General features: G+C 42.9%; 1 protein-coding gene across 2 annotated transcripts; it reads right to left on the bottom strand.

Annotated features, from left to right (window-relative positions):
* Window positions 1-40938: 40938 nt before the first annotated feature.
* Window positions 40939-68497, bottom strand: IRS2 (insulin receptor substrate 2). Of its 2 annotated transcripts, XM_081046631.1 has the most exons (3): window positions 64252-68497; window positions 52684-52907; window positions 40939-42074 (listed from the first exon to the last, which is right to left on the bottom strand). In XM_081046631.1, exons 1-2 carry the CDS (start codon window positions 68249-68251, stop codon window positions 52699-52701), a joined length of 4209 nt encoding a protein of 1402 aa, XP_080902757.1. In that variant the 5' UTR covers window positions 68252-68497; the 3' UTR covers window positions 40939-42074; window positions 52684-52698. The 2 variants fall into 2 exon arrangements, with proteins under 2 accessions (XP_080902757.1, XP_080902756.1); XM_081046630.1 differs by lacking the exon at window positions 52684-52907 and having other exon boundaries at window positions 41016-42074; window positions 64252-68400.
* Window positions 68498-72089: the final 3592 nt, after the last annotated feature.

The following is a 72089-nucleotide window of genomic DNA, read 5'->3' as shown; positions in this document are numbered from 1 at the left end:
GAAGAGGAGGTTACAAAGGATTGGGGTGGTCTAGGAGGCTTCCTGTAGAGGAGAGGTCTTAGCAGGGCTTTGAAGGAAAAGCAGAGTCCACATAGGCAAATAATGAAGGACGGACTTTCAGAGCCCACCCAAATCTATACACCAATCTTTCCCATTTTCTCATTAGTATTTGTCAGCATCATTTACCCTTAAAATTCTGTGCATATTAAAAACATTAAAAGCAGCTTAGTAATTAAAGATAATTATTTAAGTGGAAGTGATTTTTGTTTTCATAATCTCCTTTTTGTCTGCATAAAGCCAGCACTTGGTTACATCTGTCACTGATAGCCTTTGTTCTGTTTATTTTAAAGAATAATCCACTGTTTGATTTGGTTTCCCGTTTTCAATATATAAACCCTGATCTCTTGATTCTCCATCGCAGGAAGGCAAAATAAAAGAACAAGGCTCTTTAAATATCAGAGCAGTGGTTACTTACAGATACACATAGCTTCAATATTTTATATAAAAGTCAGTTAGGAAAATGCAAAAGAATTTCCCAGCTGGAAGCCTTGATTTGGCAGGTGTAGCTCAACAGAACCAATCACTTTTATTTGGCTGTCAGTTCATTTGGTTTTTCTGGCTGCATTGCACCAGAATGAGTGTTCATTTCAAAGGTTGTTCACCTGTTCCATGGTTCAAAGGGACCATTTGTTCCCTTAAAGGGTCACTGTAATGATATATGAAGACATAGCTTAGGAAGATGAGTTAAAAGTGTAAGTAGTTGAAACTAATTGGAAAACCTAGGAATAGAAATCGCAAAATACAAACAAAAAAAAAGGTGTGGGGGGTGTGGGGGAAGGAAACCAAAACATCATTCTTTAATTAAAAAAAAAAAAAAAAAAAGTCAAAATAAAACAAACAAAAAAAACCTCAAAAAACACCTCTACAGCAGACTACACTCTAAGAGTTTTACTACATATGAAAATTAATAATCACAGCTGCTGGAAATACTTCATTTATTTATTTTATTTATGTTCTACATTGGCAGCATATTCTTGTTGTCTGCTTGATTTAACTAATCTGGAGGAAATGGAAAGTAGAAATTTATATAAATTTAATTTTGTAACGGAGTCACTGATTGAACTTCAGTGTCTACCTGACTAAATGAACAGAGAGTGTCTTACTATCCCCTTCGGTTAAGGGGAAGGGGCTTGATGAAACTATTGTAAATGTATTACTTCCCCCACTCCCACTGGTCTGCCCATTTCTGGTGAACAATAAACTAGATAGGAGCTCCACAGTCTATTTTTATCCAGAAAATAGCCATTCTTATAGCAAGGATGAGGGAAACTATTTCCAAAAAATAACAGGTTTACTAGATATGATTATTTTTGATGAAAACACTATTTGGCCAATATTGCAGCTGTATTCAGATAAAAGTGGTTGCTGTTACTTGGTTTTACCATATTAAAATATTTCATTTACATGAGATTTTTATGATTATGCTACTGTGGTTTTCACAGATGTTGGGCCTGCAAAAATGCTGAAGTTTACAATTTCTATGCTACCGTCTACCTGTGTTTATGGAGGCTACAAGATAGAAAGCAGACCGCTTGGGAGCCAAAAAGCTTTTGAATAAACTCCACCATTTATTGTCACATGGTTTTCAAACATGAGTCCTTTCTGAGTCTGATTATCTTCAAATGTGAAAGTGGGGGCAACATGGCGTACAGCGGAGCTCCTGTAACTGCTGAGTTCATGTATATGGAAGGACTGACAACATGGCCTGGCAGCTAACAGGCATTTGGTCCATGCTAAGCAGCCCCCTTCCCTTTAGAAACCTCTGCATTGTTCCCAGGACAAACACCAGCACTGACAGGTGTGTCTCAACCCTTCCCTAGATGCGCTAGGGCTGGGAGCAGAAGTCCAATATCTTGATCTCTGTATTTACCCACTAACTGGCATCCTTGCTATCTCTCATTAGGCTCACCCCTAAAAAATCTAGATTGGAGAAGCCCTGATCTTACCTGCAGGTACAAATGCAGAGTTTTGGATGTGAATGAAAATCTGTCTGTGTGTAGGGGCACAGGTATGGTGGCGTGCTGCCAACCTAGCTTTTCCTGTTATTTACATGCTCCGATGAAAATGGACCCTTTTCACAAACAGGGCACCCACTCCTGGGCCTCGTACCAGACAGAACCTCACACATAAACCAGAACAAACTGCACTAATTTGCTGAACCCCAAACGGAGCCAATTCAAAGCTTTTATTTTTGAAACTACAAACAGAACCACAGTTTTAAAAACACCAAGAAAATAGTATCAACAAGACGACTACAGGAAAGATGTCTGAAATCTTTTTCCGTGTAAAAATGCTATAGTTTTCTTATCCTACTTTCTAACACTGCTAAATTTATTATTAAAACAACAACCCAAATAATCTGACTGACCCTACATTGAGCCACCCTTTATTTACACTTAGATCTCTCAATCAAATGGAGGTATAATCAGTGTTATCAGTTTAGGTATTTCTATGGCATCTATTCCTGTGACATATTAAATCTACGTCTATGTGAGAAGTACATTGATTTTTCCACAGCAAGATTTTTTTTTAGCTCCAAGAACAGCTGAGGGCTGCAAAACTGAGCAGATGGCCACATGGAAGAATCTGCTTGGTTGATAAGATAGTTGAAAAGAAAAATCACCTAACTGCACATCCTGAATAACTGTCAAACTAGGTCATGAACACTGTTTGATTGGACCATACCAAAATATTTAATGTATCGAATTTTCCAGAATTCATGATAACTGCCCCACCAAACCTGAGCCCAAGCTTCAACCTCTCCTACATTCCTTCATTTATAAACCCTGGCTTGTGATGATGGCAAGCAGCCTGAGCAGCGTGTCTGTAGATCAGTTACTATATTGACCCCACAATGGACCTTATAATTATAACGTCTGACCTGAGTATAACCGAGTAAAACAATCATTATGAGATACAAGCAGTAGTCACCTTAAGATATGGTTCAAGCACTTAACCAACCCCTGAACTGAATATATCTACATAATTTTGTAAATCCTAGGAAAAAAATAAGTCAGGTCTTCATCGGAGAAAAAGATTTGTCTTACTAAAGAAACAACGTTTTCTTGACCTAAAATCAGAAATACAGAAGGGACTGTCTCTTCTGTACAGTGATGAGTAGCCTCAGCCTTGAATAGAAAACTTCCAGATTAATGAAGATAGTAAAATATATCACATCCTCCTGCCTCCAGGTATAATATTTTATTCATATAAGAGCCATGTGAGCCTTGATTTATATGGACTTTCGTTAATAGACAATATTCAATCATAAGGTTTCCTCTTGTCATTTCCAGTCTTCATTTGATTCAACACCCAATCAAATTGTGATTGGCGTTCCCCTCTCCTCGGGTCATACACCCCCTCCCAAAAAAAGAATGAAAAACAGGGGAAGGAAAAACAAGCACGTGAGCAAGGTAGCCAGACAAAATGGCTTACTATTAGTATAATTCATGCCTTATTCTCCCCCAGTTGGGTGTCGAATAAAACCCCAGCAGATGCGACCATCATTCAGCTGAACCTACTCAGGTCAAGGGAGAGTCCTGACAGAGATACAGCACTAGGTTTACAGTGAGCTGTTTTAAATCTCAGAGACGTAAGGGGTATTCTCCACACGGTGTCAGATATCCAGAAATTTGTGATTTATTTTATCCATAAATTGTGGTGCTTTCCAATTAGTCCCCAAATTTTAAGAGGCTCTAATTGGCCCCAAAGAGAAATTAGATTACACATTTATCATCATTTGTGTTCTCCAGTGTTTGATTTCATTATGTTCAGAGTACTCATTCATTTGCTTCAGAGCCATGTATAGGACAGTAGTGGGGTTGTCGGAAAGGAATAAAAACCATGGGGAGCCCCTGAATTGTGATTATATTTATCTTTTCTAAAGAATTAAAATGTAACTCAAGTACATGCATGTCCCTACCAAGAAAAGAACTGTTGTGCTAAGTTTCATGTTAGATTATGACAGGATGATAGGACTCCTTGGGATTTAAAGGCCAGTATTTTTATCTTCAAGCTGTTATAAGTCAAGTGCTTGGCAATGACACTGGAGTAGTACTCTCCACCCACCTGAATGCACCTCTGGCCTGATGAAAGCAGAAATGGAGTGAGAGCAGGGACAAAGGTAGAGCCTGCTCACCCCCAGAGCAGAGCTGTGGCTGCCACTCCCAGAGAAAACAGAAGGGTCGACCTTTCCTTATGCAACTTCTAAAATTAATTTAGTGCTTAAAATCAGAGGTGGATCAAAATGTGGATTACCTGAGGTTGCCTTTGCACTAACAAAGGCATCTCTTCAGTGTGGTGAATTGGTGTGATGGCCTGGGGCCCAGAGCGGTGATTTGAGAAAATCACCCATGGCAACAATTAAGCAATGAGTCTTCAGTGACTGCCAGAAATCTCACCGAATATTGGAGGGAGAGAGAATTTATATGTAATCCAATTTAGAACAACAACAACAACATCAACAACTTAATGTTCCAGGTCCTGCCTGGGAGAAATCCAGCCCAGGTCCGAAGAGAGCAAAAGAACAGTGCACCCAGCAGGAGGTCTGCAGTCATAGGCCAGTCAGAGGAGAGTTGGCTCCTCAGCTCTGCATGCTTTGTGGAGACATTTACCTTACAGAGCCTTAGTTTCCTCACCTGTAAAACTAAATACCTACCTCCTATGCTTTGTGAGGATTCAATGCCAGCCCACAAGTGCTCAACAAATACGCAATAGTTACTATTATATAGTTACTATTATCATCCTTCCTATGCTTTGTGAGGATTCAATGCCAGCCCACAAGTGCTCAACAAATACGCAATAGTTACTATTATCATCCCCCCCAGGTTCCTGTGGTAGAAGGGAGTCTATAAACGAGAAGCAAAGTACGTGGAGATCTTTGACCCATACCTTCTTTCAAACAACTGAGTACCCTAATATTATCCTAATATAAGCTCCATGAGGAGCTCTCTGTATCGGAGCTCAGAGGAGAGATGTGCAAGAAAGAGCTAAAAAGTTGTAATTATCAGCTAAAACAGGAGGGTAATTTTCACCTCACTGCATCTTTGCAGACCTGTGAAAACCCGAAGTCTTGTAGAAGGCTTCAGCAAGACAGAAACAGTGAGAGCCACACACAAAAAAACGAACCTTAGCAGCAAGAAGGAGCTCCATTTGAACCCTAGCATCTGTGACCCAAGGGATGCAGATACTTGATTGATGCTAAATGGATGAATGTTTCTTAAATATATGCCTCGTTTTTCAATGGAGAACCTCAGCCCTCACATGAATGCAGGGTGGTCACTAGTCAAGGAGCAAGAGATGGGTGAGGACAAATGATAGGGTGCATATCCTCAATCGGCGTCCACCCAGTCTGTTGCCAGGCATCTAATGAACTACCTTGAGTCCAGGACAAAGCAAGTTTCCTTAATATCTAAGGACCTTTTATTCCATATATTTTATGTGGCAGGCAATGTGCTGGCTGTTTTAAGCAGGTTATATTTCTAATCCCCACAATGATCATGAAATGTAGGTATTAGTGAATCAATTATCTGGAGACGTAAAGTGAGGTTCAGAGAAATTGAGTACCTTGCCCAGCTCAATATATATTAACATATATAACATTTGGTTTGCCCTACATTCCTTCCTTTAAATAGGACTCTGAATGTGGGTAAGCAGGAGAGCTTACCCCACAAGATACCAAGTGACTGGTCTGGGAGTGAGCGTGTGACTCGCATGGAGCCAGAGTCATTTTGGGGGAAATTTTTATGGATGTTGGGAAAATCTCTTCTTGAAATTACTAACACTGAAGGGGATATAGGCCTGGGACTGACAGGAGCTTAGTGTGTCAGGGCAACAACACAGAGGAATACGACCTAGAGAGGTGAGGAGAGAAATAGCTGCCTGGGAATATCACCAAACACAAGTTTCAACAGTGCCAGCATTTCTGGGCCAGTGGTTCTCAGAGTGGGGTCCCTGGAACAGCAACATCAACATCTCTGGGGACCTTGTTGGAAATGCAAATTTTCAGCCACCCCAGACTTGCTGAATTAGAAAGTCTTGGGCTGGGCCCCAGCCACGTCTTTTCACAAGCCCTCCCGAGCAAGTCTGAGGCACACACCATTTGAAAACCACTGCTCTAGATCAGTCCATGGCATTGTTCCTTTCATGAGCCAATAAATTCCTGTTTTTCGCATAGACTTTGATTATAATAAGAGGGAAAAAAACCAAGATGGTTCTGAGTAATTTTCATAAAAAATTAACTTACAAAATGTTTTGTAATTTACAAGCAAATTTAATTATTTTATAACGATGAAATTTTCAGTATATAAGTTCTCTTGAGGGTTTTAGTTTTGTTCTTTGTTTGTTTATATGTGACAAAAAACATCCCGGTGATCTTTGTAAAAAAGGGCAATTTGAAGCTACACAGATGGAAATACTATCTGACACCGTGAGTGCTACACACTGGAATGTACTGCTGGACACATGAAATCTGAGTTGCTTGTCGTACAGGAGAATTCAGCAGAAAGCAGTTAGCAAAAATGTCTGGGCCACAGAGAGATGAGTGGGGCTAGAAGTCTAGATCTGGCCATTGAATAACACCATAATTAAAATAACACAAAACTACACCAAAGAAGAGAAAATGAAAGAAAATGAAATCTTTGAAAAAAAGATTTGAATTGTTGGAAACGAAATGTATCTTTACTTTTGCTAAATGAGTTGAGAAAGACTAGCCCAGAAAAATGCTCTAGGAGATCAGAGGAAAGAGAACAGTGAATGAGGGGACAGTGCTTACTTGTGTAGGCAACTTCATAGAGTGCTCCCAAAGAAGCAGAATGCGGTCAGTGGCTTAAAACACCTCTTAGAGGTCAAAGGCTGTGGGCTTCGAAGGGTCCTTTGAATTTGACAATCAAGAAAGCTGGTGAGCTGTTTCAGCTGAGTGAGCAAGAGAGAGGAGCAAAACTAAGTTGGCAAATGATCTAGTCGATGCTACAAGCAGTTGTCTTGGGAGTACACCACGTGATACGGAGTAAGGAGGGTGTGTAGTTAGTGTAGAGCCTGGAGGAGGGCTTGTTCTAGGAGGTGGGAGAAGGCATTGCTGCATGCTTACAGAACGGGAGGAGTGAGTACAAAGCAATGGAAAAGTGAGGAGATATGGGATAACTTGTGAGCTAACATCCTTGACAAAGTAGGGACACTCATGGGTGCAGGTACAGGTGTGTGTGTGTGTGTGAGAGAGAGAGAGAGAGAGAGAGAGAGAGAGAGAGAGAGAGAGAGAGAGAGAGAGAGAGAGAGAGAGAGAGAGAATCACATGGCTCAGGGCAGAGTTGGGCTGGAATCCTTAACTTCCAACTCCCAGATTCTGCTCTTTCTACCCGTACGTCTACACTATGTCTCTCCAAAGGCATGCATCTATTCATCCAACAAATATGTAATGAGAAACTTACATGCCAAGCAATGTGCACAGAGATGGAACAACTCCCAAGGGGGTAGTTGCAAAATCAGATTATGGCTTTAGCTCCCACCCTGTATATCCCCAAACCCTTCAAGCTATGTCAAATATATAGAGAATATAAGTTAGAACATTGTACTTGCTAGGAGATTCAGCTTCAAAACAGGTGCCCTCCCTGGATCACCACCTCCCTTCCGGTCACCATCCTCCCTGTAGAAATCAGGGAATGCCACTGCCCTGGAATGTTTAGAGATGAGGACACAGAAGACAGAAACTATGACTGCAGAACTTCAAAGTCAAGTGAAGGAGGTAGACAATCAGCCAATAGTGACAACACCAGCTGTGTAGAATATGCTAAAGGACTTAGACCCAGGGTGCTCCAGTGTATATATGGGGATATAAGATTCGTTAAGAGGAGCAAGGATTGTTCCTAGAGGGAGTTAGCATGGCCAAATATGAGCTATCCAGTCGGAGAAGAGAGCCAACAGAATGTACTGGGAGAAGCGGGAAGGCAAAATGAGCAAGTGCAGGAAAAGCCAAGGCATTCGGTATACCCAGAGCAAGAGAGGGACTCCACAGGACCAAGCTAGTGTTGCCAAGCTAGTGATTGGACTTTCTTTTAAAGGCCACCAGAAGCCCTTGGACCTACAGAAAGACAACTGTGCTAGCATTCTGGATGGGAGGGAAACTAGTGCCAGAGGCTTGGGGTGGAGGGGGGGGGGGTGTTATAATAACAATCCAGGTAAGAAACAGGAGGTGAGCGGTGCTCCAAATGGAGGCAATGGCTGAGGAAATAGGACAGAGGAGCAGATTCTAAAGAAAACTCTTAACTGGGCTAGAAGGGGGTGAAAACCATGAAACTGTGTGTAAACTTTGCATAGATGTGTTTCTTCCTCGGAAGAAGTTTAATTCTTAAAGAAGTTTGACCCAAGAAAGTGTCCCTATATTTTGGAGACGCTAGGGTGTTTGGTGGCTAGAACTGGATATTTTATTGGATAATGAGGAGCAGGAGGGATACAGCATCATCTCCAAGCTTCTGACTTCTCCATGGGGTGTCTAAGAAGAGGGCAGTCTGTAGACTCCTTGCTCTTGAGTTATCTGTGAGCCCTTGGGAAGGCAGGAGCCGGGAGGTGCACATGCATTCACTTGCTGCCAAGTCTTTAGGCAGCTGCACGTGCTCGTTAATTGGGTTAATCGTTCAAGCACCAAATGAAGCCGGTCCAGTTCAATCTAGGGAAGACTTGTCAGCTCTGTTTCTTCACACTCCTCACCTGCTGAATCCATGTTTCAGCCAGAGACTGATCCTCCCCGAAGTGAGAATGTGACACCTTCTGCCCAGGTCAGGGTTTGAGACCTCAGCACAGGAAATGAGTTACAGTCTCACCCCAGGCAAGTACAGAAGAGTTTCCTGAGCAGCCATAGACAGCCTGCTTTGCACATTCCAAAGGTAGCCGGCAGCAGGAACAAAGGAAACAGCAAGAGAAAGGAAGCCAGCAGCTCTCCGCCCCCATCAACATGGCTTTTAGGCCATGGGGAGGCCCTTAGTGGTTTCACAAAGTAGAGGGTGCATTGCAAATTAAAAACAACAGCCTGCCAGTCAAAGGCAATCTTAGCACAGCAAAAGGGACACCACTGAGAGGGTGGTGATGGGATAAATGGGCTTTGAGCACCTTAGAAGCTGCTCACACACAAAAGTACCTCTGTGCCTTTAAATAGGAACTCTTGTAAGTGTCCGCGGGTTTCATAACCTGGATTCTGCCCGCAGTGATGTGGTTTGGAAATTAGCCTTGCTTTTCTTCCCACTGCTGTTTTACATATTAATTAAAGTGTTTTCCTCAGATCAGGAATGCCTGCAGGCTGGCTTGGTTCTGCCACGGCAGTTTATTCCCTGCCGCTCAGCCCCAGCCACGGCTATGCAGAGTTCAAGGATTGAACTTCCCCCAAGTCTGCTGTAGACCAGGTCCTCCCTTCACTGACATGGCTGGGGAGAGCACACACTTTAATATGTCTTTAAAAAAATCATTGCTTCCTTTTCCCAAAGACAGATTGTGCAGAGCGAATTCAGGGGAGTTGCGTTGAGGCAGAAATTGTTGAGAAAGAGGCCAAGCATTTTCTCCAACCCTGGTTACCTCACTCATGAGCCTCTTTCCTTCTCTTTTTCCAGCAGTGCTTGGAAAACGTGTGTAAACAACTCACACTTCATGAATAAGTTGACTTGTTTGAATTTGCATAGTTCAGGGGAATCCTGGTGGCTTAAAGTTTGAAGACTACAGAAGATCTGACCACTTGATGTGTGAAATTGTTCAACAGAGTTCATATTCTAACAACCGGTTCCATTATCAGACTTTGTGTCCCGATTTGCAACTTTATCATTTTTTTAAGTATTGAAGATTCATAGTGGTGCTTAAGGATACAATAATGCCAGGATTAATTTTCTAGTTAGCTACATATGGTTACTATATCTGCCACTAGATGATAAAATTAAGTCATAGTTTCTTCCTTAAGTTTTGGATACTTTAACCATATACAACTTTTTCAGTTTTGAATTATAATTTGGACTGCATCTATGGACTTCTTGGTTATGTTAAATAAACATTTTTCTTTGTGATTTTAGACAACTTTTTTTCCAGTAGTATTAAGTGTAAGGTGATTTAAACTATAAAATGCCAAATGCAGGGAAAATTTGTAATCTGTAATGAAGGCAATTAAATTTACATGCCTAAGAGCAGATTATTCCAAAATTTATGTAACGTGTTTTTTGACAGCTGGAAGTAGATCCCAGAATACATAAGCAAATCCTGTTGATTTATTGAAAAATAAAATAAAACAAAGCTACTCTCTGTATTTCCTACTTAACATTTATTTGTAAAACTCCAGACCGATTAATGAAGTTCAGGATTCATTATAATGAGAGTTCAGAGGTGCCATGAAAAGGTGACCTCTATGCCTTATATGTCAGCTATATCATCGGAATTTCCATCCCTGTTGACTTATTTGTTGTAAATATGTCTATGACATAACCCTTCCAGATACTGTGCATGAGCCAGTAAAATGGCAGAAATTTTGAACTAAACTAGCGTAATTCATAAGGAAATCTGGTGGCTCCTATGACTATAAAGTCAAGAGGCAGGACTGCTTCATGACTGAAGGAGCCACAAGTCCATTGTGTCATCAGTCTCTCGTTTTCTCAGTCTTTCTGCCCATTCATCTTGCATTGGTTTGTCTCCAGGCTGGCACCTCTGGGAGCTCTGGGCTGATTGCCTGAGAACTTACCTCCCCTGAGTGAGTTGCTCCTAAAAGACTTCTCAATAGGGCTGGGAAATCCCTTCCATGAGCCCTGCAAGCCTCCGTCACACGTCATCAAAGCAGTCCTGAACCATTCAACAGCTTGGTGGTGGCTGAGTCACTCCTCCTGGAGCTGCAGGTGGGGCCAGCCTCTGTCACGTCATATGCTCTACCTGGAGTCAGCATTCTCTTAGCAATGTTTGTTGAACGGAGCCAGTGGAGATCTCTAGCAGAGGAACAGACAGACTGTGCAAAGTTGCAAGTCCCGATCACAAGAGTAATCCAAGGAGAGAGAAATGATTGATTACCGGTCAGGAATGTCATCTGAAGTTTCTGCACTGAGAAGGAAATAAGGCTCAACTCCAAGATTCTGTAATGTCATACCCATTGGAAAGAAATGACTTGAACCCAAATCCTTGCCTCAGGGACTGTTTAGTGGGTTGAAGTCACTTATTTGGGAGGCAACTCCGTTCAGCCTAGTTGGGCAGTAGGAGGTGGACAAGGAAGGAACATGCAGTGGAGGGTGTGCTTGAGCATGAGTCAGCACCACGGCAGTTGGGACTCAACGTGGCTGAGGCCCCAATAAACATGGAGGACACAGCACAGGGGGCAGAAGGGCATCGTGCACAGGGAGCTGCCTTTCATGGTGAGCAGAGTGGGGGGACATGAGTGGGCCACAAGCCCTGCTATGGTGACTTGGAGCTATAACTGAAGGGTGACCTGGGGAAGCACAGCAGGCAGTGGGGACAGGAGTTTAAGGAGAAACTTTCAGAAAAGAAGCTGGGAACCAAACCAGAAAGGTTTTCAGGACACATTTAGACTTTTACTCCCAGTGAAGTTGGGATACATCTGACCTATTTTCTTAAAAGGATCACAGTGCTTCTTCATAAAGAATAAACTGGAAAAGGGCCAGGGCGAAAAACAAGGAGATCGGTTAGGAAGGAAGCCAAAATCCTAGCAAGAGGAGGCAGCTGGGTCAAGTGGTAGCAGTAGAAGCTGAGAAGCCTTCACCAGTGGACACATTTGAAGGGACAGTCCACAGGATTTGCTGCCACACTGGACAGCAGGAAGACTGTCATCTGCCTTGGCCTAAGTAACTGGAAGAACGCAGCTGGTATAAACTGGGTTGGGCGGCAACAGGAACAATAAGGTGGAGGGGAGCAGCCTCAGTTACGGACGTGTTAAACTTCCAATGCTTATGAGCCATCCACGTGAATAATTTGAGGAGGCCTGGGCTCTATGGATCTGGGGATGCAAAGTGGAGAGCCCTGGCCGTATGGATGATGTCTGCATATTTACAGCCATGGGATTGGATGGCATGATCATGAAAAGAATGGTCAATTGTGTCAGAGGCCACCATTAGGTCAAATCTACATGACTGAACCACCTGGAAAGAGAGAGGAGAGAAAGAAAATGGAGGGGAAAAGAAGAGAAGGAAGTGTGAATTAAAACAAGCCCCCTCTTGTGTGCTTGCTTGTGTGTTTGCCTTTCTGACACCAGGTCAGGGTTTTGAGCCTTAAATATAGTGAAGAATATGAAATCCAACTTATTAAAGTGAGGAAAGTTTCGCATTTGCCACTGATGGGGTAAGAAATGTGGGTTTGGGAATGATGTTCTTTTTCTGTTAAGATACCTTAGCCTAGTGGAGGGAAAGCTGTATTCTGTTGCTGTTAACTAAAACTGTTACTTGATTCCTTGTAATGTCTCCTTGTAATGTCACATTAAAAAAATTAACGTGCATATTATGGGGCTTAACGTAATTTTCAAGGAATGAGGGAATTCAGGTAGAGGATTTCTCAAAATGCCAGTATCAATTGGTTAGATGTTTCTTTTTGTAAAGAAACATCTAGGATTCCTTTTATGAATAGGTTTATTAAACCTAAGAGGTCAAAAAAAAAGAATACACACTTATGATATATTTGCCTGAGTTACACATAATCATATCTTTCAAGAACATACCTGACAAAATATGAGGCGTGATCAAACAATAGGGTGAATGTTTAAATAATATATATATATATATATATATATATATATATATATATTACAGTAAAAAAAGCATTGTCATTAATCCCCCTCACAATACTCCCCCTCACTTTGAACACATTTATGCCATCGTTCTTGTCACTTTCTGAAGCAGTTCTGGAAGTCCTCTTTCGTGAGCATCTTTTAGTTGTGCTGTCATGGCTGCCTCAATGTCCTGAATCAGTTTGACTTTGGGGAAGAGCCAGAAGTCACACGGTGCCAGATCCGATGAATAAGGTGGATGAGGACACACTGTAATGTTTTTCTTTGATAGAAATCGCCATATATCAGAAGCGATATGTGACGTGGAGCGTTGTCATGATGGAGGATGATTTATGGCACACTTTAAAACACACCTTCTCTCAACCGTAGCTCACACCCAACTAACTGCACTGAACAAGTTGAAACTTGTCACACACTGTTACTAAGGTTCAATGTGCTGCTTCCGGTATTAAACATCCCTGCCTTTCTGTTGGATGGCACTCTGCAGCAGCATTCACCATATTTCTTGATCACAGTGGAAAGGTTCCATGTCACACATTGCTTCTGATATGGCAATTTCTGTCAAATAAAAACATTATGGTGTGTCCTCATACACATTCACCAGATCTGGCACCGTGAGACATCTGGCTCTTCCCCAAAGTCAAAATGACCATTAAGGGTAAATGTTTTGAATCGATTCAGGACATCGAGGCAGCTATGACAGCACAACTAAAGACATCACAAAAGAGGACTTCCAGAACTGCTTCAGAAAGTGGCAAGAACAATGGGCTAAATGTGCTCAAAGTGAGGGGGAATTAATGGTAATATGTCTTTTACTGTAATAATTTTTTTTAAATTGAAACATTCACCGTAGTTTTTTATTACAATTAATATACAGAAGAGTATAGCTGAGATATCCAAACCTGCCACAAAAAGTCACTTATCAAAATACAAAGTTAGTTTCCTACAGAACTGCCTTTTCATACCAACCCACAATTCCACAAACAACTGATTTGGAAAACCCAAACATTCACATCCTTTAAGAGACCCAACTCTATTAGTACAAAAATTTAAGTCAGTGAGACACCAACACCCCTTAGATCTCAAGCTGTTTGTTCCTCAGTAACCACATGGCACACCTCTCAGTTCACTCTTTTGGAGCATTTTCACATTTCTAAAAAGATTAGCCCTGAGTTATAATACCATAGTTATATATCACCATACTCTTATAATCATAACTTATTATTTTGAGTCAATTTTCTAAATGTTTACATCCATGAGAGTCAAGTTTCCTGGCAGAAGGGACAATTATTCATTCCTACACTCAAGAAACATACACTTTAGAAGAGGGATCAAACAGCAACCCCAATTCAGGGGCAAATATGGCCCAAAACATGTGCTATGGGTCAGTCATGTGTTTGAGGGGATCATGGAAATCTTCATGGAGGAGGTAACACTGGAGAAAGACCTCCAATGATGGGCAAGCTTTTACCAGGCAGAGTTAGGGGACAAGTGAAAGTAGGATGTATGACCATAAAGAGATGTGGTCACCTGATCCCTTCCTGTCACTGAGCTGCTGTAGCACAGGGGATGTGCAGATGAGCTACAGGAGATAAGGCTGGAGTTGAAGCTTGAGCTGTGAGGTCCTGGAACACTAATGTAGACTTTGGACTTCATTTGGTAACAACAGGGAACTGTTAAGGTTTTGTGCATAGAGCGGTGACATAATCTTAGTCTAGCATCAGAATGATTAATCTGGCTATATGCAGATGTGGACTGAAGGTGAGATAAAGTGGGACAGGAAGTCTAGGTGTAATAAGTAACGTATCAGTGGGAATGACAAGGAAGGGATGGATTCCAGTGACATGTCAAAGATAGAAATTGATTGGATGTGCGAAGGAGGCTGTCAGAAATAAGCCACCCACTCTAAGCCTTAGCCTCACTGACTCAGAGAAAGTGGTCAGGAGGTAGAATTGGTTTTCAGAGAAGACAATGATCCAATTTTGGACATGTTGAGTTTAAGATACCATTAGGAAAGCCAAATTAAGGTATCCTGCAGGCAATTGTATGCATATGTGTACACGCAAGTTTGTGGCTTCTGGGATTTGAGATGCAGCTGCAGAGAAATGAGAGTGGAAGCCAAATAGCAAGGTCACAAAGGAAGGAAATGAAAGGTCGAGAAGGTCATTGACAGAAACTTGGGGTTGATGAGGTTTATAGAACAGAAGAAGCAAGAATGGGTGAAGGGGGAGGATAGCTCAGCAATCAGAGACCAAGGAAGGAGGGCATGGTGACTGTGTTTACAGGTTTGGATAAAGACAGACTGGGTTGTGAGCCCCCACTGCTCTCCTGTGGCCAAGAAACCTAGAGAAATTTGTCTCAACTCTGTCTGTCAGCATTCCATCATGTTTTCAATGAGAGTTGTTGTGAAGGTGAAATAAGATCTGAGGTGTTTTGTGGGAGCTCTAGCCCACAACTAGCACTCAAGAAATGGCGCTGTGACTTCACTAAGTAGAGATGAGTCAACAGAGGGAGCTTCTCAAGAGGAGCAATGAGTTATTGTTTGGGTAACTAGAAAGTTGTCAACACAACCATTTCGCTGGCTGGAGTGGCTGCAGCCAGATTGCAAAGCAGTAGGAAGGGAGTGAGTGACGAGGGAGGAAATAGACCGGCATTTCTGTCTTCCCTTCTTGATCGGACAAAAAGTCTTTCTACCTTCCTTCCAAATTGTAGCTGACAATTCATCTCTTGAAAGTTTTCCTTCAGTCTTCAAAACAGAATTAGTGGCTCCAGCCTCTGGTGTCTCCATGGGTCTTTGTTCTTTATATTAGGTCCCAGTGATACAATCCAGTCATTCATTTTCTTACATGTTTGTTTTCCACCAGCCCGCCCACACTGATTAGCCTGAGTGTGACTCAAAGAGGAATGATGTCTTTGTCATATAACAGGCTCAAATTAAGTGCCTGTTAAACAGCTGACTGGCTGTGGATGAGGCAGAAGGAAGGAAGAAAGAGTATGTGAAGAGGAGGGAGAATTTAAAGAAGAGGGAGAAGGGAGCTCTGCTTGGTGAACACACTCGTATGGAAATAAGGATCACTTGTGCAAAACCATGGCCACCGTGAGGTGGTTAGGACAGAAAAGGTGGAGGGAGAAATCCCATGCCGTGTTCTTGTCATATGACAGCTTCAAATTAAGCTCTGCGGTGTCAATAAAAGAGACTAAGAAACAGAAATAATAAAACATCAAAGAGACCCCAACTGAGATGAGAAATTATAGATTTGACTTTGAGTGTCACCTGCAACCCAAGGTCAGGAATGCCCCCTAACAACAGGATGACCTGGGGTCAGGAATCTGAAATCTGTCAGGCCTTTCTTGACTGATCTCTTGACTACCTATGCTTAAACACCTGCTTCAGGGTAAATATGAATAGAAAGGCATGTGAAACCATGGAGAGAGGAGGGTCTGGGACAATAGAGAGAAGTGAGGGACTAGCAGTAACTGTTGACTGGCCTACAAGTCCAAGAGGAATACCTATTGTCGCATGATGCCGTAAGCTAACCCACAGAACTTCCATGGGAGACATCAATAAACCTTTACCTTTGCTCTGGAGGTTTCGCTTTGAGTTTGTAAGTCAGTTGTGTGACTTCTAATCTAGACCGGGCTCTCTGATGTGTTTGGGACGACCAGACTGACTGGTGTCTGCTCCGTGTGGCCTCTCTTCAGCCAGCAGACTAGCCACGTCTTGTTCCATGGTGAGGGCAGGGTTTCAGGGAGCAAGCAAAAGCTGCCAGGCTTCCTGAGAACTAGGTTTGGGACTGGTACCTGTCACTTCCTCCACATCCTATGGGCCACAGCAAGTCACAGCCCAGCCAGACTCAGGAAAAATAAACCATTTCTTGATGAGAAGAGGATCCAAGTCACATCACAAAGGGCCAGAGAGGGGAGTATGTGGGACACTTTTTTTTTTTTTTTTTTTAATTTTGTTTTACTATGTGAAGTTTGAGGAAGAGAAAGGAAACAAAGAAGATTGGTGGAGTGGCCAGGTAGAGGACTTTGAAGTTTGAAATCTTGGAGGTGGATCACTTTCAACTCCTGGTGAGGCCTGATGAGTGGATCTGGAAGTTGCTAATTGATACTGCAATCTGTCTTGCAGCATGTCATTTAGTGAATTGGGTAAGAAATCTTCAGCATTTCTTACATGATACATTTTAATGCTTATGACCCATCATAAAATTAATAAACTTCATGAAAGGCTTGGGTCTGATACAAGGTAAGTGATATAAGTGGTATAAATATTTGCTGAATGAATCTAATTTAGTCAACTATGAGGTAATTCTCAAAAAAGTAAGATAATTTGCTCAATGTCACACAGGAGAAGAATCTTTTTTCTGAATGCTAGTTTTTCCCATCTCCTTTTTACTCTTTCTTAATAAGTTTTTTATAAGTGATAGAAAAGAGAAAGTGATTGAAGTCACAGTAACATTAAGTCATATAATAATTTTTATTTAACCCATCGTCTCCAAAGAAGTATTATGGTTAACATGATCTATTATGTGGTATGAAACAGATTATCCCATCATAAAAGGAACCAGATTCTACACCTATACTTAACATGATGCCTTGGGTAATCAAACCCAAGAATGTTGTTCAATCATTTTATCATACCCTATTTATTTCAACCTCAGAACTTCCTATGACAGCTAATTCCATATTTATTCAAGAAAGGCTTCTGTAAAAGAGGATCTTGTGTTTATACTCTTAATCTGTTTGTCAGTGTTTCCTTTTGTCAAGAAGCAAATGGGGATTCTGTTCCCAAACTGCAGGGCCCTTGGCTAACAACAGCCCCAGACCACAGAGGAATCATGCTGCAGAAGATAGTCAAGAAAAGAGGAAATAGCTCAAAGACAAGGTTCCAGGATGAGCATTTACTACGGGAAGTAACTGGTAGGCAAGTGATTTGACTAGAAACATCAGTAGCAGCAGCAGAAGTGATCAGCAAGTGATAGCTGAGGGTGCTAGAATTGGATTTGTTGGCATAAAATTGTAAAAACCAAAAAAAACAAAAAAAACATGGCTCCTATTTATTCTATAATGGATCCTATTCTTAATCATTGATTATGTAAATTCATATATTGGTTATGTTTAAAACTTCCATGTCTGTGTGAATATTCAGATACGTATCTATGTATGAACTTTTAATTCAAATTAATGGGTAAATTTTAATTATCTAATAATAATTAGATCATTCTTTGACCTTTCTTATTTTCAATTACTCCCTAATCTCTAAAACATTTAAAGGTAAATTAATGTATTGATTATATAGATCTGTACTAGCATGGATGGCTAGAACAAATGGCTAGCCATTTGTCAACCATGGAAAGGTGTGTGGATTCTGCTTCAGATCTACTGGAAAGCCACAGGGGAGTGATCTGATCTGATTTATGTGCATACATCTCACTCGGTTGTGTGGATTAGGGGCAGGACATACATTTAAGATGAAGACATCATGATGTGCTGAAGAGTTAAATGTGGGGTATGAGATGGAAAGAAGACACCAAGATGATTCTCAGCTTCTTGGTCTGCAAGTTTGGTGGTTTACTCTTTACTGAAGTGGGGAAGACTGGTGGGTGGGGTGGGCTGTGTTAAATAAAGAGGTCTTTTTTGATCATGATGATTTTGAGGTATGTGTTAGACACGCAGGTGGAGATGTTCAGTAGATTTGAGTCATTGGCATATAGATGATATTTGGGGCCATATGTTTTTGTGAGATCGACATCCAGATTTCATGTTTTCGAGGGAGGTGATAATGAGGAGGATGGAGAGAATATTTGGCAAGAATAGTTGAATGGGGGATTCAGGAGGAAAAGCAGGTCTAGGCAAAAATGTGATTTGCTTTTTTGATGTGTTGAGCATGAGGTGCCTGTGGTACACTCTTACAAGTTCTCCAACTGGGAGTTGAGAGTCAAGAAAGTCAGAGTTGAGGACTGGATATACGATAGGAAATAGAGTTGGATATAGGACAGGTTATAGATTTGAGACTTGAAGTAATGAGGGTGCATGAGAGCATCCAGGGAAGGATGTCGAGTGAGGTGAGCAGTGGGACAGATGAGAACACTGATTGATAGGAGCGGGAGAAGAAAACACACTAATGAAAGAAGCTGTGTCATACAAACGCTAATCAAGAGGAAATTGCTTTTGTACAACTGGGTTATCATCAGCATCCTTTCTTACCAAGCATGAAAATTCTGGCCACCAAGCAGTACAGAAGTCACAAAAGACGGCTTGATTTAGTAATCATACCTAAGGTACTTTCAAGTAAATACGCGGAAAGGGAGAAGGAAAGTCATACTCTGACCACAATGGAGTAGGACCCCAGGGATCAACAGGGAAAGGAAAGAAGTTCTTATCATGACTTTGCGTGACTTCTCATCATTTCACCCCAAATATCAGAAAACAACTCTTGTGTGGACCTCTGTGGGTGACATATGGAGAGGCTTAGGGATAAGACAGTTATCCATTGCAGAGGTCCTTTCCCATTTCGGGATGCTTTTGCAGAAATCCTTTCCACTTCACGGTGTCATTAGTGGGACAATTGAATGATTTATGCCAGGAGGGCCCAGGCCATCCTGCCTTAGAGGCTCCCCAATAAGGCCAAGGCCCTCAGCATTTAAGTCTCAGAGGAGAGACACTCAGATTACCAGTTAACACTTATCCTAATACCATGTCATGAGTTGACCTATCAATTCTGCTCTAGTTCATTAGCCCTATTATTGTGCCAATTGCGGAAGGCAGATTTTGAGGAAGAGTGGAACAAGGTGGCGGACGCGAACTTTTAGGAATTAGCTCCTTTTCCCAATGTGCATTTCCCATTCACGCCATGCTTTGTGTTACACAACACCTTTGCTACCCACAATGTGGTCCCCAGACCTGCAACATCAGCATCAGCTGGGAACCTTAGAAACGCAGAATTTCAGGATCCATCCTAGACCTACAGAATCAGAAATGCATTTGATGTCTATGGGCACATAAACATTTGAGAAGTACTAGTGTATATTATGAAATGACACTCCACTTATGCATTTTCAAAGAAAAACTTTCAAAGAAATCACACAAATCCTTCACCTTTCAGTAAAGGGCTCATTTGAGCTATTTCAGGTGTACACCAAAGAAGCACAGTGAAACAATGCAGATTGCTGATGTTCACCTTAGTGTCTGATATGGCCTTCATACCTACTTGTTACAGCACTCTCTCACTCTCTAAAGAGAGCCCTTATGTATGTTCACTATTTTGCGGACCCTGCAGAAGTCTAAGAAATCACCCCTCTAACAGCTGCTAAGGAGAGTGAAGCTAAGTTATGTTGGCCATTTGCCCTATGCTGTGCGGGACTTGGACCCAGGCTCTGTGTTTATACCCCGGGCCCTTTGATACTGTAGTTACCTGCAACCTTCCTGTGCCAAACACTGAGAGGAACAAACTCTATCACTTTTTTCCATCTACTAGTTTGACTTTTACTTATCAATTCAGCTACTTTCAAATACTAGTCACAAGTGGGTACTTTACAAACGTCTTAGTCCGTTTGGGCTTCTATAACAAAATTACCGTAAACCAAATGGCTTCAACATAGCAGAAATCTGTTGCTCACAGTTCTGAAGGCTGGAAGTCCAAGATCATGGTGCCAGACTGGTGAGAGTCCTCCACTGGGATACAGACTGCCAACTTGTCATTGTACACTCAGATGGTGGAAGGGGCGAGGGAGTTTCTCAGGACTCTTTTAAAAGGGTAGTAATCCCATTTATGACCTAATCACCACTCAATACCATCACCTCAGGGGTTCAAATAATGAATCTGGGGGAGACACAAACATTCAATCTATTGCAACAAAGATTAGAAATTATAGACAACAAAAAAACTATTTCAATACATTTTCTAAACTTACATACATGTACATCTTGGTGCAGTTCAAGAATTGAAAGTCTCACCTTTCTACCTGAACTTAAATGCAAAGGAAACATTATTAAAAGTGTTATTTTAATGCCTGCCTCGTCCTATGAACACATCAAAATTACAACCAAATTATAGAACAATCAACCTGGACCATCTGAAGACTAGCAGAACGAAGTTTTATAACTAAAGATATAAAGAAGAAGCACACTGAGACTGGTAGGAAAGGCAGAGATGCAAAATAGGCTGTCCCCAAACCTCCATGTGGCAGAGAAAATTTGGGAGGGCCACAGAGCTTCCCAACGGAGGAGCAAGAAATCCCAGCCACACCAGGCTCCCCAGCCAGGAGTACTGGTGCCAGGAAGAGGAGCCTACAAAACATCTGGCTGTGAAAAACAGTGGGGATTCTGACCATCCAGGTGGGATGAAAAGCTGTGGAAAACCCAACCGTCCTCTTAAAGGGCCCATGCACAGATTCACTAGCTTGTAGGTACGCCCCTTCGGCTTCAGTGGAGGGACAGTGACTCAGACTTTGAAGCATCGGAGATATATGGGGGCTGACTGAGGAGTGTGGCCTCCGGGGGAGGCCAGGAGGACAGTCAGCATTTTTCCTGTGAGGGAGCCTCCTCCCCAGCAGTTGGCAGGGAGGTGCCATCTTTCCTGCGTTGAGCCTGCTGCCTACACTTACAGAAAGTCTGAATCTGATTGGTTTACTGAGATTTGCAACTCTGCCCAGCTGACTCACTGGGACCCCACCCCACACAATTCCATACCACAGGAGGCTTCGTCTGCTGTTGAACTTTACTGGAAGTGGCAACAGGCAGCAGGCGGCAGCAGGCCTTGGTATGTCCTGGCTTTTTGTGGAGCTACCCCAGGCACAGTACTGCATGCAGCCATCCTCCGTTTGCATGTGGCCTCTCCCACATGCCTCCCGGTCCAGCACAGGCAGTGACCAACTGTGGATCACTCTGTAGCTCCCACCAGGTAGGCAGTCACAGGCAGTGGTTGACCTGGGCCTGCACTAGAGCCTCTCCCAAGAGGCCCCAGAACCAACATACTTAGAGGTTGGCTTCAGACCACAGCAGAGCACCACCCAATTATCCCCACAAGTGGCACACCCAGAGGGTGGTCTCAATGGGCACCAGAGCCCAATGGGGCAAATCCTGCTCCATGTAGTAAGCCCCCCAGCACAGCAGCCTGTAAGCTGTGGACATGGCCAAAACCCACAGCCAATCAGCCTGAGGGTAATTCCCACCCACTGACATGTCAATAACAATCAAGGCTCAAATATAACAGGAGAGAACACACGAGGCACACAAGAGACACTCCTGGAGGATCCGAAGCAGGTGACCAGGGAGACTGTGCCAGGACCCCACAGGTCACCTACTATGTAAGGCCACCTGGCCAAGACTGGGAGACATAATACCTAATACATAGAAACAAACAGAGAGGTAGCCAAAATGAGGAAACAAAGAAATATGCCCCAAGTGAAAAAATAGGAAAAAATTACAGAACAAGAACTAAACTAAATGGAGGCAAGCAACCTACCAGAGACAGAGTTCAAAACACTGGTTATAAGGGTGCTCAGTGATCTCAAGGAGAACTTCAACAAAGAGACAGCAAGTATAAAATAGACATAAAAAAAAAAACATAAAAAAGAGCCAGAAATGAAGAATACAATAACCGAAATGAAGAATGCACTAGAAGAAATCACCAGCAGACTAGGATTGAATCAGCAATTTGGAAGACAAGGTAGTAGAAAACACCCAATCAGAATAGCAAAAGAAAAAAAGAGTTTTTAAAAAATGAAGATTGTTTAAGAGGTCTCTGGTATAATATCAAGTATAACAACATTCACATCATAGATGTATCAGAAGTAGAGGAAAGAAAGCAAGGGATTGAGAACCTATTTGAAGAAATTATGATTGAAAACTTTCCTAACCTGGTGAAGGAAATAGACATACATGTCCAGGAAGTGCAGAGAGTCCCAAAAAAGATGAACCCAAGTAGGCCCACACCAAGACACACAATAATTAAGATGGCAAAGGTTAAAGACATAGAGAGTATCCTAAAAGCAGCAAGAGAAAGGTAGTTAGTTCCTACAAGGGAGCTCCCTTAAGACTGTCAGCTGATTTCTCAACAGAAACTTTGCAGGACAGAAGGGATTGGTACGGAATATTCAAAGTGATGGAAAGCAAGGACCTACAACCAAGACTACTCTGTCTAGCAGGGTTAACATTTAAAATGGAAGTACAGATGAAAATCTTCCCAGGCACGAAAAGCTAAAGGAGTATATTACCACCGAACCAGTATTACAGGGACTATTAGATGTAAATAAATATATATGATATATATACACATATATATATGATATATATGTATGTATTTACTTCTTAAAGAATTATATGTGTATAAAATGAATAAAATGACAATAGTTACATATCTATTAACAATTACTTTCAATGTAAATGGAGTAAATGGTTCGATCAAAAATGTAGAGTACCTGAATGGATAAGAAAACAAAACCCTTACATATGCTGCCTACAAGATATTCACTTCAGATTGAAAGAAACACATAGACTGACAGTAATGGGATAGAAAAAGATATTTCATGAAAATGGAAACGGAAAAAAAAAAAAAAGAAAAGCTAGGGTAGCAATACTTTTACACCAGACAAAATAGACTTTAAAACAAAGCTTATATCAGGAGAAAAGGAAGGACCCAGTAATCACAATTCTGGGTATTTATCTGAAGAAACCCAACATACTACTTCAAGGGGTTGTCTGTATCCATATGTCATTGCAGCATTATTTACAACGGCCCAGATGTAGGGGCAGTGTGGGTTTCTGTTGATGGATGAAGGAATAAAGAGGAGTTGGTGCATATATACAATGGAATACTGCTTAGCTACGGAAGGGAATGGGTTCTTTCCATCTGTGGAGGCGCTATGGACCTGGAGAGTATTGTGCTGAGTGGAGTATGTCAGACAGAGAAAGACAGACGCAATGTGATTTCCATGATATGTGGACTCTAAAGAACAAAACAAGCAAACAAACAAACAAAAACCACACTCATAGATACAAAAAATATTTTGTTGGTTGCCAGATGGGGTAGGGGTTGAGGGGGTGGGTGAAAAACGGATGGGATTAAGAACAAATTGTTACAAAATAGTCATGGGGATGTAAATAAAGCATAGAGAATATAGCCAATAATATGGTAACAACTGTGCATAGTGCCAGGTGGGTACTAGACTAGACAGGGAGATCATTTCTCAAATCATATAAATGTCTAACCACTGTGCTCTACACCTGAAATTTATATAAAATAATATTGAATGCCAATTGTAATTGAAAAATTAAAAAGGGGGGAGAGGTAAAGGGGAATAAGAGGTTCAAATTTCCAGGTATGGCTCAAGTGAGTCATAGGTACGTAACATGCAGCATGGGGAATATAATCAACAATATTGTGATAGCATGGTAGGGTATCAGATGGCAGCTGGATTTATGGTGGTCATTTCTTTAGGTATATTAATTTTGAGAATCTATGGTTACACCTGAAACTGATATAATATTGTACGTTAGTTATATTTTTTAATAAAAATCTTTAAAAAAAACACCCCAAAACCTCTGGGATTACAGAAAGAATGAGGCTGTTTGAAACCCCTTTCTCATATACTTACTCTTAAGCAATCAAAAAATACCCACCAGCCTTTTCAATATGCCAACCATCTGGCCTGTGTATCCTGCCTGAGTCTCCAGGTAAATAGCTACAGGTTGCTGTACGTACTAGGCACCCTGCACAGGCTGTCTTGCTCTGCTGATCACTGCCCTTAGGTATAGATATTTACTCCCAGGGTTGAGCATATTTGCAGCCACACCTGGATGCCTCCAGGAAATTAGGAGAAAACTTTTAGTGGAATGGAAACAACATACCTTTGAATAACTGGAATGTGGGAATGTCTGTGCAGGGGAAAGTTAAGCAAAGCTGCTACATTCTGAGGAGAGTAAAACACACAAAAGTGTAGCAGCTTTGCTTCCTATTAGAAACATGTGCAATTTAAAGAAGTAGTAGATATGCTACAAGCCTCTCATGATTGCTTCCTGCTTTATTCAATTAGGCTTCTAGATGCTAGCAGGAAGCTTTTTTACCAGAGGAGCTCTAGGAGTTAGGAGAACACTGGAAGAAAAACTCAGGGGGCTGCCATCTTGCAAACATGTTGTGAAACCAAGGTGGGATGATGGCATGACTAAACTAGATGCAGAGGTAAAGTAGACCTCCCTTATCCATGGTTTTGCTTTCCATAGTTTCAGTTCCCAGTGGTCAACCACAGGAAAATTAAATGGAAAATCCCAAAAATAATTAATTCATAAGTTTTAAATTGTGCACTTTTCTGAGGAGTGTGATGACATCTTGTGCCCTCCCACTCCATCCTGCCCAGGACGTGAATTGTTCCTTTGTCCAATGTCTCCACACTGTATACGCTACCTGTTTGTTCATCACTTCACCCTCTCGGTTAGCACATCAATTGTCATAGTACTGCAGTGCTTATTTACTTAGTAATGGCCACAAAGTGCAAGAAGAGTATGCTGGCAAGGCTGATGTGCCACAAAGAATCGTAAAGAACTTCCCTTGAGTGGATAGGTGACTATAGTACAAGATATTTTAAGAGAGAAAAAGACCACATTCACCTAACTTTTTATTACAGTATATTGTTATAACTGTTCTATTTTATTATTGTTGTCGTTAATCTCTTACTGTGTCTAATTTATAAATTAAACTTTATCATAGGTGCGTATGGATAGGAAAAACATGATATACGTAGGTTTAGCGCTCTCTGAAGCTTGAGGCATCCCCTCTTGGTCTTGGACTGTATTCCCTGAGGGTAAAGGGGACCTACTGTATTATTTTAGTTTTATATCACCATGGTCCAAGTTAGACACACTCCCCTTCATAGGCAGTCTTCAAAAATCAACTAACTTTTAATAACTGTAGGGGAAGGTGATAAGAAAGGGAACACATAGAGTTCTCTGAAGCACCGAGTGCTGTCCCTAGTATGCATGGTCCTTTGTGTGTTTGTGGGGGCAGCAGTGCGGCCTTGGAGGGCTGGCTCTGGCCACTAGCCTGACATTATCACTTCAGGCCAAGAAGACGAAAGCAGGAAGTGATGACCGTGAGCCAAGTGCTTAATGTTTTCAAAAAATGGACTGGACGGGAGGAAGGAGTGAGAGTTTGCTTTGAGAGCAGTAAACAAAATCTTGGCTGCCTGCCAGGAAGGAGAGGCTGACATGTCTAACAGATCCTCGAAAGCTCAGGCCAGTGATGGGTACTCTTTAGGGCTGTGAATGGGGCAGCTGGGCAAGGGCTGCTGGGCCTGGGGCAGTCGGCACTCCTTCTCTTCTTGTGCCTCCATGAGGTGGGGCCATGGTTGTTTGTATGGGTTTGGTGTTTGGGGAAAAGCCCAACCCAGGCTCAGTGGGATGGACAGCAGAGCATCATTCTGAACTCTTGCTAGCTGGTGCTTCTAGTTGGCCAGAGAGCTTGTTCACGTGAAGGCTCTGCTACTACTCAGGTAACGGTTATGGAGTTCTTTATGGAGGGCTTGGCTTTGTCTTAGCCAGAGGCTTCCCTTTCTCTGTTGCAGAGTCTGAGAGGTTCGAGAACACATCTACAAGGATAAAGGAGCTTCACAAAGACAGATCCTGTTTTTCATCGTCTATCGTTATCACAAAATCTGGGCCTCTGTTACTTTTTAGGGGAAACCTGTTCACTCACACCCAGCATGACACAGTTATAAACCAAATCTCTAATCTTACAAAGCCAATGTGGGCATGTTTGTCTCTGGGCATCTTCTGGCCTCCCTGGATGGTGCAGTGAGATGTCATGTAAAACCCAGCAGGAGAGATGGCACCTTTTTAAAAACCTTCTCTCTGGTTATTTCAACAGAACATGCCAATGTCTGCTCCTTAGCATGTCAGTAAATACTCATCACTGTGTGAGATCAGGGACCGTGACTTTTGTGTGTTTTGCTTTCTTTTGGACAGAATAGACATTTTTAGCAGTCGTCACGGGTGATGACAGACACCACGATAAGAGATAACAATAATTGTATCAGTGGATAAACAAAATACAGAGCCTGGTAATTTTTGATTACACTGACTCACAAAATTATCTTAAATGTGGGGGCGGTGGATTTATTGGCATCAAAATCTTGTTAGCATGGGGCCCAACTCATTCCAACCATGGCTCTCATAGAGAGGCGTCTATGTGATTAGCCAGCAATGAGATAGCACACGTGTTATCGTGCAGCAGAGACCAGCTTCATCAAGGCAGGGCACCTGGGCCGAAGACAACAGCTTATCAGCTCATGCCCACGTGCAATGACCATACTTGCTGGCCCTGAGAACCTCGGCTCCTACACACTGTCTATCCTTCAGCTGTTGGTATGAAGAGGATCACTGTCCTGTCACCTGTGGTTTCTGCGGCAGCTCTGGGTCACTAAGGAAATCAGGTACTTTGTTCCCCAGCAGAAACTTGGTTTTGAGTGCTTCACTGTTGCCTGATATTTCACTTACAGCCCTTCTGGTGTGTGTGGACTTCACGCATTCCCTCTATTAGAAGATACACTGTCTACACTAATACCCAAGCTACTGATGTCCTAACCTTTCTCATAGAATATATTTGCCCCCAAAATGAATAATCCTTCAAAGCCAAGGGAAGTTTCTCTTTGATTGCTTAATGCTGTCCTTCCTCCTATTTCACCCATTCTTTGTATTAGACAGTAAAGCAAAGCTGTTAATGGTCACATTTAAATGGCAAGACTCTGATAGATTATTTGCATAATTGGTTCTTATTTAAACATGAGAGCTAAATAGTGAACTGTAAAGAGTAGAGCAGGAACTAAGTCTTTGGTCTCTCTCTTGTTTTTCCAGTTGGTCCTGCCCCAGGGCATTTCCACATGCTGGTCCATAGACCTTTGCTCTTCCTCTGAATATCCACATGAATGGCCCCCTTGGGTCTCTGCTTAAGTATCACTTTCTCAGAGAGTCTTTCTCCACCACCCTAACAAAAAATAGTGCTCCTGCCATTCACCTTGACTCTAGCCCTCCCTACATTTATTTCCTGTCTTGTGGTGTCTTCATCTCATGTTTTGTGTTTGTTTATTTGTTTCTCACTAGAAGTGAGTGCAGTGACTCAAGTTTCTTCACTACACTATCTCTAGTGCCTAGAAGAGAACCTGATATGGAGGAGATATACAGTAAACATTTGTGGAAGAAATGAATAATGGAGAAGAAATGTTCTCAGTGAAGTGTTTCAAATATGCAGGCAGATATTGTGATTTGCCTTCTCGATTACCTGAAGGCAGCCATCTTCACAATTGGACAGGGATGGTTGTACTTTTCTATGTCTTCAGTGAGGGGGGAAGGCTGAGTAAATTTTCTGCAAGGCCTAGCAGTTCCTGTCATGAATTAGGGTTGAATGAATTTCCGTTTGCCTCTGGGCAGCTGGGTGAGGGACCAGAGCTAAGACTGTCCTATCACAATTGAGGTTCACATGTAATTTTAGTGATCTTAAATTTGTACACTTTTTCATGGAAAAGCTGAGGTGTTCCCATAAGATAATGCAATTTTCAGGGTATATTTCCAATCCAGCATTACCTAAGTGAAAGTTAAGTGCATGTTAGTTAAACCATTATTCTGTTATGCCCAATGCTTTTAGCACTTGTCCACAAACACTCTAACTTTAGACGAAGTCCTTCATTCAGTTCAGAGTGTGCTACTTTAAAAATCCTTGGAAAAGAAAGGAAACCTAATAAAAGATATATATTTTTAAAAAAATCAAAACACATGATCAAGTTAACACAAAAGTAGCAGCTACTGGCCGGCCGGGTGGCTCAGACAGTTAGAGCTCCGCGCTCCTAACTCCGAAGGCTGCCGGTTCGATTCCCACATGGGCCAGTGGGCTCTCAACCACAAGGTTGCTGGTTCAACTCCTCGAGTCCCGCAAGGGATGGTGGGCAGCGCCCCCTGCAACTAAGATTGAACACGGCACTTTGAGCTGAGCTGCCGCTGAGCTCCCAGATGGCTCAGTTGGTTGGAGCCTGTCCTCTCAACCACAAGGTTGCCGGTTCAACTCCCCACAAGGTTGCCGGTTCAACTCCCGCAAGGGATGGTGGGCTGTGCCCCCTGCAACTAGAAGACGACAACTGGACCTGGAGCTGAGCTGCGCCCTACACAACTAAGACTGAAAGGACAACAACTTGACTTGGAAAAAAGGCCTGGAAGTACACACTGTTCCCCAATAAAGTCCTGTTCCTCTTCCCCAATCAAATCTTTAAAAAAAAAAGTAGCAGCTACTTTTGAAGTCAGAGCTAGATATATAAAGTATCAGAGGTTGCTTATGTCTACCTAAATATCATTCTCCCTGTCTTCCTTAGACTGAGACCTGATTGCACTTTGCGGTGCAATGTTTCCAGTTCAAAGTCTGTTTCTCAGCTTCTCTTGCAGCTTTTACATGTGTCTAATGCTCATCCTGTAAGACTTGAACAGAGTCTCAGGAGGGTCACTTTTTTACACTTTCCCCATTCATCTTGTTTGTTGCTAAAGCAAATGGGATGGCTGGAGATGCAGGAGCCACCTTGGACCATGAAGCAAACTTGAAGACAAAAGATGTGCACTGAACTTGGCAATGACAGAGGGAGACTTGGTTTGGGGAAACTCGATGGAAATACCACACCAGCCTTAGAATACCCACATTTGGTCTAGTTTTACCTGAGAGAATAAACTTTTACATGTTTAAGCCATTATTGTTTTAGCTTCTCTGTTATACGAGGCTAAATGTAATTCTCATACAAGTTAGGTATTGGGGGAGCACTCGGATTCCATACTGGTCACTATAAATCAGAGCATATATTTTTAATTCTCTGAGTGATGTTATGCCTTCATAAAGCCAATAAACAAGGTAAACATTGAGATATAATGCAAGCATACATTATAATCATTAAAACCAACACATTCACCTAGACTGGTATTGTTCTAGTAAAACATAAGACAGATGCATTCATTCAAAATATTCAACAAGTATTTGTTGTGTACCTACTATGTATCATGTGTTGTGTTAGTTTTACCAAAACGTAGTAGGAAAGAACTGGGACTTGGAATATGCTTTGAATTCTGACTCATGGTTTATTAGCTGTGCGACCTTGAGCAAGTTGTTTAATCTTTCTGAGTTTCGGTGTACTGAATAACACTTAGCCCAAGAGGGTTTGTGAATGTGAAATGAGAATGTGGATAAATGTCACAGGGCAATTGCTTCACAGTATGGTAACAGAGTTTTGGTAACTCTCATATCTACAATGTGACCCTTTCCATCAGGGTGCTCTCTCATGGGAGAAACATGCATAATAATACGGTGAAACTTGGAAGATGCAATAACAGAGGGGTGAGCAATCCGTGTTTGAATCCAGAGAAGTGAGTAACTAGCTCTATTTAGGCAAGTTGAAAATAGGTTGTGTGTTTATTAAATTGTTCATCAAATATTTCTGGATTTCTTCCTTCTGACATATGGTGGTGTTACATCCCATGCCCTTTGAAGATGTAGCCATAGGATCTGCTTTGGCCAAGGACAACATGAGAAGAAGCAACATGTTTCAATTCTGAGTGTACATTTAAGAGGCAGTGAACAATTTACCATGTTTCCTACTAACTGTGCCGTGATTGTGGGAGCAAATGATGGTGCTTCCATCAGCCTAGGTCTCTGGCAGCTACCAAAAACCACACCCCATTCCTCCCTCCACCCACACACATTGGTGATGTTATAGTGAGTAAGAAATTAGCGTCTGAGAGTTGAGGGTTGCTTATCACTGCAGGATCACCTAGCTTATCCCAACAGATCCAGGTGATCCTTGAAGACTGAGTACCCATTTCCAAGTAAAGAAGTTTTCAACACCCGAGGGCGAAGGGAATTTGTTATGCAAAGACACAGATATACAAACGATTAACATTTGGAGACGAGTTCAATGCACCTACTACCAACACTGGGAGCTTGGGGCAGAGGCCGAAGTGGAGCCTGAAGTTAGGTAGAGAGGGGACAGTGTGTACATGGCAACGTTAACAAGGCCAATTCCCCACAAGTGATTCAAGCTCAGAAACCATTCAACAGAACCTCTGAATTCAACAAATTAAGAGCCCAAAACTGAAATAGTAAACAAAATGTAGAATAAGATGAAAATGGGGGATGTAGTCTTAAAATGACTTGAGAACAACAACAACATTGGGGTAGCACTAACTCCTACACTAAAAATGTAAGGAACGGGATAGACATGGCTGAAACCTGAATTACTGATGGAGAGAAAACTTCCACTAATCGCAATGAATATAGACAGGTGAAAAAGGAGAAAGACATGAAGACATTTAGAGAGAAGCTAAAGATAGGGATATGAAGATATGTCAAGATAAAGCCCATAGAAATAATTATGGTCCCTAAAGTAGAAAACTCGATAAATTAAAAATAAAAAGTATTCAAATGTATAAAACAAGGATATTTTCTTGACATAAAGAAAGATCTGTACCTGCAAAGGCAAAGTTCACAGTATTGCTGAAAGTATTTGATATAAAATACTCAACACTGAGACATACCCTGGTTGAGCTGCTGAACTTCAAAGGATAAAGGCAGAACTTTTCAGGCATCTAAACAGAAAAGAAAAATCACTATAAGAGTAAGAAATCAGGTTAGGTAAGATTTTTATATACCAACATTCAGTGCCAGAAGGCAATGGGGAAATGCATGTCAAATTCTTGAGAAAAGAACATGTGACCTCAGGATATCCTTACCCAACCAATTTGTTGCTCATCTGTAAAGACAACAGGCAAATATTCTCATATATGAGAGAACTCAGGAAACATCACATATATAAAGGTTCTTTGAAAAAAGTTTTGAGTTTTCTGTTTGCTTGGTTTTAGTAACAAAATCCAGACAATTGATAGATCAAAAAGTATGCATGAACAAAGGACGAGTGGCAGGACATGAATCACTTTAAGTTGAGGTTGAATATTTTTTAAATAATGTTAATTATATTATAGAAGATATGCATTATTTTACCTTGACAATGCAAAAATAATAATGTAAGTAATAAATATGAGGAGGGGAAAAAGAGGAAAGATGTAGTGAAAGGAAATGAGAATGTGAATGGCCTCAGATTTCAAAAGAAGAAGTGAAGGAATAACGTGTGCCCTTTAAATCTACATTTTGTTAAATGCTTCCAACTTCTGATATTTTGCATTAATTTTTCTTGAGGGATCTTTTATGAAAGAAACAATATCTCTTAGTAAATAGACATTTATTTCAAGTTCAATAATTCTTTTCAGTTTCGTTATATGTTTTCTTTCATACATGAGCTGGGTGAAATTCACCCAATTTGATAAGGTTTAGGCATACCCCATGAGAAAGGGTGGAACATGAGGAAAAGGGCCGTGAAAATAAACCTAAGGGGGTGGGCAGAAGCCACATAATAAAGCACTTTAATCTAGCAGGCTAAGGAATTTTTACTTTTCCTATAAGATAATAAGGGTAGGGGAGGGGTAAAAAAATTTTAAACAAGGGATTTTTTACTCTGATGGAGACATGTTCACACATTTATAAAGTTCATTCTGGAAGATGGTGGAATAGATAAACGCCATGCTTGCCTCATTCCATGAACACGTCAAAATTACAACTAAATTATAGAACAATCGACCTGGAGAATTGCTTAAAGTCTGGCTGAAAAGAATTCTTATAACTAAGCATATAAAAAAGAAGCCACATAGAGACTAATGGGAGAGGCAGAGACGTGGAATTGGCTGGCCCCACACCTGCGTGTGGTGGTTGAGGATCAAGAGGGTTATCTCGGTCTCAGAGATTCCCTCCTAGCCCCACACCAGGCACCCCAGCCTGGAGTATGTGCGCTGGGAAGAGGAGCCCCCACAACATTTGGCTATGAAAAACAGTGAAGATTCCCACCATCCCGGTGGGATGGAAGGCTGCAGGAAACCCAGACATCCTCTTAAATGACCCCATACAGACTCACTCGCTCGCAAGAACTCACCTTGGTTCAGGTGGAGGAATGGTAACTCAGGGGGCATTGGAGACATATGAGGTGCAGACTGAGGTGTGTGGCTTTGAGAAGACAGTTGGAAGGCAATTGTCATTTTCCCTCTGAGGAAATCCTCCTCTTATGCAGCTGGCAGGCGGGAGTCATCTTTCCTGTGTTGAGCCCACCCCCACAGGCCAGATTGGAATCTGATTGGTCTGATGAGCTCTGCTGCTCCACCCTGCTGACTCATTGAGACCCTGCCTCCCAACTGGCTTACTGTTGGAGGCTTCATCAGCAGCTGAAACTTATGGAAGCCGGCAGCGGGCAGCAGGCCTGGGAGCATCCCGGCTTTCTGCAGAGCTACCCCAGGGCAGCCATCCCGGAGTCACAGCGTGGCCTCTCCCACACTCCTTCACCTCCAGCACAGGCAGCAACCAACCATAGGTCACTTTGTAGCTCCTACCAGGTGGTGTCTGGCCAGTCACAGGCAGTGGGTGACTTGGACCTGCATCGGAGCTCCTCCCAACAGTCTTCAGAACCATCATACTTGGAGGTTGGCTTCAGACCATAGCAGAACACAACCCAATGAGCTCCACAAGTGGCACACACAAAGGGAGATCTCAACAGGCACCAAAGCCCACTGGGGCAAATCCCACTCCACGGGGTAAGCCCCCTGCCCAGCAGCCCATAAGCTGTGGACGGGGCCAAACCCCACAGCCAGTCGGCGTGAGGGTCAATCCTACCCACTTATGTGCCAATAGCAATCAAGGTTCAAGTACAACAGGAGGGCACCACAACCCACACAAGGGACACTCCTGGAGCACCCAGCACAGATGACCAAGGAGACTGCACCAGAGCCCCACAGGGCACCTACTACTACATAAGGCTACCCGGCAAGGCTGGGATATGTAGCAGATCTATCTAATACATAGAAACAAACACAGAAAGGCAGCCAAAATGAGGAAACAAAGAAATAATTCTCAAATGTAATAACAGGAGAAAACTCAAGAAAAATAAATAAATAAAATGGAAGCAAGCTACCTACTAGAGACAGAGTTCAAAACAGTGGTTATAAAGATGCTCAAGGAACTTAGTGAGAACTTCAACAGAGATAGTAAACATAAAAAAGGACATGGAAACCATAAAAAGAATCAGGAGTGAAGAGTACAATAACTGAAATGAAGAATGCACTAGAAACAATTGCCAGCAGACTAGATGAAGCAGAGAATTAAATCAACGATTTGGAAGATAAGGTAACAGAAAACACCCAATCAGAACAGCAAAAAGAAAAAAAATAAAGAATCCAAAAAAATTAGGATAGTTTAAGAGACGTCTGGACAACATCAAGCAAAACAATATTCATATCATAGGGGTACCAGAAGAAGAAGAGAGAAAGCAAGAGATTGAAAGCCTATTTGAAGAAATAATGACTGAAAATGTTCCTAACCTGGTGAGGAAAATAGACATACAAGTCCAGGAAGTGCAGAGAGTCCCAGACAAGATGATCCCAAACAGACCCACACCAAGACACATTATAATTAAGATGGCAAATGCTAAAGACAAAGAGAAAATCCTAAAAGCAGCAAGAGAAAGGCAACTAGTAACTTATAAGGGAGCTCCCATAATTTGTCAGCTGATTTCTCAACAGAAACTTTGCAGGCCAGAAGGGATTGGCACAAAACATTCAATGTGATGAAAAGCTACAACCAAGGGTACTCTACCCAGCAAGGCTATCGTTTAAAGTAGGGCAGAGAAAAAGCTTCCCAGACAAGAAAAAGCTAAAGGAATTCGTTACCACTAAGCCAGTATTACAAGGAATGTTAAAAAGACATCTTTAAGATGAGGCGGGGATAAAAAATATGCATAAAATAGCAATAACTACATATCTATCAACAATTACTTTTAATGTAAATGAATTAATGCTCCAATAAAAAACATAGGGTGGCTGAATGGATAAGAAAACAAAAGCCTTACACATGCTACCTACAACAGACTCACTTCAGATTGAAAGACACACACAGACTGAAAGTAAAGGGATAGAAAAATATTATTTCATGTAAATCGATATACTTTTTAAAAAATCTGGAGAGGCAATACTATGTCAGACAAAATAGACTTTAAAACAAAGACTCTAAGAGACAAGGAAGCACCCAGTAATCACACTCCTGGGTATTTATCTGAAGAAGCCCAAAAAGCTATTTCGAGAGGACATGAGCATCCGCATGTTCATTACAGCAGTGTTTACAATGGCCAAGATGTGGAGGCAGCTTGGGTGTCCATCAATAAACGCATGGATACACAGTAGGTGGTACATATATACAATGGAATATTGCGCGGCCGTGGAAAAGAATGGGTTCTTACCATCTGCAGCAACATAGATGAACCTGGAGGATATTGTGCTGAGTGGAGTAGGTCACACAGTGAAAGACAGGTGCAATGTGATTTCGCTTACACGTGGAATCCAAAGAACATAATAAACAAACAAAACAGAAACCACTCACAGATACAGAGAACACTTTGATGCTTGCCAGATGGGAGGGGGATCAGGGGTTCATGAAAAAGGGGAAGGGATTAAGAAGTACAAATTAGTTTTTACAAAGTAGTCATGGGGATGTAGGGCATAGCATAAGAAATCTAGGCAATAGTATTGTAATAACTGTGTATGGTGTCAGATGGGTAGTCGATTTATCGAGGTGACAGATGGGAGAGGGATTGGGGGTGATTGCAAAGGGTGAAGGGATTAAGAAGCACAAATTATTAGTTACAAACTAGTCCTGGGGATGTAAAATAAAGCACAGGGAATATAGTCAATAATATTGTGATACCATAGTATGCTGTCAGATGGTTGCTGGGCTTATCATGGTGATCACTTCTTTAGGTGAATAAATGTTGAACAACTATGGTATACACCTGAAACTGATATAATGTATGGTAGCTCTATTTTGTAATAAAAATCTTAAAGAAAAGATTATTTTGTCACTTTGGCTGCATCATGTTTTATATAATCTTTTGAAGTGACATGAATCAGAGATGCTCTAGCAGCATGATTTTACAAAGCTAGACGATAGTCAAGAGTAACCCCAAATCCTGATCTGTCCTTCAAGTTTTTAGATCTTTCCTTCAGATTCTTAAATGCTGTTTTGGTACATACTTTCGTTACAAAGTAAACTAGGTATAAGGCACTATAATAATTTCCTTTTTGCTGCTTAAATTCAATGCTAAGTAGTGTGCTAAGCCTCAGACATGCCAAGACATGAAACAAAACTGTACATATGGGCTTTCAGGCTGTGCCCTGCGCAAGGTCAGGGAGCTGTTGACGTGAGCACCAAGGAGAGGGGCTCTGGAGTTGTGAAATGTGGAGGCCCCAGGGGGAAAGGCTCGTTGAGTTGGTATGGCCTACTGGCCACTCCCTCATCCCTTCAAAGAAAGAAGGCTACAAAGTCCTATTTTTTTTAAGGCCTCCAAGGAATGTAATCTACAATTCTCTGGAAATCAATATTGGTATTTAATAATCTTCATTATTATCAAAGTTTTTCTTGTGGAAGATGAACACATTGTTCTCCCTGTCTTTTGCCCCTTTTTCTGGTTATATTTTCCTTCGAGAAGGTCAGTTGACAAATCATTTCTTATCACAGCCTCTAATGTAACTGATGCTGATAAATCACCACAGCTTTCTCGTTTCTAATCTTAATGTTCCTTGCTCTTTAATGCACCTTCAAAGGTCCAATTTTCCATCCTTTGTATCTTGATCTTTCATAAAATCAGTTCCAATATTGCACAGAATTCAATAAGAAAAACAAACATACATGAAAATCACAGTAGTAGAATTACATCTGGGGTCTTGAAAATAGCAGTTCTGTAAATATAGGCCAGCATGACTATTATGTTCTGATAATTCTAAATTAATCATTTTTTATACTTGTGCTTTATTAGAAATCTACCTTTTCAAAATTAGTGGACATTGTAAATATGTGCACCATGAACGGAGAGAACATACTTGAGGTGTAATTGCATTTGGAAAGTGTTTTGATCACATGTTCATTTACTCGGGCCAAAGCAGACTGTTAGCTGTCTCCCAATAGGATACCACCCACCTGCTGTTCCATATCTTGCAGCCTTGGGCTTCATGGGATGCCGACTTCTTCCCAGGCTAGAGAGTGAATCTCTTTTAGTGTAAATCAGCCGTAGAACAGCCTCCTTTCCTAAGGACCAATGCATGGGTTGGGATTGAGTGCTGGTCATGGATGTAGGGCAGAGCTGGGTGGAGGCGGGTGATTCTGGGACTGTTTTCATCATTCCAAAAAGATACCCAAGGAAGAGAGACTGTCTTTATTGGATATTATTATGGGAGGATATGCTGTTTGGAACTGCTATAATCATCTTGTGAACACGAGGGGACAAGCCTGAGAGATACAAGTCAAGATCCTGATGATGGCTGAGTGAGTGGAAAGATGAAAAGATCCTGGGCCCCTGATGATGTCATTTAGCTGCCTTATTAATCCAACCCCGAACTTCTTGCTATATGAGATAATAAATTCCTTTACTGTTTAGTAGTTCTCAAAGTGTGGTCCCAGACCGCCAGCATAAGCATGACCTGGGAAATTGTCAGAAACACAAATTCTTGGGCCCCACCCAGACCTACTGAAGAGAAAGTCTGGGAATGGGCCGAGCGAACTGGTCTAACAAGCACACCAGGGGATTCTAGTAAGGCCCAACATTTGAGAACCACCGGTTTAAACCACCGAATTGGGTTTTCTATTATTTGGAGCTAAACACATCTTAATTCATACAGCTACTTGTATTGTATTTTGTGTCTTTTCTGAGAAACTCAATTTGATATTTTTGTTTTATATCGAAGACATCTGAGAACCTGACAATGGCATGGATGGGAAAGTCTGGAGAGATGGGAACATGTTGTATATTTTCTGATAAGAGTTTGGGGCCCCCTCGGTAGGCTGGTCAAGAGTTGAGGCAAGTTTTCTGAGGTACAAGGAATTTTGTTAAAAATTTAGAGCTTTTAGAGTTCCCAGGTAAAAGAATGGAATTCTGAAATAGAGGGGGAAAAAGAAAAACGGGAGACACAGCTCAGATCAGAGGAACCAGTGCCCAGAAGAGAGCAGAATTTTTTTCTACATGCAGTGCCAAAGGCCATGAGAGCTTGAGGGCTCAGGTGGATTGAAGAAAAGCAATTAGAGCATCAGATCAAGAAGGTGCTAAGGGAACTACCAAATTGCTATACAGGGTCCTTTAAAGCATTGGAGTGAAAACAGGCTGAAGAGACGGAAACAGAGATGCAGCTCAAAGAGTCAAAATGCAACAGGAGATCCTGAAGGGATGTTCAGTGTTTTCAAACTGTCAAAAACACGACACTACATAGTGACATAGAGAGATCATATAGAGATCATTGCCAAAACAAGAATTGTAAACATATTCCACTTAGTTGTATAAATCAGCGAAATATGGAAGAGCTGCCCTACTAGAGCAAGGATCAAGACACTGTATATTTTCAAAGAAGCAATTATGCACCGTCTCCTTTAACTGGTGGCATCGAAGAGCTGCTATAAGTCACATAGTAGGACTTCTAGTCTACTTAGAAGCACAAGTGAAGGAAGTCTGCCCAAGTCAACCTGGAAACTTGCTACGTGATCTTTAGCCTGGGACTATGGCTTCAAGAGAGACTCGCTATGATCCTGCAGGTCAGCTCCAAGATATTGGACTTTTGAATATGACAACACCGTGCGAATATGACAGCACCGTATGCCCTGTTGCATCTTCCAAGCTGACCACAGAGACCATCAATGGGTCAGAATCAAACTTCCCGAATCAAGGCAGTGCGGCCTTTATCTTTCATCTCCGTATGTCGTGTAACACTTAGCCTTCTCCTAAAAGTTTATAAATTGGTTTTGAGGGAATATTTCCAGGATCTACGGCCCTTTAAAACAACTCCTCACTTCATTTACCGTCAGCTCTTTTGGGTAAATACATTTGCTGATTCCTGCCTTAAACAACACCCCTAGAATGGCAGCTGTCATCTAGGCACAAACAGACCACACTGTCACCTATAAGTCCCCAAATACCACATAGGGCATACCAGTCATGTGAATTAAGAGCCATTATTTTAAAATCATCTTCCAAGTTCCTCCGCTTTTATTCGTTCAAAAGAGACGACACCCAGGTTATTGCATTACTCTAATATTAGGGTAAAATGGAGGTATAAAAATATTTCTAACAAGGAAGTAGAATCATCTTTGATAAAAATCAATAGGCATCCTTTTTATATTTTCTGCCTCCTAAATTACATCTCCTGGCTCTGATATCTTTATTTCTGTCTTCTTGATGTGTGCATTGGTTTAATCCTAATGTGTGTGTGTCTGGGCGGCTGCATGGCAGAGGACACAAGTGCACAGCACCTGGCGGTGACTCCTGCGTCTGCCTCTCGGGAGCTCTATGTTCTCCAGCAAGGGTTTTAACCTTTTTGTGCCTCAGTCTCTTCATTGAGAAAACAGAGATGACGATTCCTAATACTGGAGGTTGTTGTGAGCTGTGAAGGATTTAATGTCAGTCCAGCATTTAGAATAGCAACCAGCACCTTGCAAGGGTTCCGTTTTGTAAAGGCAACAAAGTCTTTTTTGTTTTAACACTTTGACTTTTCATACATTTTGTGATTGAGGAGTAGTTTCTGGTTCCCAGAATAAAAATATTCCCGAATTAAGAGGTGTCCAAGTATTTTTAGGGGGTGAATATTTACTTATTTACCCCAAACACCAGTAGAGGGGCTTTATGTTAAACTAAGAATCCACGTAGAAAAAATATCCTCAAGTCTCCATTCATTTCATAAATAATGTATTTTATTTTATTGCATATGGCTATTCGGAGAGCATCCATAATCAATACAGACTAAATACAATGCACTATTCTAGTTCCATGTATTCTCGTCTCCAGCAGCGTCACATTGACCCTTATATACAGCGTGTACAGTGGAAGACAGAGCAAGATAAGGTAAGTCTTTTGTCATATCACAATAGCAAGAAATATATTTAACATCTCGATATCCAGAAACAATACGTACCCAAAAAGAAAACACTGTTTAATAACTGTTAAAGTTTATATAGCAAAAAATATTTTAAATTTAAGGTAAGTCAGGCAAAATGTACAAAGACCCAATATACATTGTGAAGTTTTAGCAAACATAACATTTATACATTTTGGTTCCATTCTGTAAACTAAATTAAAAATGTAAATATTGCATATGCCTTTTTTTTTTGAAATGTACAGGATAGAGAAAAATTTAGTATATTATCAACTTTTTATTTTGCTTGTAAGTTGCAGTATGAACATGAACCATTTGTATAGCGGCATGACTACTCTAAGTATAGAGAACTACTTAAATACGCGTCATACACTGTGTTCAGTGGGGTCCATATTCAGTTCTATTGTACCTGGGGAGCGTTACAAAGCAAATACCACCCATCGATTCCTAGTCCCAAAACTAAATCAAAACTTTAGGACATTTTATACATTTTTATAAAGCATATATACTATACACTGAAATTGACCTTCAAACTAACATTGTATGGTCTATGCACTGTTGTGATGGGTAATTTTAGAAAAGTAAAACTTTAAAAATGTTCAGGGGGATCACTTTACATTCAACTTTGTCTTGCAATACAATCCTCTGTTCTAAAAGTTCAGCATGGAAGCAGGAAGACTTTTGCATTGCCATTAAATATATTTTTAAGACATTGAATTTTTTGGTCTTCCTCTAAAAAAAGCCTCATTTTTATTAATGCATTATTCTATAGTGATATATATATATCTATATATTTATATATATTTTTTCTCAAAAAAAAAAAAAAAGCTCACACCTCATTGAACTAGTGTAACCTCTACAGGACTATCAAAGAAGATAGGCACTGGGGATGCACTCATGGGAGAAAAAGGTCTACAGCCCTCCATCACGTGTCGAGGGAGCAGAGAGATGACATGACATTCTGCTGGTCAGGGGCAGCAGTTTTAGGTGACACCTGTGATAATCGCCACAACACTGATATTTTCAGAACACTGAAAACATAAAACAACGGTCGTCTCGTCAGGAAGTTTTTCCACAAGTGACGTGTACTGTGAGATTGTTTTTCTTCTTGTCTTTTTCCATTAATAACATAGGGGCCAGAATGGCTCTTTTATCAGTTTCTTTCCTTCCTTTTTTTTTTTTTCTTTTTGTTGTTCAGGGCAGTCTCGTGGCCCCACATGACAGCATTAGAGTAAAGATAATAAATACATTTTTTAAAAATCTGCTAAATCGGTGACCCTTGAATTGCTAGCATGCCTACGTGAATTTTTGGTTAAAGAAATGCAAGCTCAAGATTAAGGATAGCAGAGACATTTGAGCTTGTAAATAGGATCAAAGGCTTTTGCAATTTGAAGTACCTACATAAACATCTACATAGAGAGATTAACCAAGTTTGTTAAAGGTAAAAAGAGATATTCACCCCCTTCCCGAACCCCTGCCCCCCACCCCTACTACCCAATACAGTTGATGATTTTCAAAAGTAGGTTGCTTCAGTTACATATATTTATTATTTATTAATCCATCTTCAGAGTCCAATCTCAAATTTCATTTCAATTGAGAAATGTCAGTCCCACACTGGGCTCTGTCTGTGAGTAAACACGCAAGTACCTGGATTGGAGTCCAACAAGCAGCTGTGTACTGGAACCAGTTTAGTAAGGCTGATGACCACACTTGCGACACATTCAGCACAGATACACAGGAGGTCCTGCCGGCCCCTAACCACGCAAATCCGGCTTTACCTGGAACTGAGGTAGGACTGTGGTAGTTTGAGTGTATGCCAGTAAATACCAGATTTTACCACTTTCATGAGTATTGGTAGAATTGCCTAGCATGCGGAGGGACAAATTTGCTTTGCCAAAATGAAAATAAGAAGCAATTAAGACACTGGCCACAATTGAAAAGGCCAATGAAAACATCCCATTTTCTTGAGAATAATTCCTTCGGCAAATTGTGTCAGAAAACAAAACAAAACACAATACAAACAGCACAAGGATGAATGCCCCCTATGGGAACAAGCGAGCGAGGCATGTGTTCTTGCCTTGTTGGTTGGTTCCATGTTTAATAAAGTCACAGATGTCTCAAAACATAGTAATTGCTCAGATCCAAAAGAAAAATTGTAAGCAGCTTCAGGTTTGAAAACAATGCTGAGCATCTTCTTTTAATGTGATTCTCTGATGTGTGATGTCACGGTGAGAAAGCCAGACAGATCGTCACTCTGAAAAAGAAAGAAGTCAGTACTGAGTGTCAGGAGAGTTAGAGAAAAGGTCCTTCGGAACCCACTTTCCCGATCTGTAGCATTTCCATGAAATGATGTACTGTGGGAGCAAACATGTATTCATTGTTTTCCCTGGGTAAACTCCTATTCAGTTTCCCTGGAGGCAGAACTATTAGGTTGAGAGTGAGTTGTGAGGTCCATACAGTGAGGTTCCTATTTTCAATTTAAGAAAACTATTCACGTGCTTTTGTGAAGGACATTCCATTCCCCTGAAGGACAGGTAGAGACATAATTCTACCCTTTAAAGAATGGGGCTGTGCTAACAAGCAACGCCCCTCTAACTGCCTGGGTCTCGGTTCTTCATGTGCACTGTGTGTGTGTGTGTGTGTGTGTGTGTGTGTGTGTGTGTTTGTGTGTGTGTTCGGTTGGGGGTGGAACCACTGCCTTCCAGACAAGGCTGCTGATAAGGTTTTTGAAAAAAACATGACACATAGTATTAAAATGTGTTTTAAACTATACCAGCTGTGCAAATGTGTATTACAGTAAGAAAGTGGGAGAAGTAATGAGTCCACACTTCTGCCCTCAGAACACCCATCCAATTGGATACTCTATCCTATTCCTAAAACGACCCAAGATTTCAAAAGCTCCTGCACTGACACACTTGTTACATCTGCCCAACTTCCCCATGTTTCAGGTTAAGTAATGTGCTCTCCACTGAGTGTGGTGCAGATGAGTGTGGTGCAGAGGAGTGTGGTGCAGACATGGCATTACACCCCCGACCAGTTGTAATTGCTTCTGTCCTTCCAGACTACAGACTCAGTCTCCTTTAACCTTTTCTCAGTTTCCAGCGTTTTCAGCACTTGATGTGGTCCTTCTTTAAGGGACAAGACCGACTTGGGAGACAGTGACATTTCATAGTATTTTACCTTTTCTGTAAAAGCCGCTAGGCTTTTTAACAAAAATGCCAAGGTGCTTGTTTTTACCACTCACCACAATCGCAGCTACCTGATCACATGTGAGCGTTGTTGGTCACGCCCTGTCTTAAACGGGTCAATTTTCTTCCTTGCAGTTGTATTTACATAACCTGCATTTCTAATCATTTAGAATTCTGACCCTGGATGTCCACCATACTCTTGAGTTTACTTTTTTATGAATCTAATTCTTTTGAGTTCAGAGGACTGATCCCAGGAAGAGAGAAATTTCCAGTGTGCCCTGTAACTGAGCATGAGCATGTGAAACCACTGTGCTCTGCAGGCCAGGCCGTTCCCTGGTACACACCGGAAGCACAGCATCGTGCATAGCCAGAAAAACAATAGCCTGTAAGACACGGTGCTGTCAACGTACAACATAAGTGTTGCATCTTTTCAGGACTGTGTTTAAAAGTTCCCTACAATGGGACATTTTGAGGCAGTGCTAACTTTATCCTATTAGTTTTAAAAAGCCTTACTTAGGTCCTTCAAAAAAATGAGTAAGTAAACTGTTCTGCAAATGAAACCTAATGGAAAACAGAGCTCAAATTTTCCTCTGAAGGAAAGTTGTGTCCCCTCCAGCAATTTCATTCATTATCACTGTGATTTCCAGTTCTAAGAGATTGCAGTGAGAACCTGAACATTCGCATCCCTTCAAAAGCAGGCATTTGCTAAAATCCACCTGGATTTGCCTCTCACCCTAAAATGAGTTTTCATTTTGTCACTCAGGCCTTGACTGTGAGACGAATCCCACCACCACCCCAGAATAGGTAATCAGAACCCCGTTGGGTCCGCTTACATAAAGACTTCTATTCACAGTTTATTTTATTTTTACACTAATAATTAGCTACATGTGGCTAAATTGTCTCCTGTTAAATCTAAACCCATTATCTTGAAAACAGCTAAACGTGTAAGTTCTTTAATTCCCCAAACTTAATCATACAGTCATATAAACAGAGGGGTTAATTATTGCTGTAAAATCTACTTTCCATTTCCATTTGCAAATCTATAGGACCACAGCCGTTTTCACTGTTTTCAAGGATGCTTTATTGCTATGAAACAAGTCCTATCATTAGATGTTCGTGAGCTCTAATCAAGTCGAACATGTAATTTTATTTTTTGAAGTATGATACAATTATCAAAACCTTAATTTCTATGCATTACATTATGAAAGAAAAGAGTTGACAAAAGGCAAGGAAATAATTCATTCATGCATTTATTCATGCAATGACCTTTCAAGATTTTTTAAAAATTCTACTCTGGTGCGGGGCCTCACTGAGGCGCATGGGATATTGAGGAGTGAAAGAGAGTTCCCGCCAGACTAGGAGTCACATGACAGTTATTCTGTAGGGAGGGAGTGAAAGCAGCCCTTTCAAATGTGGGCAGCCCTCTGCAAACGCTGGGATTGTGAAGGACTGCCAGGCTGCGGTTACCAGCACAGTGAGAAAGCTATTCCAAAGGCTCCACAGAAGTGAGGCTTTCAGCAACCCAGTAATGCAATTTAATGTTGGGACAGTAAGGAACCCACTTTCCCCAAGAGGCCAAGCAGCCCTCTCTGGAAAGGAAGGGGCAGGAACATGATCATACATACATGAGGAGACTCACTGCATGTATGTGCGTACACACACACACACACACACACACACACACACATACGGGCTATCACAGGGAGAGAAATCTGTTTGTGGCACGTGGGATGTAGAAAGAGGATGGCCACCAGCTCAGAGACAGCTGTCTGGGCAGGAGGTATGCAGTGTGCCAACACATATTTAAATCTATACATGTACACTAGAGCAACACAACGTGGACGCAACCTGTCTCCTATTAGGTTATAAAACAACTGCTTTCCATGGACGCCTCCTGTCACGGCAGAGGAAGACAGAAGAAACCTGTGGGCCTCCTCACGGCCCGTGGAACTTCAATCCACGCCACCCAGCAGCCTGCCACTGAAACACCCGCGGTTTACTATGGACTCCTTGGAGATCCTCCCCCACACCACACGCTCAGCCAGTTCAGGGAGCCAGTGCCACGTCTTAAAAGTAACCCCACCAAACAGAAACAGAGCTAGCCATCAGAAACAATTCCTATGGAGGTGCAAAAGAAGGAAAGCAAGAAAAAGGCTGTGGATACCTCCAAATCAGATGGAGATGACTATGATTTGCTCAGCAAAAGGGCTCAGACAAAATCTATGGAACGTTAATGCCAAGAATGCACAGAGGAAAAAAAGGAGTCCATTTTAGAAATCGAATTACAATTCTTACTGTGTTATGGAAAGAAGGCCCAAGACAGAAGCTATCCGTCTCAGCTGAGGTCTAAGACACCCTTTCCAGCCTAGCGAGCCAGCTGTGAATCTCCGGTGCGCATGCCAGCAAGGGTTCTGAACTAGGACCACAAGAAGGGAACCAGATGACAGGAAAGGTGGCGTGGAAACTAGTCAGGGAAGATGCGTGGGCCATAAGCACTAGCGCACGTGCTGTCACTCAAGCCGGCTCTCAGTAGTTGGGCTGGGCATCCAGACATCAAACACAGAAGGCCACCTGGAAACCACTCCTGAAGGGAAGGGAGGTGGGAGCTGGAACCTGGAAATATGAACACTGCCTTTTTATTGACTTACTTTTGAAGTAAGTTCAGTTATCCCTCCCCCCGAAAATTAATCTGGTTCATCCAGACTAGGAAAAAAAAAGCCTTCCAACACCACTAATCTGACATCCTCAACCTTTAAATATTTATGCTTCCTAATGATGAAGTTCAAGCAAAATTTTATTTATTTTATTATCTATGTTAATTCTAGCAGAAGTAAAGAACAAATGATTAATTTTGGGATCACTTCAGGCTGAATACTCATTAAGATGTGAAACATTCTTTGAACACGTTAGGTGCAGCAGCAAAACAAAAAAGAACTATAGCAAGAATCACGTGTCACTCACGAATGCAATTACTGAAAAACCTATACCAATTCTGCTCCTAGAGGTAATGCATCTAAAAATAATTTAAACTTATTGATACTCATTGAATCTGTCATATAATTACACACTGTACTATTCTGTAGCTCATACATTGCTTTGTAAAGAAACCCATTCACAAAGGCATTGATCTTGACTTACTTGATGAAAAAAACCAAAAAACTGTCAGTAAAAAGATTAAAGTTGTTCCATATGACAGGTCATGCAGGCCAGCTATTCCCCGTCTTTTATTTGCTCTGTCACATATGACAAATGATGTTCACATGAGGGGTACAGTCCCATGTACCAGTTATCATAATTCCCTGGTGACTTGCGATAATTCCATGCCTTTTTTCTTCCATTTAAAAGAGCAATCAGAATGCAAATGAGCAAGAGTACAGGTGGGGTCCGGTAAAGACCTCGCCTTCAATCTGCTCTGCTTTACAAAAGGAAGGAGCAAGGGAGGAAGAAAGGAAGAAGGGAAGGAAGGAAGGAAGGAAGGAAGGAAGGAAGGAAGGAAGGAAGGAAGGAAGGAAGGAAACAAATCACCGAAAACTCTGACATTAAAACAAGTGAGAAGCTCCCTTATCCTGGATAGCACAAATGTCAAAACACTGACATGTCATGCCACCTTTGAGTGGGGCTCCATGATTCCAGTAATATTAGTGGAAAATACAGTGAACATCAGGTCTAGAATGTAGGGCCTCATATAGGCCCCCTGTGGAGCCCAGTGCAGTTTCATGTGCCCCCCCATGTAGACAGGGCTCTGAGGCTCAGCTGAAGGGAACAGGACCTCACAGGCCTTTGGTGAGCAGCACTGGACCAAACAGTGCAAATCCAGTTAGTAGGTAAAAATAACTTACCATTTTCAGGCATATCTGAATTAAAAGTGCTACAGATATTGATTTGCATGACAAACAGGAACAATATACTTTTTAAGATTAAAGTTTATGTTTCTAGTAGCAACTATGATTACGAAAAAAAAACAAACTCTCCTGTGAGCCCAAACATGTCCTTCAGGCTCATTTAGACTTTTCGTGTTAAACATAGAATTACGGGAGAAAATACACTTTTCAGTTACATGAGAAATTCCTAGAAAAATAAACCTGATAATTCAGTATCTCCTTACTTTACTAAAAGCAAAGTACTCTCAGGACATACAAAAAAAAAAAAAAAAAGGTAAGGTCGGGTATGATAACAAACAAGCCAGAGATTCTAAGAAAATAAGAAAAACGGCGGTTACTTGAACTTTTCTTTTAAATTAAAAATAAAAAAAATCACCCATGGAAGAACAAGTTCCCCAGGACAAATGGGGGCAGTCCATTACTTCACCAACCCTACTTGTGAAAGATTTAAAACTTTCTTTTATATGAGCTCATCACTTCCACTGACAATTAAAATCATTTCATTCTGAATGTTTGTTATTACAGAAATTTCCGAGCATCAAGTTGTAACTTGATGTTAACGACACAACATGAAACAGGATGAGACAATCTAATTTTCATATAAGGCTGGGGTTAATAAAAGGTATCTCTCTTTCTTTGGCTCCTGTTTAATCCATCCCATAAGACTTTGTCTTAATCACCAAACTAGAGCAACCAGGCCTCCTGGCCTGTTACCTACGGTACTTCACACTTCCTCCACATAATCAGTTTCACAGTGACCCGTGCGAATTTTACAGTGTATAGCCTCAGCCAACTTTATATCATAATACTTTAAGTATTCATTTCTTTTCTGTGCTTGTTACTAAAAAGTGTGACATGCATATCCTATCAACTATTCTTCCACAGCAAAGGCTTGTCACCAGAGCTGCAGCAGCAGTACCCAATGTCACAGGAGAAATATTGATCATTCTTCAGCACAAACACCCGAGAAGCAAAAATGCCCCCTGAATTGCTGGGGGACCCTTCTCTTCAATTTTGAAATAGTAGACCTTTCTAGGTAAAATCCAGATGAGGGAGCATCAGTGATTTGCCCAAAGCCTACTAGCTGGTCAATAAGAGAGTCCTGAACTTCTTCCAGAACTTTCCTCACTGCCATCACTGTCAATTTCTAGAAATAATGAAAGGGGAGTGCAACTGGGGCTGGAATGGAACTTTCATTTGGGGACCCGGAGTTTAAACTTTTACACAGTACCAGTAGCTCTTATGAAACTCTCCCAATGACACAGGACACTGCACAGACAACGAATTTCTGCTTTGTGCATCCGTCTTCCTTACAAGTGGAGAAGTGAGTTGGACTATGCCTGTCCCCAGCATCTGGCACAGTGCCTGTTTGGTCCTTACAAAGCTTTGTTGAATTAAACAGGAATAAAAACCCATGTGGTTTATGCCATTTCTCATAGGCAGAAAAGCTAAATGAAATCTTCTAAAGGAGAACAAAACTTTAGAACTGTCTGAGGCCCAAGAGAAAAGACCTCACATGAGAGTGGAATTCTACAACAGAGGTCAGCAAAGTACGGCCAATTTTGGCCCATTGCCAGTTTCTGTAAATAAAGTTTTATTGGAACGCAGCCACATTCATTCATTTGCACATGACTGCTTTCACAGTTTAACAGTGGAGTTGAGTGGTTGTTACAGAGACTATATGCCCCACCCCATAAGTAAGACAATGAGGAGAATGAAGGGCAAATTTGTCAAAATAACACTGCATGTTTCCATCTGTATGTTACACCTGGAGACTAATTGATACCCCCTTTGAAAATTATCTGCACGCTTACTTACGTACATTAGAAATGCAATACTATCTACTAAAAACCATGCGATCCAATTACAGACCCTACTGAAAATGAGGAAGCAAGTCATGAAATCATTTATGAAGCCAGCACACTTTTTGAATTAATTTCCTTTACCTATGGTTCTTCTATGTGCTTTTTCATGAATAACACAAAAGTACTAAATAACTCTGTTTATTACTAAATGTATCCTATACTACTACTCTCAGCTTTACAGAGGTCAACCTATAGACATTAGATCTGCAATTCAAAAGGGCCCAAATCTTTTCTCGGGTCATTTGAGAATGCGAATATAAGCATTATGTTTCTACCCTACAATACGGTAAGGTAATATTTAAGGCAATTGATAATAACTTGCCTTAAAATTGCAAGTATCCTATATACAGTGTAATGCTTCCCTCAGATTTAATACATTATTTATGATTTTCTATTGATGTAAAAAATGTCTTTTATGTACACTATAAAATGGTTTATGTTGCTTATTGCTGAAGTTCTTGAACCTAAATTGTATGTTTTTCCTATGAAATTAAGGTAAAGTAGAATAACAATTTATTCAACATACATCAATCCCCAGTAGCCTGTTGTTATGTTTCATTACAAATAGATCTTTTTTCCTTCAAATATTTAAGAGTTGCTATTGCTTTTGTTTTGTTTTGTTTTAGTTTTATGATTCAATTCCTTTTTTGTTTTTACCATTGACATTGAAATAAGCATTTTCTGGAAGTCTGAAATTATGCCCAATACAACTCAAATACTCTCCATAATATCTCTGAATAAGAAACATATTCATGAGTATAGTTAAAAAGGGATACCTTTGGAGTTCTAAAATATACCTTGGTTTTCTCATTTAACAAAAATGCAGTAATTTGAAAATGTATGAAAATAGGTGTAGTGAAGTACAGCTTTCATTGCAGAAAAAACAGAAAAAGGTTAAAGAAAAAAGGGGAAAACTGTGCAATCCATTGCCACTCCCTACGCCAGTGACAGGGCCACCCCGAGCCAGTGACAGGGCCATCCTCCTTCTAGACACTGAGGTTCAACAGGCCACAAACGCCAAGTGGCCTGAGCAGCCTCTGCTTTTAAACTGTAGGTCAATTTCCTTCCCGTCTGTAACATCTGCATACTACAGGACGTCAGCTTTGCCTCTTGGGAGGAAGAATATATCTAATTTCAAAGGCCTTGTGCAAATGGGCACCCAGCCTTTAGATGCAGGATATACCAGTAAGATCAAGGCTGAAGGTCAAACCCTATTCAGGAATTGCAGTGCACACTCTCTACGCCGGCACAGGTTGGAGTCCTCATTCCCACCATCAGCCATCTCAAACACATTCCTGGGAGCTTAGGAATGACTCAGGGCAAGCTGCCCCCACGCCTTAAAACCACATGCCATTCCCATGGCTCAAGAAGACGTAGGTGTGGAAAGCCACTGCCTCACCAGTTAGGGTCCTGGGGCAGCACTTACCAGTCTGTTCTGTCTTATGAAAATGGGGACATTCTCCTCCTGCTCTGAATTTCTTACTGGGTCATTGTGAAACTAACAAATGAGATTTTATGTATAAAATTTATAAATCAATATAAACAATACATATATAAATTCTTTTCATATGCCGAGAAGCCCATGCTACTGGCATGACTTGTATCTTGTGGTTGGATCCCTTTGCTTTCTTCACGCACCTTTAAATGATGTACACATGTAACCACACGTTTTGTTTTGAACTACAAAGACTTCTGAAGCCCGGGCAGCCCCTCGCTGCCAAGCTGAGCTGCTCCTCCCACCCTGCTCTTTAGCTAATTTGTGGAGCCACAGCCGTGGTCTCTCCGAGCACATGTGCCATCACAGCTTTTTCTTCATTCAAAATTATATCCATGAATGACATCATGAACAATTGCAAATTCAGCAGCAAATAATCAACTGATGAATACACAAAAACAATGGCAAATAGCTCCTGGAATAAAATGAATAAACTTGTTTTAATTGGATAGAAGCAGAACAGAAGTAGAATTGTTTTCCTGGGGGTAACTCTAGGCCATTTACAGCTAATAGTTCTTAAAGGCTGCACAAAGTGCCTTGCCTAGCTGCTTTCTTCACACCCTGGGGATGGGACAAAACGCCCGGACAGGAGTCGCATGTGCAGGCAGCTGCACCATCAGAGAATGCATAAATCCCTCTTCATGTTGCATGTGACCAGTGAGCATGAGGCATCATTAACTAGCTGGGCTCAGATTAGTCGGGGCCACACAGGCTAGTCTGTTCTCTCCGTTTATACACAAAGGTGAAGCGAAACGGAGATCGGCATTTAGATTCCCCTGCAAGTGAGAGACGTAACTGGTCCATGTGCATTTATGAAACATGCATTTCCCTCACAGACAGGCTAGAAGGAGAGCAAGGTCCTTTACACGCAGTGCACTAGCGTTGCTCAAGTTTTACACCCTGAGCTCCAAACTCACTCCATTAGCGTGTTCTTGTTGAGGTGGAATCTCTATGAAATATATAGACTAATAAAGGACCTATTATTTTAGTTTCCAAATCAGCTGAAGAATCAAAAATCAATTTGTTGTACAGCCTGAGTTTAGCACCTCTTACAGGAATGCAGAATATTCGGGACGCTCTGGGTCAGTGAGAGTTAGGAATAAGAGGTCACACATGTCACTAAACCAGCTCCAAGAGGTTTGTCCCAGGAGAGGGTCTTTTTTTTTTTTTTTTTAAACAAATGAAGGCACTGTGTTACCTAGAAGACACAGAACCAGATAGCAGCAGCCATACCCCCCACAAGCCGGGAAAGGCTCTCCAGCATGGCCTTGGCAGGCCTGTGTCTAAATCTCTCCACCGTTGGGTTTTTCCTTTTAAAAATAAGGAAAGTAACAAACAAGAACTTGCCCTCCAAGGAGGTTCTGGGGATTAAACGCCATCGTAAAATGTTTTATAAATTATCAGGTGCTTTACAAGTTTGTTTGTGTAATCAAGTGTGCAAGTCTATGACTAAATACTTGTACTTGGATTTCGTTGTTTATCTTGTGAAAATTTCTGGCTGTCTTCTCCACGTTAATTATATCTCAGTGTCTTCATTCCACTAGAAAAAGTTTAGGTATTTTTTTCACATTTTATGTACCATTTTTGAGGAGGAAATTCAAGAATTGACATACACCTCACTAAGAAAAAAAAAACACAACAGACACAATGACCGAATTAAGATGACTCCAGTAGAAAAGTTTTAAAATTGCTCTACCTGCTGTTCCAAAGAGACTATAGTTCCCTTTTCCACTGTCGATATGAACTAACGTCTTTACAATGTCACCCCAGGCTCTACACATCATAGCCCCTTGTTACCACCCTCACTTCACTGTGACTCTCCCTCTTCTCCCTCTTGATCAGCCACATGGGTTTATATTCTTATCCTGGAACTACTGGCAATCTTCTGCCCCAGGGCCTTTGCATGGCTATTCATTCCCTTTGCCTATGTGGATTCTCCCTCTAAATATCTACAAGACGCTTCCTCACCACTTTCAAGTTGTCACCTTCTTCTTTCTCTTTCCTGCTTTATTTCCTAGAGCACTGATTACCACCTTCATGTTCTGAACCCATTCCAAATTAAGCTTATTTCCTATGTTTCAAAGTTAGACATGAAGACTCTCTACCTTCCGTTTTCTTTTTAGCTTGGAAACCAAATCTTTCTTACTAGTCTGGACTTTAATACTTTTTGAGTGGGTGAAATATTTCAAAAAGTATTTAACATGTAACAACTGGCATCTTTGTAATGAAAAACACGAACATTTAACAATTTGGTTAAATATGAAAGTTGAAAGGAAATCTAACTCCTTCTGCCTGTCCCTCCTGCCTCACGGCCCATCCTTCTACCCTCCCAAGCAGTCCTGAAGTGAAGTTCCTGTCGTTTCTTGTTTGTTTGTTTGTTTTCTGGAAAGAATAGATAAAAGGTGGTAAAAAGTAAGAACGACAGGAAACTCACCTGGAACTGACTCCATCAGCCTGATGGGTTGGTAACCCAGAGCTGCCCAGCCAAGTGGGGCTGCCCTCCTCTGACAACAGTGGCCACTGTGGCAGAGGGCAGAGGGTCCAGCAGCGGCAGGTTTTCTGAGCAGGAGGCATTAAGGGTGGAGGGGGCTGATGGTGGCCAGGAGGCCTCCTCCGCACAGGAGGAGAAGGGGGTCTTCCTGGATAGGTCATGGATGTCTGTAAAAAGGACGGGATACACACTTTAAAAAAAAAGTTTAAAGCCACCTGCATGTCATCCTAGGTGTGTCTTAAGAAAACACAACCTTATTTGAAATTATTAGGATTAAAAAGTAAGCAATTTTGAAGCATAAAATACAAAAAGAGCTATGACTGTATTCAGTGTTTGTGGATTACTTATGAGAAAAGTATTAACTAAGATCTAAGTGTTTCCTTTTTATGGAAGGACAGTCGTGCAAGCAGCTGTAGTAAACACATGTAAAATGTGAGCTTTCTCCCATCTATAGCTATGAATGCACAGGGAAAGGTTCTGAAAGAAGCGGTGAGTTCACAGGAAGAATTCATATCACACAGATTAAAGAGGGAGCATTGTTTTAAAGCAACAGTTTGGGATAAGCTGAAAAGACTCAGAAGGCACAGGAAAGGAGACCAATACCCTAGCTCTGGGAAGTTTCTGGAATACTACCAGTGCCAACAAAGACTGTGCCTGTGCACAAAGAGACACACTGGGATAGTTATGAGGCCAGGCTGCCAAGAGCTTAGAGGAGGCTAACATCTAGGAGCTAGACCCCAGCAAAATGAAATCTTTGGTTTCTCAGAGCAGAAAACTGATCTGGAAATTGGGCCTCATTGGATGCAGCCCTAGGGTGTGGGGGGTGGGGGCTACACCTTTGAGTGGTTCCATCAGAATTTTCCAGCAAGGACACCCACAGTCCCAGCAGGGACATCCATGCTTTCTTTGTCGTCGGCCAAGAATGCCTGAAGAATGGGCATCTGCTGAAGGACTGAGTGGCTGCCCAGAAAACTGCTTGTGTGGGGTGCTGTCCAAGTTGACTATAAAGGCACCGAATGGACAGAGGCCTGTTTCCGATTTCCCCAGTATCTCCCAGAACACCCACTCCTGTGCTGGAACACAATGAACTCTGAGTAACTTGGTTGGCTTAACTGTCAGCTGTCTTCCAGCTTTTGGACGCTGCTGAAGACCCCATCAATTCTGAACACTCCAGCTGACCTGCCAGGACTCCAGAGTTGCGAAGATGAATTCTTATCACCTAGAGTCATTCTAAGAACTTAATTAAATGCTCCATGCTGGGGAAACTTGGATATTTTACCACAGTGGTTATTTAATTTGGAACTAAGACTGCTAATAAACCAGCACTCCTGATAAGCTAAACTGCAAATAATGATAAGAAAAACAGAATTAAGGGGAGTCAGTTCTACTGCATCCTTAAAATTTTGATATGACCCTAACTACCAAAATGTCATTTGGAAGCTACATAAACTTTAAACTTTAAAGGAAGATGCTGATTTATAATTTTGCCAAATTAAAATCTAAAGAATGTTTAAAAATTCATTAATGTTTATAGTCATAATAGTTTATCAGGCTTTCATCTCTAATATTTCCACACCATTCATTATTGAAGTTTTAATTTTTGTTTTTGTTTATTCAACCAGTTCAAGTTAATTTTCTGAAAATGACTATACAATAAATGTACACTCCTGGATTGAATAATATCCTAATGAAGGAAACAAATACAGATTTTGCAGTTTTGCAACTACTATATTTTGCTAAAGCACACCTGAATATTTTCAACTGAACTGTATATTTATTAGAAGTCTACTTGGAGAAGTAACAACAGTTCTTTGTAGAAATTTCACCAAACTTATTTGATATATTTAACTGCAGGACCATGTGAGTAGCTTATGGATTTCTTTTCTGTTTCATTTTCATAAGTGTTATTTTAGGTCACTTTTATGCTGGAAAACAACAACAACAAAAAACCCTGCTATCATAGAAGAATAAAATAGAAACGTAACATTGCCAGAAATCCCTTTAGTAATTTATTTATTTTTTAAATGCATCCAGGCTGTGGTATAAAACAACTAACCACTAAAATCTTCCTGTCTAGGATTTTTCTGTTGTCTTAGATGCCCAGGAGCTCCGTGCTGTCCACAGTATGTCAGAATGCTGGAACCTCCATTTCTGATCCTCATACAAAATCAAGCTGCTCATCACACTTTAAACCCTGCCATGTTTAATCCTGTTTATTGTCTGGAGTTCCTCAAGTATTCACTGCATCATTCTTAAATTTAGTAAGAACATCCTGGCCTATTTCCAAACTTCTCCCTCTACCTCAGTTTCCCCCAATTCATCCCTCCACCAAGCAGCTTGGGAAGCCCGGAATCAGGCAAGGGAAGTAGAAGGCCCCCCATGGGCATGAGCTGGGCTCTGGCAGGGCAGCGGCTAGGTGATGCCACTCACATGGTGGTTTGGGGGTAGACTCTACAACAGAGAATTCACAGGCATCAGATGGTTCCTGACTTCCGTCCCTATTTTCAATGACTTCCTACCACCAGCCCTGGGAAACGCAGCCAGTGCTCAATTCCCAGGTCCTCAGAGGAAGGCACGATTGCACAGAAGGGATCCACACGTCACCCAGGGGAAAGCCTGCTGGATTTACTTAGGACAACTCCCTACACAGCACATCAGAATCTTTATCCAGTCAACTTTTCTACCTACCTTGGTAAGGGAACAACAGACCCAATACTGTAAGACAGGGTATTCTGAACTTTGCTTTCTTCTTAACTTGAAAAGCAGTTTCATCACTCTATTAATCCCTGATAGAAGGAAAAGGCCTTCCCCTATTTTGTTTATCCTGTGCAACAGACAGTCTCCAATCGGACCGTTGTCAACAGAAATGCTGGGTAGACTCCTTGTGCACATTGCTTACAATGGCAGGCACCCGGCCCTGAGGCTGCCATCTGCTCTGAGAAAGTCCCTTCTCCTAGGATGCTGGAGAAACTGACAGCTAATGTAAACAAAACCCTGAGTTACCCGCACGTGCACCAGGCCATAGATTCCCAATGACACTTTTGAAAAACATGGATAGCTTATGCATTTTATGTTTGCATACGTCTTCTTTATTCTTTTGAACATGGGGTTGTAGTCATATCAGTAGGAAGGTAGCACCTTCTGAAAAAAACATTTTCTCTTCCTATAAAAATCTGGGTAAGTGTTTTTCTTAGAAACAAAAGAAAAGGATCTTTAAAACAAGAAGAGCACTGGTGAAAAACTCTACACCCCTGAAGATTACCACCTCGCAACAACTGATTAGTTACTTAGAGGTCCTTGGGCAAATTCTAAATTGGTTAGTTTTCAAATAACTCAACACTAAATAGGTGAATACTCATTTCTTAGCAAACTGTTAATGGACTGATTCACAATGAGGAGTGTATGATATTCCACTTATAGAATAAAACGTACTTTAAAGACACCTCAAGCAGTGACGCAAACACAAGTTGACGCCTTAGCTTACCAGATCAGTGGACCAGGGGGGATTAATCTACAAAGAGCAAGAAGGTAACATTTTCCCAAATAGAGAGCTTTCAATCTGAATTCTCTTCTTCTATTTTTTGTACAAGTAAGCACATGATCTTGAATGTTGACCAAACCTTCACTCTTCTGCCTCATCACTGACACTGCCCACATGGTCGTCAGCAGCTGTATTTCCTGGATGTACAATCTCTTTATTTAGGTTCCTCTGCATTCTCTATTTCTGCCCACTAGCATACCCAGTCTATGCATGAAGCAATCTACTGAAATGTTACAAAGTGAAAAGACCATGCCACTTTTCCAAATACTAGGTTGTTCTAGAGAGAATAGGCCATATCCTGGGGAAAAGTTATTCATCAGTACACAAAAGACTCAGAGAGACAGAGCATTCTCTATTCTTTCTTTATAATATTTACAAACCTCTCTACCAACTAATTAAATCAGTGACCTTGGAAATGATGCCCCACCTCCCTCAGGCTCTGTTTTCACAACCTTAAATAAGCTACATTATACAATGGTTCCCAACCCTTTTCTCTCCAAATGACCTTATATATTTTTGACTGTCACCACACTACATGGACAGAGTTTTAATGTATTTGGTGGTGGTGATGGGAAGTTATATTATCAAGTAGTATATACAGTTTTCTTTACTAAAACAAAAACAGGGGAAGGAATCTAAGTTTTCCACTTGGCAGATCACTAGAAGTCCAGGAAGCGAGGCTGGAAAAGCCCAGAACAGATGACCAACCAACTTGATTCAACCCTAAAATTCACTGACAAAATGAGAGCCTTGAAAGTAATTTCAAATCCTAAACTCTTCAAATTGGCAGGTGTAAAAACTGGTTAAAAAACAAACAAACAGGATTTCCCTCCAATGTCCAGTCTTACTTACTGCTTAACTGTCCCCATTTTACTCTAAATGAATAATTTATGGAAGAGAAATTAAGTAACTATCACCCAAGTGAAATAAAACACAAACTGTTAACTTGAAAGTTGCCTCAGGTGGAGTTTACTGATAAAATCTTAAATGCAACTATTGTATCTGAGCTTCCAAAGCAGACACAATTTGTATCCTATAAAAAGCACTAGCTGGAGATGGGAAGATGGTACCAGGTGGAACTATAGGAAAATGTTGGTAAAATGGCATCTTTCTGTGGTTCAACGCAACATTACTCCTTTTGACCCAGGAATCCTGGGCCAGTCACTGGTCCTCTATAAGCGGCAGGTTCCTCATTTCAGAAAAATGGGGATCCAGATGGCCCTGCCTATGTCATACAGCTTCGGGAGTATTACATGATACTATATGTATAAAAATGTCTTGGCACTATGAAGTGAAGGAAAAAACAACTTTTTAGTTATAAACAATTCTTTTGATCCAAAAGAGAGAGGCTTACAATTATCTTCCAATATTGATCAGAATAATGGTTATATTTTTATTATCTCCAACTTCATTAGCATTCTTTCAAAATCATTCATTGCCCACCAATTTGGGAGGTTAGTTACACTTATAATTTGGAGGCAAAAGATAGACTGATTTAAGTAACTCCTTTTAAATGTGCACGGAAAGGCATTATGTCACTACTTTTAAATTTGTATAAAAAAGCCCTATGTTACATTGACAAATATTAAAGATTATGCATTAATACTATGCAAAAGCACAAGTTATTCGTAAGATAAAAATATGGATTTTAAGGTAATTAAAATCACATAATATAATGTACTCTACCATAATACTTATTTTTACACATTGAAAAAAATTGAAATTTAATTCTACACCATAACAATTCACTGAAGTATCTGTACCAATACCATATGGATAGATTAAAGTCACAGTAAGACTATAATCATTCGAGAACACATCATTATTCAGTATTTGAGTTTCAATTCCGAAAAAATCTACAACAAGCCTCCTGGAGCATGACTGGCTGAGATGTTATAGAACAACACACACACACACACACACACACACACACACACACACAATATTTATTTCTAGAAAATCCGATACTCTTTAAAATGAATACTAAACAACCCAGTGTTTACAGAGCACTATGCGTGTGATCATTTATCTTTAAAGTATATTACAAATCATAACATTTGACCAAATAATCCCATTTTCACTAATAGCACAAGAAATATTTTATAAACCTTGTCTGTGTGCATAAATATTGCAGACAGCATTAATAAACTGGGCCAAATCTGAAGATACATTTGCCTGATCAAGTTTTATAAAGTTTCTGGACATGTAAAAGTGACTTTCTGCAAATTTAATATTTTTCTAGCCCAGCAGAAAAGAAATCAAATCTCCAAATTGAGTGTTTTATCATTTGTGAACAGGCAGCCTGTATGTTTTAACTAAATTCCACTTCAGCAGAATTCAATGACTTCAGTTCTAATACAATGCAGAAAACTATTCTTGGCATTATTTGCCCTCACAAAGCAAAATCCTAGTATACATGACACACTCCAATTCTCTCTAGTCAAGACTTTCTTCTGTGCCTTTTAGTTTAGTGCAGTTCACATGTCTCTGTAGCTATCTAGAAAGAAATCGAATAATCTGTAGCAATTACCAACCTCAGCATTTCCTCTGCCTTGAGTGACGGTCTCCAAGTGACCAGCTCTCATCACACACAAAAATCTACCACTCAATTCTAGCTACAATAATCTACCTGGAACAATTCAAAATAACCATTGAAATCTCAAAGAACACGCTCCAATTAATAAAATTAACACAGAAAGAGTGTCCCCATTTTAATGTGGCTAGCTAGCTAGCACTGTTGTCACAAAACCTGCCACCTTATAAATAACATGAACTGACTGATAATTATGGAAGTTCAGAAATGTTTTTCATTTGTTTATTAAAATGCCAACATGAAAATGCCTTGCCCATCTTGGATGGAAATACACATTCAGCTCATGTCTGTAGTAGAGTCTACAGAGAATTCACCTTCTGTAGTGGCCTCTGAACAACTGGCTTTGGGGCAAGGCACAGGGCTTTGCGTCCCTCTGAGTGTTTCCCCCACTCTACTTGGCAATGCAGATAAAAGAGTAAAGTTACATTTTCCCTTAAGTTTCTAAGGTGAAACGGGAACACTTGATTCTGTGCTACCCAAAAAAACAAAACAAAAAAAAAAAACCTCTCCACTTGCCAAATCTGATACCAAAAGTTAACTAGCTCTTGGAACTATGCTTCTACAGAAAATGCATTAGTGGGAATTTTAACAGAAAACCCATTATACCCGTGCTATTGCTAAAACTTCTGTAAGTCCCCCTTTTCAGAAGAAGATTCATTTTAATACTAATAGTTCTAAAGAATATGAAACATTAATTATCTATTAGAAGTCCTTTTTGGGGAAAGTGGGCATATGAAGAACAAAATAATAAGAAACTACAGGTTTTCCTACCGTATTTGACAAATCAAAACAGTGCTGGAGTGACCACCCTAATTAAACCAACTGCAAAGACTAAAACTACAAGGTTGAACAATGGATGATTCAATTAGTGAAATGTTAAGGGTTCTGTTTTTCTTTAAATGTATCCCACATTAAGAGACAATACTGTAAATTTAAGCAAATGTATATTATAACTATACATTTTCATCTTGACAATCTCTCTTAATATATAATACAAACAAATCAAAAAAGGTAATCAAAAGTAGTTTTAATAGAGTTTCAGGATTGGGATGCTATTTTCCTTAATTGTTAGTTTACTATGTAATTTAAAACACTATGTTACTATTGATTATTATCTATGAAAAAAATCTCAAGTTAAATAAAGAGGGAAAAAACAATGGAGACTGGAGTGGAGCAATCAAGCAGAAAAGGCAGGCATTTCTTAAGAAGGTATTGGCTCTACTTTCAAACCACTATGAGTTTTGTGTGTTTTGTTTTGTTTTGTTGCTTGTTTAAGAACCACTTACAAGTGTCTTTCCTGTATATGCTCACAGTTTCATGGTGACAGTATCAATAGCGTCATTGGATTCATTAGCACATTTCTTTAGAAGAGCCTAACCACTCTCAATGTTTACTATCTCCTAGACCTCCCAGTGGCCCCGTGACACAGCAGGGAGAGACTTATAATTGGCCCATTTTACAGACAGAGAAAGTGAGAAAGAGGGATTAAATGGCTTCCCTCTAGTCACACAATAACTCATTAAGATCAGCAACTAGAAACCTGGTTTCCTGATTCCTGGTTTAGTGTTCCACATACTATGCTTCCTTCTGCAAAGCACTATTTTTGTCAAGGTTTCTCTTTCAATAAAGGAACTAGAACAAGTCATGTGACTTTCATTCACTAAAGCCTCTGTGTATTTTCATTAGAACCTTAGTTGTCTGTTACTGGGAATAGGGTGGGAGTAGTGTATACTGTTATTTTATTATGACAAGAGCTAGCCAGCTAAAGCAGAAAAGCATCCACAACAGAAAAAATAAAGGGTATTCATTTGTCAAGCAATCTCACTGAAGTTCTAAAAATGTTCCAGGTCTTTGTTTTAGGACTTCAACAGGCAATATTTTTAAACATAAATTGTGATTGTTGTTCCTGTGGAAACATTTCTCTTATTCCATAATTCTTTTATCATAGGATACGCGTAACTAGTCTTTTTACCAAACAAAACCTAAATATAGATGCTTTCAGTGGCAATTCCTATCTAATCTGCCTTGTACACACACAAAAACCAACTTTAGAATTAAATTCCCACTAAAAAGCAACACTAAAATAGCCTATTTTATGTATGCACCAATCTATAATCATAACACAAAAATATATAAAGTTAATTTTAAAAAGCAGTTTAAAGTCAGTAACATACCTCCAGTTCCCCAAAAAGATACCATCAGATTGGTTAGATTTTTCTACATACACACACACACACACACACACACACACACACAAAAAAAAAAAAAAAAAAAAAAACACATGGTAAGTAACCTCCCCCTATGCCCAAATGAGCCATAACTTAAGAGTTAAATTTTTATTTATTTTCTCTGGACACATACCTATACCTATATAGGCTTTGGTGTTGAAACCCCACCCCCGTTCCCAATTCTCGTGTAAACAACTATCAAACACTGCTGCAACCTTAGTGTCACCACTTATGCAAATACAAAACACTACCCAAGTGACCCCAAATTATTCTGTTTCAGCATAACCAATGAAGTTTTTCCATGCAGAACCCGAGAAGCTCGACGTGGAAACATATGCTACTTCTGAGAGCCCGAGCAGTGCATGCAATGACCCGGGAAATTCTTTTTCTTCTATTTCATCTTCAAAGAAATGCTTTGCAAGTCTTCCTTCTAGAATCATTCTCTCAAAGAATACTTATCTCCTGTGAGCTTTTTATTTATGGGCACCCCAAACAAATGTCTATGGTCATATGTGAGTTAAATAAAAGTGGATATTCATTCCGAATTTCTAAATGTTCTCTTTCTGGCTTCACAGACCACAATTTAGCTCCCACATTAATTAGGATGACACTCTCGTCTTTACTATTCTACTGTTCTCTGTGTTCTAATGAGTTTACAAGACATTCATTTACTATGCAGTCCTTTTTTAAAAATGTGGTTTTGGCACAATGGATCAATTACAGTTATCTATTTTTCTTAAAAAGAGCTTTTTTTCCTTCTTAAAAGGGTGTTTACCATCATGCTACACAGACTTTGGAAAAACAGCAACCAAAAACGATCTCTCATCTTTGTTCAGCCACCGTGAAACATATAAACTGCTGTTTTGATTTCAGAATCCTGAATCCTATAGGTTGAAAGGAATTTTATACTGGTGGGAAATCTTAAACAAAACAAGCTAAATTGGGTCTCTAACCAAACTTATCTCTTGCAGTTTAAAATTTTCCCTAGTCTGAAAAGGGCATTATATCATACATGAATCACGTTTCTGAATGTATCTATGTTATCAGAAAGGTCTTGAATCCTTTTAGGCCTGTAGGCGCAAACTCCAGCTCACTCCTCCTGTTACTGCAAGAACCCACTCCTGGGGCCCTCCTGAATCCAGTCCAGGTTTTTACTGCCTACTCCGCCAAAAGCAGTAAAAGGTGTTATGTTCTCAGACTGTTTTTCTGATTAGAATCAGATTTCAGTAAAATGTACTTTCATGTTCACTATACCATATACCCATTTGGGCATACCAAATAAATCTGTGTATGTATTTTTTCCCCACTCAATCTAGTTATGCTGGTACGTTTATATGGTCTGTGTCTTAGACAACAGTTAATCCTGAACTCCAGGATTAACTGAGCAATTTATCCAGAGCAATTTTTCGGATGTACCTGTAGTGCTTATTTATTGTAACTCTAAGCAAAGTGACCTTCAGCTGAGCGTCATCATTTATGGGACACATTCTTACAACTTCCAAACTGATTTCATTAGAGGCTGAAGCACCAAACCCCTGATAATTTTCTGTGACTCTTCATTTTTTAGTCTATGATGTTAATAAAAAGGTACATAGAGCTTTTCCTCTATTATATTAGAGTAACAGGGTATTTATTTACCCTACAGCTATAATTTAAAATCCTGTGGGTATTATCAAACCTATGCTGCATTTAGACAGTACTAAACTGGTCTGTTTACTTTAAGAAAAGGCATAGGGGTCCCCACGGCACCTTGATCACTTCCTTGTAACCCTGGCATACTGTTGACCTTAGGCCAGCATCTAGGACAGCATTCAGTTAACACTACCCACTACTATGTGTTCTGTGGTGCTCACAGAGCCTCTGCCTTACTGTCAACACTGCACAGAAACAGCTACAAAACTAAAGAAGAAACTCTCTTGAATCGAATGTTTACCCCCCTCCCCTCGCCCCTTTAAACCTCCTTCTCTCCTCTCATCACTCAAAGTTTGAGACAGTCAGAATGCACCACCAGCTGCAAAGCAAGCAGTCTGTCTCTCCTCATGGATATTTGATGAGAATGTGAAGAACAATACGGGGCACCATCCTGTCCAATTATTCTTGAAAAGCCCCATGTTGTTGTCTTTCATTTGTTTTGTCTAAAGCACTGATTCTAAATCCTGGCTGTACATTAGCATAACCTGGGCAATTGAAAAATGCTCCTGTCTGGGCTGTGCCCATCGGATGCTTTCCTTGAATGTGTCTAGGTTGAGGCCTAATAGGTAATTTCTCAAACCTCCTCAAGTGGGTCTAACCTGGGGCAGGGTTTTCAGAGGATGGTCCCCCAACCAGCAGCATCAGCACAACCTAGAGACTTCTTAGAAATGCACATTCAGGGCCACACCCCAGACCTACTGCATCAGAATCTCTTTATGTGACCCAGCCATCCAGGTTTCAGCAGCCTCTCCAGGTGACTCGCAGACACGCTTCAGTTTGAGAATCACTACTGTTCAGCTGTGTTTAAGCAGTGTTACCATCTCAGCCCCTTAGGAGGAAAGGAATGTCTGATGGAACAACAGCTCCTACAATTTATGTGTAAACTGTAAATGGTTAACTGTTCCCTTTAGAAGCCATGAAAATGGATGCGTATTTCCTAAGTGACTTTCGGGCCTGTTTTTATAAACTTTGAGGCTCAGCAAGAATCAGTTTGGACCCAGTTCCAGGAAAACAAAGAAAAAGGTGAAGGCTACAGCCTGGGAGCACTCATAACTTCAGGGCCCTTGCTAGCAGAACTTTCCCACCTCGCAGATCAGGAAGACAATGTTTGCCACCTCCTTGGAGTGGCTGACCTGGGGAGCACATCCAGTGCTAACAGATGGGAAAAGAAGAGCTGTGGGAAAGAAGAAACGAGTTGGACCAAAGAAACAAAATATACTCTCCTGAGTCAGAAGCTTCACATTCAACTCAAAGACAACTTGACTGCTCTTGGCAAGGTATTTGGGGAAAGAGAACACAGGAGCCATAAGAAAACAAACAAACAAAAAACCCAAGAAGCCTGAGCCAATATTTTGGCATTTAGGTCAAGGTACCAAAGAAGGGAGGAGAAGTGAACCCAGACACTCACCCACTTTCCCACCCTTCCTCCCACTAGCCACAAGGTCAAAGGGCCTCACCTTTCACAATGGTGGCCTCCTTCAGGTGATGGGACAAGAAGTCAATGCTGGCATAGGTGTTGGCGGAGGGCAGGGCGCCAGGACCCGACCCCCCACACACCCCACTGGTGCTGCTGGCCCCCACAGCGCTGATGAGACCGCCGAGGCTACGGGTCCGGCCCCAGGCGCTCTTGTCGCCGGGCTGCGGATGCGGGTGCTGCTGTGGGGGCGGCGACAGTCCTGGCTCATCCCTCACGTCGATGGCGATGTAGTTGAGGCCATTCTGGAAGCCGGCAGAGGTCTCCCTGCGCATTGGAGAGCCACTTCCCCCGGGGCAGCCAACCAGGCCTCCAGGCTGACTCGGTGTCCATGGCCGCCCCTGCTGGGGAGGCGGTGGCTGCAACTGGCGGGGGGATGTAGGGGGCTCGTCGCCCCCACCGAGGACGCCACTGCCACCCCCTTCGCTGCTTTTCCTGAGAGAGACATTTTCCACGGAGGCTGAGTTGTGGCGCTTCGAGTTGTGGGCGAAGGACGGGGACACGGGGGTCACAGTGGTGGTCGAGGAGAAGGTCTCAGAGCTGTGGCGGCGGCGGCCCCCCTGCGGGTCTGCGCGGATGACCTTGGCCCCTCGGTGCGGGTCTGGGGGCTGGCCAGCTTGCAGGAAGGCCTCCACCCCAGACACCTGATCCATGAGACTCAGCCTCTTCACGCCAGATGTGGGGCTGGTCACGCGGGCACCTTCCGGCTTCGGGGGAGCCACGATGGGTTGTGGCGGGGTGGCAGCCACGCCAAAGGCCATCTCGGTGTAGTCACCATTGTCCCCAGTCTCCGAGGACGAAGAGGAGGCAGCGCTGGGGCCCTGGGACGTGGATGCCCCAGGCAGGCGGTACAGCTCTCCTGGGGGCGGTGGTGGAGGCGGCTGTGGCTGCAGGGAGGAAGAGGGGGCGGCAGGGCGTGGGGGCAGCGGTGGGTACCGGGAGGAGGCCTCGGGGGACAGGAGGGCATCCAAGGAGCCCACTGGGTCCCCGCTCTGGATACCGGGCTTGGGGGACTTGGGCGAGCTGAAGTCGAGGTTCATGTAGTCGGAGAGAGGGGAGCGCTGCCGGCTGTCGCTGCTCGTGCCTGGGGTACCAGAGCCCAGGGAGGAGGCTGGGCTGCTGGCAGACAACAGCGAGGAGGAAGAGGCCGCCGAAGTCAGCAGCGGAGGGGCAGGTGGCGACAAATGTGCTCCCGCCTCGCCGAAGTCAATGTTGATGTACTCGCCCGGGCTCTTGGGCTCCGGCGGCAGGGGATACTCGTGCATCCTAGGTGGGGTCTGCAGCCCCTCCAGGGACAGGCGCGTGGGCCGCACCGCCCGGCAGCGCTGGTTCAGGAAGCCTTCTGGGCGGCCACCGCCGCTGCCACTCAGTCTCCCAGGCGAAGGCACTACAGAGTGAGGCGGCTGGGTGTGGCCACCACCACCACCCACGCCAGCCGCGAAGACGCTGGCCGATGGCGCGGTCCCCGAACTGGCCTGCGGCTCCAGCCTCTCCTCTTCCAGGATGCGCCCCACGGGGGAGCTCATGAGCACATACTGGTCATTGTCCCCATTGCAGGTGTAGGGAGCCTTGTAGGAGCGGGGCAGGGAGCTGTAGCAGTAGCCAGGGACGCCCCTGAGCATCTCCCCACCGCCATGCAGGGCCGCTGAGAAGAAGTCTGGCGGGGTTCCCGATGTGCCCGCGTCGCTGGGGGACATGTTGAGGTAGTCCCCATTGGGAAGCAGCTTGCTGTCTGTGTTCTCCATGGACAGCTTGGAGCCACACCACATGCGCATGTATCCACTGTCCTCGGGTGAGCTCTCCGCCGGGGAGCTAGCCTTGTAGCTGGCCCCGGTCACCGGAAAGGCCCTGCTGGCCGCGGAGGCAGGCGCCGGCACTGCAGCTCCCGTGGGGGGCAAGGCCACAGTGGCAGCCCGTGGCTGCAGGATCTGCTTTGGGGCAGACACGCTGGTGGGGCTCATGGGCATGTAGTCGTCACTTTTGCAGCTGCCACTGCCACCACCCATGAGGGCTACACCAGGAGTCATGGGCATGTAGCCATCGTCCGTGCCCAGGTTACTGCTGGAGCTCCTATGGGACCCAATCTCAATGTCGCCGTAGTCCTCGGGATAGGGGTGGTAGGCCACTTTGGGAGAAGATGCGGGGCAGGAAGGGCAGAGTCGGCCAGAGCTGCTGGAGAAGGTGGCCCGCATCAGGGTGTATTCATCCAGGGATGCGGAGGAGGGTTGGGGCACCGGCCGCTGCCTGGCAGGTGTGGTCAAGGAGTAAGTCCTCTTCCTAAGCCCTCTGTCCAAGTCCTGAGCTCCGTCCCCTGAGACTCGACGGTAGGGACGGCCACAGTGGCTCAGGGGCCTGTCCATGGTCATGTACCCGTACAATTCGCTCCCGCTGCCCTCCCTGGCCGGAGGTGTCTCGGCGATGGACTCAGGCGTATTGCTCCTGTGGCTACAAAAAGCTCTCAAGTCCCCAGGGCTGGAGCCATACTCATCCAGGGACATGAAACCGGGGTCACTGGGGGAGCCAGAGGCTGAGGCGCTGCCGCTGGAGGGCCGCTGGCCCGCATGATGGTGCAAGGGGTGCTGCAGGTGCGGGTGCGGGCCCGGAGGCGGCGGGTAGGAGCCAGAGCCGTGTCCGCTGCTGGACGACAGGCTGCCGGGGCTGGTGGCAGCCGGGGGCGAGTGCGCCACCGGCATGGACATGGAGCGGCTGTGTTGCAGGGCGCCCCCTGCCGGCGCCAGAGTCACCTTGCTCGCGCGGCCGCCGCAGCCGCCACTCAGGGTGTGCGAGCGACTCAGGGGCGCGCGCACCGGCCCGGGACTCAGGGGGCTGCCCGCCACCGACACAGGCCTGCCGCCCGCCGCCCCGGTCCCCGCCGCCGCGCCGCCGTCGCCCTCGCTGGCTGTGCGCACCCGGCAGGAGCTGCACTTAGCGGCCGGCGGGGTGGCAGCGAGGCTGTCGGTGCGCGAGCGGCGCACCAGACCCGTCTGGCTGGGGGGCAGATTAACCAGGTGGTGGTGGCGGCGCGCGCCGGGGACGCTAATGGGGTGCGTGGCCGACGAGCCCGACGACTGGCTCTTGCTGCGCGGCCGGAACTCGAAGAGCTCCTTGAGCGCCTTCATGGCCTCCAGGATGGTCTCGTGGATGTTCTGTGCCACCACCGAGTCGTCGGCCTGCATCCACAGTTCGCCGGGTCCCGTGACAGCCGAGCGGCCCACCTCGATGAAAAAGAAACTGTCCGAGTGGCCGCAGCGGCGAATGTTCATGAGCTGCAGGGTCACCGACGGCTGCTCGCAGTTGAGCTTCACGAAGCCGATGGTGCGCGCCGACAGGCAAAGGCGGTACACGCCTGTCAGGTTCTTGCTCTGGCCCAGGCCCTTGGGCTTCAGGTTCACCTGCCATACCTCGCGGTAGGCAGCCGTGGCGGGTGCCATCAGCCCGTAGCTGTCATCGGCGCCGGCTGAGCCGCCCAGGGCTCCGGGCAAGGCGCTGCACGACCCGGCAGTGGCGGCAGTGGGGGGCGCGTCGCCGGCACCCGCGCGGCCCTCGCTGACCAGGTCGGTGAGCGCGCGGTACCAGCCCTCCTGCTCCTGCTCGTTCTCGGCGGCCACGGCGAAGTACTCGTCCTTGGTGTAAAGGGCGATCAGGTACTTGTGCTTGGCGTCGGCGCGCTTGTTGATGTTCAGGCAGCAGTCGAGCGAGATGACCCGCTTCGGGGCGCTCGCCTTGCTCCGCCACTTCTTCTCGCTTTCGTAGTACTCGAGCCGCGGCGGCAGCGGCGCCGGACCCCCGCCCGCTGTCGCCGTTGCCTCGTCGCCTCCCGCGCCGGGGCCGCGCAGCACGAAGAAGCGCTTGTGTCCGTGCTTCTGCTTGCGCAGGTAGCCGCACTTGCGCACGCTGTGGTTGTTGTTGTTGTTGTTGTTGTTGAGGTTGGGGCCGTCGCCGCCCGCCGGCCCAGGGGGGACATGCAGCGGCGGGCTCGCCATCGCTGGCACTTCAGGCCGCGCCGCCCGGCCCGGCGTGAAGGGGCTCAGGGGAGCGGAGGGGGTGCGGGCAGGGGCGGCTCCCTCCACCCCTGCTCGCCCGCCGGAGCCCGCGTCCCTTGGGCCCAAGAGGTGGGGAAGGTTCGGGGAGGCCCGCGGGGGCCGGTACCGCGCGGTGGCGCAGCGCCCTCCGCGGCCCCAGAGGATGCCCAGCGCCGGCGGTGGCCGCCCCCTGGCCCGGCTGCCCGCAGCCGCTGCCTACCGGGCGGCGCCTGGGGACTCGCTGGCTGAGCCGAGAGTCGGGGTCCCTGAGCCGCAGAGACGAGCCTAAAGCACGCGCGGCCACACAGGTCCCGCCGCTGCACCGCGCTCTGGTGTGCCGGGGTGCGCCTGGGCACTCAAGGTCCGTGCCGCCGCCGGAGCTGCTGCTGCTGCTACTGCTGCCAACGGCGACCCGGGCTCGTCGCGGTCCCCGCCGCACAGTGAGTAACACATCGCGCACCCAGTGACTGAACTAAGAAGAGCAAAACAACATGTGACTCGGCGTTACGCAGGCACACACGGCGCGGCCGCCCCGCCCCACTCCCAGCATTGGCGCTGCACCCCCGGACGGACAGCGCGCGCGACCAATGAGCATGGGGCGCGGAGGGGCGGGCAGCGCACCCCCGCCCCGCCCTCCTTTCTCCAGGGGTTATGTTTCCCGCCGTCCCCTCCCCCCTCGCGCTGAGGCTGGGGCCCGGGAAGGGTGGGGGCCGGCCTGAGCCTCATTAATCAGAGGCTCGTTGTTGATGCCGGCGGAGGAGATGCCACCCAGGGCGGGAAAAGGGGCGCGCAGAAGGAGCGGCGGGCGGTCGTCTCGCGGAGGGCCCGTCCCTCCCGCCTTTGACTCAATTAATTGGGCTCCGAGCTTCCGCGGGAGAGGGGATAGCGGGAGGGGCACCGCGGGGGGCGGGACTGGCGGCAATCGAGCTCCCAGACTGCCGGTGAGGGCTGGACGCAGGGGATGGGGCAGTAGCACCCCATTTGGACCCCATTCGCGGTGGGCAAGAAGGGGCAAGGAACTTGACTGCCATCTCGTAAACGCCCGCCCGACACACATACAGACAGACACACACTCTCTCTCTCTCAGGAGAGGGGATCCCGCGCCCAGGCTCTGGGTGGGCGCGCGCCTGCCCGCCGCAGTGGGTGTGCGCCTGGGTGGTTCCTTGGTGCCCCGCCGGCAGCTTGTTTACGAGCATCACATTAGTCATCGGTGAGCTCTGGATCGATCGGAGCTTCGTGTCCCTTCCTGGAAGGAGAGCCGGGTGCGGGAGGAGGAGCGGGCGCGGCGCCCCAACTCCGGTGGCTCCCGGGGTCCCACAAGCGCGTGATGCCCTTCCCCCGCATCCGGGTCGTGGGCTCGTTCCCGGGCGTCATCAGCGCCATTCACTTGGCAGGTTCTCGGGAAGTTGAAATCGTCTGTTTGGGATGTAATAGGAGAAAGAGAAGGAGGACGAGCAGGCGTAGAAAAATGCAGTTTCCATAGCGCCGGAAAGAGGGCGGGCTCCAGCGAGCAAAGAGCCCCGGAGCCTGGTTCCCGCGGCGGAGTGCCCCCCTCCCACCCGACCCTCCACGCCGAGCGAGCGACGCGGCGCGGGAGATGGGCGGCTCCAGAACTGCGTCTTTCCCAGACAGCCACGGCTGTGTTGAAGATGCCTCGATTTTTTACATCTCCCCGGCTTTTGTGACTTTCAAAGTCGATTACAAATAAGGACCCATACAGTCGCTTCTCCTAAACGACAAAGTGAGGGTTACTGGTGAGGGTGGGAGTCCCTGAGTTTAGATCCCAGCAGGCTCCGGGTCTTGGCAGAAACTAAGGAGGCTAACAAAACAATCCCCACCCCTTTTTTAAATTTGTGTTTTTTCATGAAATAATTTGAAACAATAATGTTGGCTAATTTTTTATGAAGCCCTGGAAATTTGCCTTTGAATAACCTCTGTAGTATATACAAATTTTTATTTTATTAAATGCAATGAAATCGTAAATCTAAGGCAAATAACTAAAGATTGTAATTTTTGAAAGGATGATATATTTTAAGTTTTTAAAGAACGTGACTTAGAGATTCTGCTAGTTAACATTATGTGCCAAGAGATCCCTACCTACACAGATCATAGCGTTTTTATTAATATTTTTAGCATGTATACAGTTATGATGAGTAGCATAAATTTGGGAAGAATAATCAGCGAGGCAAATGTCATGATAGAATTTGCTCAGAGAGGTATATTTGAAGTTGAACCTCCATTTTAAACCGTGCTTTAAAAAATACCTCTAGGACTGCTGTTTTTAAGTGTATGTATGCATTTGTATATGCATGTGTGGGTCTATAAGTGTATAATGTATGCATGTGTATGTGTATGATTTCGTGTACGTATATGTGTGTCTATAGGTGTGAGTATGTGTGTACGAATATGAGTATGTAGGGGTATGATCATGTATGTATTGGTGGAATCACCTTTATGGACATTGTTCTCTGGTTTTCTTCCCTTTCTAGATCTTGTTGCTCTTTCTATGTTAAATGTTGCCTAGCAATATGTCTACTCAGAAAAGAAAGATGAAGGGATTCTTATCTTGGAGATTGAAGAAAATGTGGTCCAATTTGATTGGCTTTGTGATGATTTACATCACATTTTATGAGGGTTGTAAATGGGCCTGCTATATGTTCAGTAAAGCTAACTAGCAGACACTGATCATGGAGCAACCTCTTTTCAGCATCATATGATAATGGTTTCTCATGAAAAATATGTTTTGCAATTGTTCCATTCATTTCTTTTTGATTTTGACTTTAATACAACATTAGATTTTCACATACTCATTGGGCACTTGCTGTGCCCATCAGATATTAATAGTGTCATTTCCCGGGTCGCTCCCCCCCACGCCCAGGACTATTCTAATGTTAAAAGTCAGCATTCAGCTTAAGCTGTCAGAAACTCTAAATTGGCAGTTGGCACTTGCCCTATGTATGGTTTCGGTCACCAGTTAGGAGCAGAAGAGGGAAAGGTGAAGAATTATCTATCACCTGTATCAGTGCTCTCATACAAGAATATCACAAATCTACAGCAAAACTGCAAACTAATTGCCAGTTTGAAGTCTTAGAACCTCTAAATACAATTTTCATTCTCATTAAGAAGTCAGTCCAGGAAACTAGCTGTAAGGAACTCTAATTAGAAATATTTCAGTCTTCTTCCTCAATGAAGGAACGCGTTGTCTTTCTCCTTTTCTATTGCCAAATAAGCTATTTATTTTTTTAAAGCTTGTTCGACACCTTGTGATTTTTCCAACTGTTTTCCCATACTTTTTCAGCAAAAGTCAGCTAACAACATCTGCCAACCTGCTCTCCATGCAGAGATGGGTACTGCTTCAATGGCCGGTTGCCAGCAAGCAGCCTGGGTGAAATTTTTTTCTCATGGTCCAGAATCTTTTGCCGGAAGTTCTCTTTCCTTTAATGGATAACAAAATGACCATATCTTTTAGCAAGGAGTGTTTTTGGTTTGTTTAGTTTGCTTGTTTTTGTTTGTTTTTTCATTTAAACAAAAAGTCCTTTCTGGAATAATTTAATTACCTTTTATGAAACAGTCAATTTCATAAAAACGTAGATATTAAAAATGTATCACAAGTCCATACTACTATTACTACTAATAATAGTAAGCATCACTTGTACTCTTCTCTATTTCATTTAGGAAAGGCATGTATAGGAGGAGAAAAGTAGATAACATTTCGTGCTTTTAAGTTTTTTTTTTCTTTTTATTTCTCAATCCTGCAGCTATTTGACAATATTTTCTATCTAGACGAATTCTATCTAGA

Source organism: Rhinolophus hipposideros (genome assembly GCF_964194185.1).
Source record: "Rhinolophus hipposideros genome assembly, chromosome: 4".
NCBI lineage: Eukaryota > Metazoa > Chordata > Mammalia > Chiroptera > Rhinolophidae > Rhinolophus > Rhinolophus hipposideros.
The sequence above is the reverse complement of the archived record's forward strand: the minus strand, read 5'-3'. Positions and strand labels throughout refer to the sequence as shown.

Excerpts from the sequence above, each read along its gene's own strand:
- IRS2 (XM_081046631.1), bottom strand. The coding sequence starts at position 68,251 with ATGGCGAGCCCGCCGCTGCATGTCCCCCCTGGGCCGGCGGGCGGCGAC. Across the intron at positions 52,908-64,251 it reads GGAGGCCACCATTGTGAAAG|ACATCCATGACCTATCCAGG; the intron begins GTGAGGCCCTTT and ends TCCTTTTTACAG.